Consider the following 72,089-nt stretch of genomic DNA (forward strand, 5'->3'; position numbering starts at 1 on the left):
CTGTGTAACAACAAATTGCTCTAAAATTTAGTGGCTTAAAACTATAACATACTTACTATGTCTCATGATTCCTGACAGACAAGAATCCAGAGTGACTCAGCTGGGTTGTTCTGGCTTAGTGTCTCAAGAGGTTTTAGTCTGTGGCTTGGGCTTGAACATTTCAAAGGCTTCCATCACATATCTGGGAAGACTTGACCAGTCGGGACTGAGATAGCTGAGGTACTTTCGCATTTCTCTCTCTCTCTCTCTCTCTCTGTCCCTCCTCCTCCTTCTCCTCCTCTCATGTGGTATCTATATCATTGTTATGGTTTGAATGTATGTGTTCATTTAAAGTTCATATGTTATATAATGGAATTTAAACCCCAAGCTGATGGTGTTAAGAGGTGAGGTCTTTGGGAGGTGATTGAGGATGGAGTCCTCAAGAAGGGATTAGCATCCTTATAAAAGAGGCCTCAGAGAACTGTCTGACCTTTCCATCTCTCCTGCCATGTGAGGACACAGTGTTCTCCCCTTCCACCATGTGAAGACATAGCAACAAGATACCATCTTGTAAATACACTTAGATTGAGATACCCATCTCGGAAGCAGAGAGCAGCTTCACCAGACACTGAATCTGCCAACACCTTGATACTGGATTTCTCAGTCTCCAGAACTGTAAGCAATATATTTCTGTTGTTTATAAATAACCAGTCTGAAATATTTTATTGTAGCAGCAGGAATGGGCTAAGACAATCATGACGTGAGCTCACAAGTTGCTCACACATGCACAGGCGAGAGAGAGAGAGAGAGACCACATTAGCCATTATTATTATTATTATCTAGCCTTGGAAGTCAGGTAGCATCATTAATATCTCATTCTGGTTACAAAGGTCCACCAGGTTCAAGTAGAGGCAACATAGATTCCAGCTCTGATGGAGAAGTATAAATGTTATATTGTAGAGAAGAGCATGCAGAATGGGAAAAAGGAATTAAAACAGCCGACACAGAAAGAGTAGGGAATCAGAGCGGCATCAAAGTTCTTAATAGCAACACTGGATACCAGAAGACAATAGAAAAATGCCTTTTAAATCCTCAAGGGAAATAACTTCTAACCTAAAATTCTGTATTCAGTCAGACTATGAGTAAAGAATGAAGGCAGAATAAATACATTTTTATATATTCAACTTCTCAGGGAATTTATTTTCCATATTATATTAACCAGGAAATTTCTGGAAGCTGAGCTCCATCAATAGAAAGACTTAAACAAAGAACGAAGGAGATCCAGGAAATGAAACTCCAACCAGGAGACCCGTGAAACCAACCCCCCGGGATGAAAATTATGCAGCAGCTGGGACTGGAGAGGAAGACAGATAACTCAGGAGTGATGTGTCCATGAGTTTGATATATTTTCTCATGTGTTTTAATGCTCCAAGAATGTGTGGATAAATTGTAATAAGTACATAGAAAACTGAGAGGCCGGGCGCGGTGGCTCAAGCCTGTAATCCCAGCACTTTGGGAGGCCGAGACGGGCGGATCACGAGGTCAGGAGATCGAGACCATCCTGGCTAACACGGTGAAACCCCGTCTCTACTAAAAAAATACAAAAAACTAGCTGAGCGAGGTGGCGGGCGCCTGTAGTCCCAGCTACTCGGGAGGCTGAGGCAGGAGAATGGCGTGAACCCGGGAGGCGGAGCTTGCAGTGAGCTGAGATCCGGCCACTGCACTCCAGCCTGGGCGACAGAGCGAGACTCCATCTCAAAAAAAAAAAAAAAAAAAAAAAAAAAAAAAGAAAACTGAGCAAAGAAAAAAATACCAAAAGTATACATGAATATACGTAATATATGTAATATACACGTATATACACATAATATATGTAATATACATTATATATATACAAATATATCACAGTACATGCATGGCCAAACTGTAAGTAAAATCTGCATAGTCATAAGAATATATAAGTGTGGGAAATTATGTATGTTGGGGGGAAGGGGCAGAAGTGTGGGCTTTTTGTTTTTTGTTTGTTTGGTTGGTTTTTTCTTTATCTCCTATAGGAAGGAAGCAGTGTGCTTCAGAGAGCTGAATCCTAATATTCAAAGGACAAAGTCAACACCTAATATCTAAAGTTGAAAAAATAAAAAAGTGTCGGCCAGGCGCGGTGGCTCACGCCCGTAATCCCAGCACTTTGGGAGGCCAAGGTGGGAGGATCACAAAGTCAGGAGATCGAGATCATCCTGGCTAACACGGTAAAATCCCATCTCTACTAAAAAGACAAAAAATTAGCTGGGCGTTGTGGCCGGCGCCTGTAGTCCCAGCTACTAGGGAGGCTGAGGCAGGAGAATGGTGTGAACCCGGGAGGCGGAGCTTGCAGTGAGCTGAGATCTCGCCACTGCACTCCAGCCTGGGCGACAGAGGGAGACTCCATCTCAAAAAAAAAAAAAAGAAAAGAAAAAGACTACAAACTTAGGTATGAAAATGAATACAGTTAGAATAAGAAAAGACATCACAACAAATTACTAATTTAAAAAAGTGACCGGGTGCGGTGGCTTTCGCCTGTAATCCCAACACTTTGGGAGGCCGAGGTGGGTGAATCACGAGGTCAGGAGTTCAAGACCAGCCTGGCCAACATGATGAAACCCCGTCTCTACTAAAAATACAAAGATTAGCTGGGCATGGTGGTGTGCGCCTGTAGTCCCAGCTACTCGGGAGGCTGAGGCAGAAGAATCGCTTGAACCAGGGGAGGCAGAGGTTGCAGTGAGCTGAGATCGTGACACTGCACTCCAGCCTGGGTGACAAGGTGAGACTCCAGCTCAAAAACAAAACAAAAAAAAAAGTGAACAAACATCATGAATCATACAAGTAACAATATTTTCATTAACTAACTGCTCTAAACATTTTATGACTATTTTTTCTTACATCCTTGGCTACATATCCTTCAGTCTCCTCTTCAGAAAATAAAATGTTAAAATATAATTTTCTTTAGAGAGAATGGAAAGGTAATTTAGTCTTCCTTCTGTCAGGTTTGATTAATTTTTTTTTAATTGATGGCTTAGAAAATTTCTTTCAGCTTCAAAATTCATTATTGATAGCATCATGGTAAGTTTTTAGGACTGTTGCTAAATTTCGGAAAATTCCTATGACTTGATTTTCATGGATAAATAGTGACATTTCAAAGCATTTCAAGTTTTCTTGTGCTGTAATCATAAATACACTTAGATTGAGGTAATTATTAACCTATCTGTTATTGATGTCTTTATGTCATACTGACATATTCTGAACTTTACAGTGTCTTTGCTCATGTCAGGGTTTTTTGGTGTGTCAAATCAGCAGGAAATTTACCTTTTTCTAGTTCTTATGATTAATTGTTCTTCATTATATAGGTTATCAACAATCAAATAACATATGTTCACTGTTTCTGTTCAAAACATGCATCTTCCTTTTAATAATGTATCTTGCTCTGGATATGATCTAAAGTCAGAATGATTTTTATTTATTTATTCAATTGTTCATTTTAATTGTTTTTGTTTCATATTTTATGCATTTTTAATATAAATTTTCTCTCAACCTTTTAATAAATTTATAGATAACAAAATATTCTTTATATAAGGCTAATCTGTAATTTCTCACATATTTCATTGAAATAATCCTAAATTTATAACCAATAGCATACAAATATATGAAAATTTTGATTAATTTTTTTATGTGATTTCCATTAAAAATGGAAAAAAAAAGGCCAAGTGGAATTACTCACACTTGTAATTCCAACACTTTGGGAGACCGAGGTGGGCAAATCACTTGAGGTCAGGAGTTCGAGACCAGCCTGACGAACATAGTAAAACCTTGTCTGTACTAAAAATACAGAAATTAGCCAGCTGGTGGTGAGCGCCTGTAATCCCAGCACTTTGGGAGGCCGAGGTGGGTGAATCACTTGAGGTCAGGATTTTGAGACCAGCCTGGGCAACATGCAGAAACCCTGTCTCTACTAAAAATCTAAAAATTAACTGGGTGCAATGGTGTGCACCTGTAGTCCCAGCTACTTGGGAGGCAGAGGCAGGAGAATCGCTTGAACCCAGGAGGTGGAGGTTGCAGTGAGCCAAGATCATGCCACTGCACTCCAGCCTAGGCAACAGAGTGAGATTCTGTCTCAAAAAAAAAAAAAAAAAAAAGGAAAAACAAGTGTGATGTGATGTGCTTATAATTATATATACTGAGTTACTAAATATATTCTGCGAAGAATAGAACTTTTGTTTTAATTAGGTGTCAATGAGAATCAAATCCTCAAATTATAATTTGCATATGGTATTTTGGATGAATTTCCCCCAGATTAGCTCCTGGCTCAGTCATGTGACACTAGCCTTGCACTTTTGTATCATGACAGCCGTAGAGGGTAGTTGAAGTAGTCTTATAAGCCAAAAATACCTTCAACAACTCTGAAATCACTCCTACACGAGGGAGAATGGGATAGAGGGAACATCCTAATGGAAGAAGACAGTGATCTGTGTCAGTCATAGCCAATTTTGGTTAAAATACCATGCTTTTAATATTTTACAAAAACATATAACCTTGGGGACATATTGCTGGGGTCCTTCCAGGACTTGGAGGTGAAGGACTCAAGTTTAAGTTACATTGGTTTCAAAGATAATTTGCCTCTAACAATAGCAATAAAGTTTAGAAAACAAACTGTGTGTAAGTGGCTAGACAAACCAGAGAAAGTTGAGACCTAAGCCCATAGCAGGAGGATCGTAGAAGCAAACCAAATTCCCACTACAGATCCTCAAATAAGAGGACTTACAAGCTCCAGGTATTTATGAAAATGGCAATAAATGCTGATCTGAGAATAAGAAGCCTGATTATAGGGTATCCACTATAATAGTGAGAAAATGTTTCACACTCACCCAACCACTTCTCTCTAGCCCTATTGTACTCGTTGCATTCATTATTTTACTTTCTGTTTATTTTCCTGTCTGATTTCTTTTTCTTCATGTCAGATGGGTAATGCACTGACATTGTAACAAGGTTCAATGATGGCACATCTCACACATGTGCATAAACACCCAATGATCACGCTCATAAACTACAAAAGGATTCCTTTTTGATTTTTAAATAAAATTGTTTTAATTAAAATAAGCTACCAAATATCCAGCCCTTCATCTCCAACCTGTACAATAGGATAAGTGTCAGTACCCTCATTCCTGCAGAAGACTGGGGTTTCTTCTCTGAATGGGTTAAATCAGACGGTCATTGGAGTCAGAGACACCTGATGGAACTGAGTGTGTAAAGGGGGTTCCCATCATGGTGATTCAGTTCAAATCTAAATATCAAATGGTGTGGTGTTTCCTCCTTCTCTTTCCCACTTTTCTTTCTTGGTTCACTCCGGAAAATGCTACAAGGCAGACAAGAGATTTTAGGATTCCTGTCTGGTGAAATTGACCTGCCCAAAACTTGAGAACTCCAGATATTGACATTTGGTATACTCAACAAAAGTATTTATTCTGATCATTTACCACCCCTCCATTGACAAGCCCCTTGTTGACTGTGAAGTCAACAAGACTTCACAGTGATTGGAAAAATTGGCGAACCAGGGAACCTCTGAGGACTAATGCTCTTCTTTTCAAGTTTTGTACTATTTGATCTTTTTAAAATGATGTGCACAAATTAGCTTTCTGATTTGCCTCTATTTTAGCCTCTGTTTGAAATATAAATGGACGGCCAGAGATCATCTGACAACTGGCAAAGTCAATGGCACAAAGAACCGAGAGCAAAACAAATAGGAAAGTGTGACAACGAAGAAAATAGGAGAAAATGTCAACAATAAAAACAACAACACTCTGATATCCTCAGAGATGAGTAAAGATGTGGTATCCCTAACATAAGAACAGAGTTCTGTAGCAATGTAACATTCAGAAAAGAAAAAGAGAGCCCTTGGAAATTAAAGTATGATAGTGAAAAGAGAGCTATTAACTGAAGGATTGAAAGCACAAAAAGGAAAATAAAATGGAAGGAAATTTAAAAATCAGCCTATATAGATGATCCACAATCTGAATAGTGGGATTTGCAAAAAGGGAAAATAGAGAAACCAGAGAAGATGAAGTTATTAATGTAATAATTTCAGATATTTTTCAGAACTGCAAAGGACTTACAAAATCAAGACATATCATCATGTCACTCTGGACTACTGAAGAGACAGACAAGTTTCTAAAAACATCCAAAGACAAAAAATAGTAGGATGTGAAGTTTTGAAATCAAAATAGCTTTATACTCTTTATCAGTAGCCCTAGAAATTAAAAGACAAGAGAGTAATGCCTTCAAAATTCTCAGGGGGAATGACTTAAAACTTTTAACTTGATACCCAGTCAAAATATTATTCAAGTAGGGAATAGAATATTTAAAATGGGCTGGGCACGGTGGCTTACGCCTGTAATTCCAACACTTTGGGAGGCTGAGACTGGTGGATCACGAGGTCAGGAGATCGCGACCATCCTGGCTAACATACCCCGTCTCTACTAAAAATACAAAAAAAAAAAAAAAAAAAAAAATTAGCTGGGTGAGGTGGTGGGCACCTGTAGTCCCAGTTACTTGGGAGGCTGAGGCAGGAGAATGGCCTGAACCCGGGAGGCAGAGCTTGCAGTGAGCCCAGATTGCACCACTGCACTCCAGCCTGGGCGACACGGTGAGACTCCGTCTCAAAAACAACAACAACAACAACAACAACAACAAAAAGAATATTTAAAATGTCAGACGTGCAAGAATTCAGAAAGTTTATAACATAAGCATCCTTCTTCAAGTTAATTAATACTCCTTAAACATGGCAAAAAAATCTATATATATTGTTATAAGATTGATAATGAAGAAATAGAGGTGTAAAACATGGGATTTCAAGATTTGCAAGTGGCCACCATAAGAAAATCAACAAGACTTCACAGTGATTGGAAAAAATTGGCAAACCAGGGAACCTCTGAGGACTAATGTTCTTCTTTTCAAGTTTTGTACTACTTGATCTTTTTAAAATGATGTGCACATATTATTTTGACTTTAAAATTTTATTGGAAAATTAAAAAGCAAAATGAATAAAAAAATGAAAAGTGGGATGGTGAAAGCAATGATTGTACTTAAAGATAATTATAGATGAAGGTGGTGTGGTCAAGTCAGCTTCATACCTGGAATGCAAGGCTAGTTCAACGTATGCAAATAGATAAACATAATCCATCACATAAACAGAACCAATGACAAAAACCACATGATTATCTCAACAGATGTAGAAAAGGCCTTCAACAAAATTCAACACCCCTTCATGCTAAAAACTCTCAATAAACTAGGTTTTGATGGAATGTATTTCAAAATAATAAGAGCTATTTATGACAAACCCACAGCCAATATCATACTAAATGAGCAAAAGCTGGAAACATTCCCTTTGAAAACCAGCACAAAACAAGGATGCCCTCTCTCACCACTCCTATTCAACATAGTATTGGAAGTTCTGGCCAGGGCAATCAGGCAAGAGAAAGAAATAAAGGATATTCAAATAGGAAAAGAGGAAGTCAAATTGTCTCTGTTTGCAGATAACATGATTATATATTTAGAAAATCCCACCATCTCAGTCCAAAATCTCCTTAAGCTGATAAGCAACTTCAGCAGAGTCTCAGGATACAAAATCAAGGTGCAAAAGTCACAAACATTCCTATACACCAATAACAAACAGAGAGACAAATCATGAGTGAACTTCCATTCACAATTGCTACAAAGAGAATAAAATACATAGGAATACAATTTACAAGGGATGTGAAGGACCTCTTCAAGGAGAACTACAAACCACTGCTCAAGGAAATAAGAGAAGACACAAACAAATGGAACACCATTCCATGGTCATGGATAGAAAGAATCAATATCATAAAAATAGCCATACTACCCAAAGTAATTTATAGATTCAATGCTATCCCCATCAAGCTATCATTGACTTTCTTCACAGAACTATGAAAAATTACTTTAAATTTCGTATGGAATCAAAAAAGAGCCCACATAGCCAAGACAATCCTAAGCAAAAAGAACAAAGCTGGAGGCATCATGCTACCTGATGTCAAACTATACTACAGGGCTACAGTAACCAAAACAGTATGGTACTGTTACCAAAACAGAGACATAGACCAATGGAACAGAACAGAGGCCTCAAAAATAGCACCACACATCTACAGCCATCTGATCTTTGACAAACTTGATAAAAATAAGCAATGGAGAAAGGATTCCCTATTTAATACATGGTGCTGGCAAAACTGGCTAGCCATATGCAGAAAACTGAAACTGGACCCTTTCCTTACACATTATACAAAAATTAACTCAAGATGGATTAAAGACTTACATATAAGACCTAAAACGAGAAAAATCCTAGAAGAAAACCTAGGCAATACCATTAAGGACATAGGCATGGGCAAGGACTTCATGTCTAAAACACCAAAAGCAATGGCAACAAAAGCCAAAATAGACAAATGGGATATAATTAAACTAAAGGGCTTCTGCACAGCAAAAGAAACTATCATCAGAGTAAACAGGCAACCTACAGAACAGGAGAAAAATTTTGCAATTTATCCTTCTGACAAAGGGCTAATATCCTGAATCTGTAAAGAACTTAAACAAATTTACAAGAAAAAAACAACCCCATCAAAAAGTGGGCAAAGGATATGAACAGACACTTCTCAAAAGATGACATTCATGCAGCCAACAAACATATGAAAAAAACCTTATCATCACTGGTCATTAGAGAAATGCAAATTAAAACCACAATGAGATACCATCTCATGCCAGTTAGAATGGTGATCGTTAAAAAGTCAGGAAACAACAGATGCTGGAGAGGCTGTGGAGAAATAGGAATGCTTTTATACTGTTGGTGAGAGTGTAAATTAGTTCAACCATTGTAGAAGACAGTGTGACGATTCCTCAAGGATCTAGAACTAGAAATACCATTTGACCCAGCAATTCCCCTACTGGGTATATACCCAAAGGATTATAAATCATTCTACTATAAAGACACACGCACACATATGTTTATTGCGGCACTATTTACAATAGCAAAGACTTGGAACCAACCCAAATGTCCACCAATGATGGACTGGATAAGGAAAATGTGGCACATATGCACCGTGTAATACTATGCAGCCATAATAAAGGATGAGTTCATGTCCTTTGCAGGGACATGGATGAGGCTAGAAACCATCATTCTCAGCAAACTAACACAAGAACGGAAAACCAAACACCGCATGTTCTCACTCATAAGTGGGTGTTGAACAATGAGAACACATGGACACAGGGAGGGGAACATCACACACCAGGGCCTGTTGGGGGTTGGGGGGCTAGAGGAGAGATAGCATTAGGATAAATACCTAAGGCAGGTGACGGATTGACAGGTGCATCTAACCACCATGGCACATATGTACCTATGTAACAAAACTGCATGTTCTGCACATGTACCCCAGGACTTAAAGTGTAATAATAATAATAATAATAGTAATAAAAGATGGAGGTGGTGGGTGGGTGAAGCATTTTCTCTGTGGTGTAGGGAATTCTCACAGGTATGTAGCTTCTTAATCCCCACAATGACTAAAAGAGGCAAATATCATTGTTTAATTTTACAGATGAGGAAACAGAGGTTCAACGAAGTTAAAGGAACTTGCCTAAAGTCACATAACTTAGAACTGGCAAGATTAAGGCTGAACCTAAGTGTCTGTTCCAAAGCTCTGTCATGTTCCACTAATTTTGAGTGTTGGCAAACAAGAGGAGAGAGAGATATTGGGACCTAGGATGAAGGGAAGAAAGAGTTTTTGGTAGAGAAAACACATGAACATTTACGTAAATTGAAAGTAAAGAGTCCTCAGAAGCTAAGAATTGAAAGTACAAGGGAGAATAGGAATAATTGAGCCAAGTCTCAGAAAGTTTGGAGGAAGGAGCATGATGACCTGGGCAAGAGTTTGCCTTGGAAAAGAGTAAAGTTGCTTTTACTTCTGAAACAGGTGGGAAGGAGGTAAGGGTGGGTAAAGTTGCTAGTAAGCTGGAACTTGGAGAGGAGGGAAATTGAGATGGTCATAGTGTTTCCTCCTTGAAATAAGAGGCTATTCTCCTGTGAACAGACAAATAAGGGAAAGCCTGGATCTTTACCAGTGACTGGGTCAGGGGAGGGAAGAGGGGAGAAAAGGGAGCTGGAAAGTGACTGGAGCAATTAGCAAAGAGAGTAAGGCTCAGGTTTGTAATGCCAGCAGTCTGAGAGCCCAAGGTGAGAGGACTGCTTGAGCACAGGAGTTCAAGATCAGCCTGGGCAACAAAGTGAGACTCCTGTCTATACAAAAAATAAAAATAATAATTATCAGGACATGGTGACTGGCGCCTATAGTCCCAGCTGCTTGGGAGGCTAAAGCAGGCGGATCGTTTGAGGGCAGGAGATCAAGGCTTCAGTGAGCTATGATTTTGCCACTGCACTACAGCCTGGATGACAGAGCAGAGCCAGATCCTGTCTCGATTGAAAAAAAAGAAAGAAAAAAGAAAGGAAAAGGAAAAGAGTAGAGTTGTAATATTTAGCAAATAAAAAATATAGCTCATGGCTGGGTGTGGTGGCTCATGCTTGTATGAAGTTGTAATCCCAGCGCTTTAGGAGGCCAAGGCAGGTGGATCACCTGAAGTCAGGAGTTTGAGACCAGCCTGGACAACATGGTGAAACCCCATCTCTATTAAAAATACAAAATTAGCTGGGTGTGGTGGTGCATGCCTGTAATCCCAGCTATTCGGGAGGCTGAGGTAGGAGAACTGCTTGAACCCAGGAGGTGGAGGTTGTGGTGAGCCAAGATCATGCCACTGCACTCCAGCCTGGGCAACAGAGTGAGATTCTGTCTCAAAAAAAAAAAAAAAAAAAAAAAAAAAAAAAAAAAAAAAAAAAACAAAAACAAAATAAAAAACCACATAATAAAAAAAAAAAAAAAATAGCTCACCCAGTTACATTTGAATGGCCACATTAATGAAAAATTTTTGTTTAGTGTATGATCCAAAGATTATGTGGTATTTTATCTGGAAACTCTTAAAGAGAAACACTAAAGCATGTGTAAAGAACGACAAAGCCACTCTGAAATCAAAAATTGGAAATGGAGCAAACTTAAGGTAGGAATATTGGCCTTGACTTCTAGGCAGTAGCAGAGAGGGAGTTGTACTAGCAATCAGAAGATAGCTTGAGAATGCAATTTTTAGGGCCTCCCTGGAGAGCAATGGGAAGAGACTTATATGGGAACTAGAGACTTGGAATTGGCCAGGACACCATTGCTGGAAACATTTGCCTACCATCTGATTTTACATAAGTGGATCATCTACAATTATATCTCATAGATGTGTACTAAAGATGAATATTATTAAATAACAATCTGCAAAGTATTTAGACTCTGTAAAACACTTTATCAGCATTGAATGTTAAAAACCAGTGGTATTCACAAGAAAACAACTGATATCCCCAAGGAAATTCTTGGACCTGTTTGAGGTTTATCATGGTGGTCTGGAGTAGTGGTTAAGAGTCTGCAGTCTGTCCCACATTAACCAAGCTGCTTAATATGTCTGGGAGTCAGTTTCCTTGTTTGTAAAATTAGAATAATTATAGTGCCTAACCTGTAGGATTAAATGAATTGATATGTGCAACACTATGTGCAAATACTAAAAGTACAATGTTACATGAGATATCATAGGCAGACAATAAGAGGTTTTAGAAAACATTCATTAATATGCATATGTATACACTTTGTATGCATATGTAGAAAACGAGTGATTTGAAAAGGACATTCATTAGCATACTTTTCTATGAATTTTGTAGACACGTACAGTCAGAAATGCATGCAAATGTGAAACTTTAAATCTAGAAGTCTGTTTCCCTCTAGGAACATATATCTCAATTCCTTAACTGTTTATTGACTGATAGCGTTTGAGCCACAAGGCAAGGCATTTGCAGTATTTAGGTTTTGGAACCCAGCTCTGCCACTCACTAGCTGGAAAATCTACAAGTCACCTTAGTTGTCTGAGGGACACTTCTCTCAACAATAAAATGGCCAGGAATGCTTGCTTACTTCACAGAACAGTAAGGTTAAATTAACCTAGCACATGCTTGATACAGACTAGGTGTGAAATTTCACTTTGATTCCTTTGGCTTTAAAGAATGCATAAATTAGTGTGGGTGGGGGCAGGTGAAGGGGGAAATGCCAAGTCCCCCGTTTTGTTGTGCCGGGTGGATACAATGTATCTTTTCCCCTTTAAGTGAAATAAGTCCTCAAATCCAATTAGGATCTACTCTGGAGTCTTAGAGGACCGTTATCTTAGTTTCCACATTATATGCACTGTACTGTTACTGAAGTTGTGGGTATGTATTGGGTGCATCGCCGTTGATGAGTGCTTTAAAACAGCTGTGAATTAACTGTCACTTCAATTTTTTTTTTTTTTTGCTTTTGGCAAACTCACAAAATCCCAGAAGTCAGGGGTCTGTTGTTTATTCATTCTGCCTCCTTCTGAGTCATTCAGGTACAGGGTGTGTCTGCCAATTGAAACTGCACAGCGGAGGAAGTTTTTGAGTTCACATCTGCCGGGATGGGAAAGCAGTGCGACCAGGGACTGGGTGGAAACCTTTACAACAGTAGGGCAAGGGCAGAAGCGTCCTGAGCTTGTCACGCAGGCAGATCTGACCAAGGCCGCCTCTCAGCCTCACGTTCTTAAGTAGCATCTAAGCAAAAGAAAAGGGTGGGCAGGTTGCTAGTAATGAGATTTGAGGCCGCTGAGTCGACTCTCAAGCAGAAAGTGAGAGAAGGGTGCCGGCCCCTGCTGGGCAGCTGCAGTTGCTCCGCAGCGCGGGGCCGAGAATCTTCCCCTTCGGAAATTCCGGAGCTGCCGAGGCGTTTTGAATCTCTCAGGACTCAGCAGCAGCCCACCTCCTCAACGACCTCTCCATTGGCCAGAATCTGGGACACACAGTCTGACTTTGCGCTCAGCTGAGGGAAACCCCTTGCCCAACACCAAAACCGGCGCTGGTTCATTTCTCTGTGCACTCCGGGAAATCCACTGCCCTCTGAGACCGCAGTTTCGAGGAGCACCAGGATCTGGGGTGGCGCGGGGAGAACAGGAACCTCCCGGTCCATTCTCCCTCCCGGGCTGCTTGTCTCCTCTGTACTTCTCGCAGCCCCTTCCCAGCGTCTCCTCCCCAGAGCGCCGCCGAGACTCGCCGGGCCGCGGCTCTGGTTTTCTGCTGCCCGCGCGAAAGTGGCCCGGGGAGCTCCCGTCACAAGCTCAGCACACCGATCCTCCTAGGGCTGCGGGGGGTGAGGGACCAGGGCGGTGCGCTACGAGACTCCGGGCCGTCCTCTGCCCCTTCAGACTTTTCGAGAGAAAAGTTTCTCAAGTCTCTCCACCTGCTTTTTTTTTCAGGGGCTCGGGAGAATCCTCTCCACCGCCAGGGATCAGCGTGTATCTGGGCGAGGGCAGTGATTTATACATTAGAATCCAGGGGTTACCGGGCTCCGCCCCTTCTCTCTCTCTCTCTCTCTTTTTTTTTTTCTTTCATTTGTTGTTTGGGGAGGAGGAGTTCTTTTTTTTTGCTTCTGCCCCAGATCTTTCCTGGACAGTGCTTCTCAGCAGTTCAGATCCGGGGGCCCCTAGCTGGCAGAGGGCGTGGGGGGTTAAGGCATTAACCCCTCCCAGCGTCTTCCTGAAGAAACCACCCAGCCTTGGCGCGGCGCTGGGTGACTTCGCGTAGCAGGCAGGGAACTGGCCGCGGCGAGCGGGACTGGCCATTGGAGTGCTCCGCTGCGGAGGGAGGGGACCCCGACTCGAGTAAGTTTGCGAGAGCACTACGCAGTCAGTCGGGGGCAGCAGCAAGATGCGGAGCGAGCCGTACAGATCCCGGGCTCTCCGAACGCAACTTCGCCCTGCTTGAGCGAGGTAGGGGGCGGCGAGTGGCGGGGGACAGCGGGCGCGGGGAGCCCGGCTGCGGTAGGGCTTAGGTGTCAGAAACGAATTTTTAAGCCGAACGAGGCAAACAAAAACTTTGAAAACATGCATCTCTGGGCGCTGAAAATTTGCATCTGTGGGCTACTAAGGAGCCCAACTCGATTGGATTTTTCTTAGGTACTTGTGATTTACGGAGTTTGGAAAAAAAGGTTAATTTCCAACTGTGGAACCTACGGGGGTAGGGGCAGTGAAAGCTGCGGTTGGTCGGAGGAGTAGTAGGGACGGTGCTAAATTTTGGAAATCCTATAGACAAAGAATATGGTGGGTGGTGTGGGGCGTAGGTAATGGCTTAAACTAGTACTGCCCAGGAGCAGGGTATAAAATTAGTTGGGGGAAATGTGGAGCTTCTTGGCTTGAGCAGCCTCTGCTGTTCGCGGAGTTGCTGGGATTGCTCTCATCTCTATTACCTCATTTTATTGCACTGCTGAATTACCTTGAAATATTTAAGCAACTTAGAAGTAGACTTCTGCTGACCAGTGCGGTCTTAGAAAGTTAGTTTCTTTGTAACTTTCTAGTCCTAGGAGAGGAGTCAACGTGTTGGGGGACGGCAGTAAATAAAACTGCCCACGCAAATTTAGCAATGCACCAGGGAGCAGTTTAATGTGAGTTTCTGAAGAGTAGTTTTGCACTCGAAATTAAAAATGTGGTAGCATGTATTATTGCTGTCATGAGTAGTTTGATTTCTCTTTTGTGTATGTTTTGGCTAAACTAAACAAAGCAAAAAATATTTATGCGATCAACTAGTGTACGAAACTTCTGGGATTTGCTGCAATCTGTTATGAATGGTTTTAACTGAATACCTTTAAATTTACTTGCCCTGGCTTGGGGGCGGTTGGGCGGGGGAGGCGAGGAGAAGAAGAAGAAGAAAGAAAAGGCAGTCGCTTCACGGAGGCGCTAAGCTTTCCTGTTTACTGCAAGGCGGGGCGGGCCTGGCTGCCCACACCTCACTGCGCCCTCCGACCCTAGGCACACCTGCTCCTAGAGAGTTATTAATAGAGCCCCCAAATGACTTACGCTTTCAAGTGATTTTCCTGCAAATCTGATTTCTTGCATGGCAATTAGGAGGTGGTGCTCGTCTCTTTGAACAGGGGAGCTAGGGGTGGGCATGGGGAACAGAGGTGTGTGTCTCTACCCTCAGACTGGCAGTCTAGTCTTTTCCGAGGAGAGACGTGGGCTGGTGTTGAGCGTGCAGCTGAGCTGGTGACTGCTTCAGACAATTTCATGGCTGGAAATACGGGGGTGGGAGGGTGGGGGGTGGCGAGAGGGCAGGAGTGGGGTTAAAATGGGGTGTGCTCTCTAGGTTTCCCATTCCCCCCACTCCTTGTTTTCCATCTTCTTTTTTGTTTGTTTGTTTTTGTTTTTGTTTTGTTTTGGTCAACCCACAGCCAACATAATTCCCACTTCTCTTTGAGTGAATGTGGCCATAGAGTTTCTCCCTCTTTTTCTTCCCCCTCTTCCTTTTTTGAAAAAAAAAAAAAAAAAAGGAAGAAAAAAAGATTTTTTTTTTTTAATTTTTTTTTTTTAAATCTCTCTGGGCGCTGAAAATTTGCATCTCTGGGCTACTAAGGAGCCCAACTCAATCGGATTGTTCTTGGGCACTTGTGATTTATGGAGTTTGGAAAAAAGGTGAATTCCCAACTGTGGAACCTACAGGAGTAGGAGCAGTGATTTTTTTAAAAAAAATCTCTCTCCCTGAGCTCTTCCCAAGTTTCTTTAAAACAAATCAACAGTAACACAATTGGAGCAGTGCCTTAGCTAGAATGAATTATGCCAGTATGCTGTGGCTCTTTCCCTGACTCTCTCCTCTGACTTGTTTAAGGCTGCGGTTTCCGAGGCCCTCTCCAGCCAAGGAAAAGCTACACAAAAAGCCTGGATCACTCATCGAACCACGCCTGCAGCCAGTGAAGGCTCTCTCGCCCTGCCCTCTAGCGTTCGTCTGGAGCAACGCCACCCAGACTTCCTGGGGACACAGGGTTGGCACCATGGGGTCCACCAGCGTCCCGCTGGTCAAGGCCCTCCGCAGCTCGGTCTCTGACTACGTCAACTATGATATCATCGTCCGGCATTACAACTACACGGGAAAGCTGAATACCAGCGCGGACAGGGAGAACAGCATTAAACTGACCTCGGTGGTGTTCATTCTTATCTGCTGCTTTATCATCCTCGAGAACATCTTTGTCTTGCTGACCATTTGGAAAACCAAGAAATTCCACCGACCCATGTACTATTTTATTGGCAATCTGGCCCTCTCAGACCTGTTGGCAGGAGTGGCCTACACAGCTAACCTGCTCTTGTCTGGGGCCACCACCTACAAGCTCACTCCCGCCCAGTGGTTTCTGCGGGAAGGGAGTATGTTTGTGGCCCTGTCAGCCTCCGTGTTCAGTCTCCTCGCCATCGCCATTGAGCGCTATATCACGATGCTGAAAATGAAACTCCACAACGGGAGCAATAACTTCCGCCTCTTCCTGCTGATCAGCGCCTGCTGGGTCATCTCCCTCATCCTGGGTGGCCTGCCCATCATGGGCTGGAACTGCATCAGCGCGCTGCCCAGCTGCTCCACTGTGCTGCCGCTCTACCACAAGCACTATATCCTCTTCTGCACCACGGTCTTCACTCTGCTCCTGCTCTCCATCGTCATTCTGTACTGCAGGATCTACTCCTTGGTCAGGACTCGGAGCCGCCGCCTGACGTTCCGCAAGAACATGTCCAAGGCCAGCCGCAGCTCTGAGAAGTCGCTGGCGCTGCTCAAGACGGTAATTATCGTCCTGAGCGTCTTCATCGCCTGCTGGGCACCGCTCTTCATCCTGCTCCTGCTGGATGTGGGCTGCAAGGTGAAGACCTGCGACATCCTCTTCAGAGCGGAGTACTTCCTGGTGTTAGCTGTGCTCAACTCCGGCACCAACCCCATCATTTACACTCTGACCAACAAGGAGATGCGCCGGGCCTTCATCCGGATCATGTCCTGCTGCAAGTGCCCGAGCGGAGACTCTGCTGGCAAATTCAAACGACCCATCATCGCCGGCATGGAATTCAGCCGCAGCAAATCGGACAATTCCTCCCACCCCCAGAAGGACGATGGGGACAACCCAGAGACCATTATGTCTTCTGGAAACGTCAACTCTTCTTCCTAGAACTGGAAGCTGTCCACCCACCGGAAGAGCTCTTTACTTGGTCGCTCGCCACCCCAGTGTTTGGAAAACAATCTCTGGGCTTCGACTGCTGCCAGGGAGGAGCTGCTGCAAGCCAGAGGGAGGAAGGGGGAGAATATGAACAGCCTGGTGGTGTCGGGTGTTGGTGGGTAGAGTTAGTTCCTGTGAACAATGCACTGGGAAGGGTGGAGATCAGGTCCCGGCCTGGAATATATTTCCTCCCCCCCTGGAGCTTTGATTTTGCACTGAGCCAAAGGTCTAGCATTGTCAAGCTCCTAAAGGGTTCATTTGGCCCCTCCTCAAAGACTAATGTCCCCATGTGAAAGCGTCTCTTTGTCTGGAGCTTTGAGGAGATGCTTTCTTTCACTTTAGTTTCAAACCCAAGTGAGTGTGTGCACTTCTGCTTCCTTAGGGATGCCCTGTACATCCCACACCCCACCCTCCCTTCCCTTCATACCGCTCCTCAAAGTTCTTTTACTTTATACTTTAACTACCTGAGAGTTATCAGAGCTGGGGTTGTGGAGTGATCGATCATCTATAGCAAACAGGCTATGTTGAGTAGGTAGGCTGTGGGAAGATGAAGATGGTTTGGAGGTGTAAAACAATGTCCTTCGCTGAGGCCAAAGTTTCCATGTAAGCGGGATCCGTTTTTTGGAATTTGGTTGAAGTCACTTTGATTTCTTTAAAAAACACCTTTTCAATGAAATGTGTTACCATTTCATATCCATTGAAGCTGAAATCTGCATAAAGAAGCCCACTTTATCTAAATGATACTAGCCAGGATCCTTAGTGTCCTAGGAGAAACAGACAAGCAAAACAAAGTGAAAACTGAATGGATTAACTTTTGCAAACCAAGGGAGATTTCTTAGCAAATGAGTCTAACAAACATGACATCTGTCTTTGGCACTTTTGTTGATGTTTATTTCAGAATGTTGTGTGATTCATTTCAAGCAACAGCATGGTTGTATTTTGTTGTGTTAAAAGTACTTTTCATGATTTTTGAATGTATTTGTTTCAGCAGAGGTCATTATATTGGATTTTTCTAACCTGTGTTAACACCATTGAATGTGTATTTCTTAAGAAAATACCACCCTATTGTGCCCTTAAAAGCATTACTTTAACTGGTAGGGAACACCAGAAACTTTTCAGTCCAGCTGTTCATTAGATAGTAATTGAAGATATGTATAAATATTACAAAGGATAAAAATATATTACTGTCTCTTTAGTATGGTTTTCAGTGCAATTAAACCAAGAGATGTCTTGTTTTTTTTTTAAAAAAAATAGTATTTAATAGGTTTCTGACTTTTGTGGATCATTTTGCACATAGCTTTATCAACTTTTAAACATTAATAAACTGATTTTTTTAAAGATCCTTTTGTGAAGAGCATTCTTAAAAGTAATTATTGAATCGTTCTATTGGATTGTGTAGTTCTTTGGAATAAAAATTAAGGACAAATTTGCTATTCTTTAAAGGATTTTTACCTTAACTAGGGTGTGAAAAAAGATGTGGTTTGTTTAGAAACCACTCTATCTTTTTCAGGAAGAGAAACTTCAATAAGTTAACACTGAAGAGTAGTAAAGAATGACATAAAAACCACCAACCTTCTGAATACCACATTGGCTAGTAAGTAGAATTGTTTGAGTTTTAAATTGCATTTAAGCCAAATAAATTAAATACAATAATTCTGTCATCAAATATGGGTTTTTAAAGAAGTTATACACAAAAATGTGGTTGCAAATCTAATTTAAATGATGAGACTCAATCATCATTCAAACCCATCAAAATAAGCATACATTCTTGGCCTTTCACCAACATGTTGTGGAAGTGGGGATATGGATATGGGTATTAAATCGTGTGTGTGTGTGTGTGTGTGTGTTTTCAGGACACTGTCTTGGCTTCCCCAGCCTATCTTCTGAACCACATAGAAGTATACAGCACCAGTGAAGTAGCTAACTGTAAAATGTGGGCTGAGTAGCATAACACTTTTATCTGAAAACCTTCAATTCACAGTATCTGAAAGCCTTAACATTCTCGGTCATTAATTTTTCCAAACACAAAATGAAAGGAAGGGCAAGCATCACAGACTTATTGTAATAGTTAATTCTTGTTTTTGATTATTGTCATCTTTGAGGGGGATTAAAGTATTTTGGCATGTTTGACTCTCTAATCCGATTGCTACTTTCAGAATTTGTGCTTTCAAGTGTCATTGAATATGCACAGGACACAGTTGGGACATGAAGATAAACCTCACCTAATAGAGTAGATGTCATTTCTGGGTAAGGTTAACTGTGGGAAACAGAAATGTGTTCACTAAGGAAACCTTAGGTCACAACCTCCAGTTTCCTGAAGGAAATGCCAAAAATGCTCCAAAGACAAAAGGCTGGAAACAAACTGGAATGTCTCTCTCCATCTGTCTGCTAAGGCGGAAGGAATGATTTCATGTTACATTCACTTCCTAGACTTTCGTTACAGTCAAGCATAATGGAAAAGTATGTCCATTTTGTGTTTCTGTGGAAGATAAAATGTTCATATTTTTGGGCTTATCTTCAGAAGCACAGGGGTGATTCATGATATGGGGGAAGATGGGATAGGGTGGCTGGCTTTGGGAGATGGGGAGCTCTTTGGTGACACTTTTCCCCCTGTGAACACATTATCCAGTGATTAGATGTACTTTCTTCCTGGAAACTCCAGACTGTGCATTTCATTCCAAGACAACTGGGTAGTCATGGACTGTGGTTTTGCTGGGCACATGTGTGGTAGAGCCCTAGATCTGACCAAGAAGCAAAGACTTAAGATGAAGGAATCCTTGGTTGTCTCCCAACATGAATATCTGGTTTTAATTCAGTGTATTCTCAGAAGTGAGAATGAGAAAAGAATCTTAGTAATTATATGTGTATACTAAAAAATACACATATAAGGCTTTGATTTTAATATTGTAGTGCTTTTCAAGAGGAGTAAAAGAGATAGCCTGGACAATACTTGACATATTCTTGTAAAAAGTTCAATTGACTGAAAATAGTCAGGAAAGTTATGAAGTAACATCATGTAATACTTTATCCCCAACAATATTAAATGTGATTACAATTTTACAGAATATTCAAATCAAAATGTTATATAAGGCAAATTATTATTCTTGCTTTTACATCTCCTTAGAAGGAGAAACACTTAATTGTTTTAAAAATGTTTTATTTATTTTTTAGAAATGAAGTCTTGCCTTCTTGCCCAGGCTAGTATGCAGTGGCACAGTCATAACTCACTGCAGCCTCTAATTCTGGGGCTCAAGTGATCCTCCTGCCTCAAGCCTCCCATGTAGCTGGGACCACAGGCACGTGCCACCCTACCTGGCTGATTTTTTTTTTTTTTAATGTTTTATAGAGACAGGATCTCAATATGTTGCCCAGGCTGGTCTCTAATTCCTGGGCTCAAGTGATCCTCCCACAGATTTGTCTGTGTTTTCTCTAAATAGGTTATAAATACCTTGAGGGAGGAATCACAAATAACTAAAAGAAACTTTTGTAGAGATTATCAGAGTATTATTTCCCTGTGGACACAGTAAATGTACGATGATGAGAAATCATAATAAACTACAACATTTTCTCCAGCCTTCCTTCCTTCCTGCTCCTTTGATGTATACTTCACATGGTCCAAGAAAAGGGACTCAAAATACTTTTTAACATACACCGTTGCCTTCACTGCAATACTAATTGGAACTAGAGTTGTCTTTCAGAACATTCAAGCAAGCAAGGTTTACTTGAATAAATAAAGGCCTTATATGGATTATGTCTGAAGAAAAAGGATTTTAAACCAGTGGTTTAAAAAGCTAGGAGAGATAGGAGGAAGAGCATAGTGAGGGGTTAGACCTGCATTTATTTCAGTCTTTTACAATCTTTGACAAGAACTAGGATCCAGAGTAGTTTGAGTTCATGTTGAAGACATCTCTCCTAATACATCCGATCTCTTGTTCCCTACACTTTCTTCTTGGATTCAGACTCAGATAATTTCTGGTTTTCCCATGCTCTCTTTTTCATCCCTTTGAGGACTAAAGGATTAAAAAATTAGACTTCACTCTGGTTATAGTCATTAGCAAGAGCCAAGTGTGGACTGCGGACTTGAGTGAACAGGAATTGCTACATTTTATGTATATCCAAACTTGATATATGAAGTATCTTCATATATCCAACTAGAAGCTTCCATATTAGTAATGCATAAATACACCATGGTAAATTAATACAGTGGAATATTATTCAGCAATGAAAAAGGACCTACTACTAATCTTGCAACCATTTTCGTGAATCTTAAACCTCTTATGCAACCACAAAAGAGAACATACATTACGATTTCATTTATGTAAAAGTTCCAGAATAGGCAAAACTAATATATGGAGGTATAAATCTGAACAGTGGTTGCCTGGGGTAAGAGGATAAACTGGAAAGGAACATGAGGGAAATTTCTAGGTTGTTAGCAATGCTCTATATCTTAATTTTTAGGACATTGTTCACTCGGATGTGCATATTTGTCTAAACTTATGTAATCATATTCTTAAGACCAATGAAATTTAAAAATATCAATATGCTAGACTTTCACTTCTGCATATAAGGACTATATGAGACTTTCTCTGTGAAATTGTGGGAAGGTTCCATGAAGTTCTGTAGGAAGTGGCGGCCGGGCACAGTGGCTCACGCCTGTAGTTCCAGAACTTTGGGAGGCCGAAGCAGGAGGATAGCTTTGAGCTCAGGAGTTCAAGAACAGCCTAGACAACATGGCAACATCCGTTTCTACAAAAAAAAAAAAAAAAAAAAAAAAAAAAAAAAAAAAAAAAAAAACTAGCTGAGCATGATGGCTCATGCCTGTAGTCCCAGCTATTTGGATGGCTAAGTCTGGAGAATCACTTGAGTCCAGGAAGTGGAGGTTGCAGTGAGCCGAGATCCGGCCACTGCATTCCAACGCCAGCCTGGGTGACAGAGTGAGATCCTGTCTCAAAAAAAAAAAAAAAAAAAAGTGGAAAAAGGTTCCAAACTGTTTCATAAAAGGGTAATATGCTTTTTAAGTATTATCCCATGACCCAGAAATAAAACTTTAGAATGCTGAATAATTGTGACGTGATGATAGCCTTTGCTTCCATAGGATGAGAATTTGGCTTAGTATTGGTATTTGTAATCCCTGAAGAATTTCTGTGTCTTGAAAGAGTCTAGAGATGTAATGAAACTGTCACAATAAAAGTTTATTGACATTTGGATTTCAGTTCTAGGAATATATGATGGGTTGTTAATAGCTTTATGAAGAATGGACCTCGTATACATTGCAAGGATATGTAAACATGTTAGTATTGGAGACACACAAATTGGAGTGTGCCAATTTCTTATCATGGCCACCTGACCAAACCTATAAAAGGCATTCAGTCAGATAATAACACTTGCCCTGGGTGTAAGCACTGCATTGTTAGAAGAAATAGGCAGAGACACAAAGGATGTGGAAGACAAGCTTATGTTCCTGTGGGTTTTATTTTTTGATAATTTCAGCTGTTATATTAGATTTAGGGGGTACATGTGCAGGTTTGTTACATTGGCATATTGCTGTGATGTTCAAGTTTTGGGTACGAATGATCCCATCACTGTGGTAGTGGGCATAGTACCCAACAAGTAGTTTATTAGCCATTGTCCCCCTCCCTCTCTCTCCCTTCTAGTAGACACGGTGTCTATTGTTCCCTTATTTATTTATTTTGGAGGGTCTCACTCTGTTGCTCATGCTGGAGGGGAGTGGTGTGACCATAGCTCACTGCAACCTGGAACTTCTGGGCTCAAGCAATCCTCCCGCCTCAGCTTCCAGAGTAGCTGAGACTACAGGTGCGTACCACCACACCTGGCTAATTATTTATTTTTGTAGAGATAGGGTCTCGCTTTACTGCCTAGGCTGTTCCCAAATCCTTACCTCAAGCAATCCTTCCACCTTGGCTACCCAAAGTGCTAGAATTACAGGCGTGAGCCATCATGATCAGCCTGTTTCCATCTCTATGTCCATGTGTACCCATCCTGTGAGTTTTATAAGCTTGCAGCCAGACACATTGTTACTTGCACTCCCCTGTCTAAGGGTTCTTTCTTTCAGCCAGCTCTGGGAGTAACTGGACAGAGAAGAAATGCTTCAGGTGCTGCACTGCTCCTTGGACAGGCTGATTAGATACAAAGCAGAAATAGAAACAGAAAAGAAGGGGCACGGTTACTTGAGCTAACAAGGAGCAGGGAGAGGAAGGACGTTGTTCATCCATTTCCCTGGAGCTCTACTACTATTATTACTCCACTTTTCTGCTGCTTTGTTGATACCAGGGCAGAAACAAAAACCTTGGAAGAAGTTACTGGTGTGGGTCATGCTTCCTACTCCCATTCCTCTAGATAGGTCGGCACACTCACCCACTCATCCACTCAACAAGAATGCTTGCCCTGTGCTGTGTGCTGTGGATCTAGGGGCAAATATAAACAGAGGTCCTGCCTTCCTAGAGCTTGCAGGATTCATTCCTTCAGCTCTGGCACTCCTGTAGCTCCCTCCTTTTGGGGTCCAGGGACCCTGATATGGCAAGAGAAAATTCTTTCTTTTTTTTCCTTTTTTGACACGGAGTCTCACTCTGTCGCCCAGGCTGGAGTGCAGTGATGCGATCTCGGGTCACTGCAACTTCTGCCTCCAAGGTTCAAGTGATTTTCCTGCCTCAGCCTCCTGAGTAGCTGAGATTACAGGTGTGTGTCACTATGCCAGGCTAATTTTTCTGTTTTTAGTAGAGACGGGGTTTCACCAAGTTGGCCAGGCTGGTCTCGAACTTCGGGGCTCAAGTGACTGACCTGCCTGGGCCTCCCAAAGTGCTGGGATTATAGACGTGCACCATGACACCCAGTCAAGAAACAGTTCTTTTTTTTCCCCATGAGTTTGTTCATTGTTGTACACTTCCTCTAATATATTGAATTCTTTAGCAGTGTAAAATAATTTCATTTAACAAATACAATTAATATTGGCAGCTTTTCATCATTGGTTTTTATTTAATTTATATCTCTAAATTACTTAAAATTAAATGATGAAGAATAAACTCAAAATTGGAATGTAGAGAAGTTCCTTATGTTATTGGGTATGGTTGTAAATATCAGTATTTGTATTCTGTTTTTCAGCATCTAGGCCCCATGTAATCAAGAAGAAACTCTGTAAAATAAAAGCAGTCAACACTGTCTTTAGTTTCTATCTCTCCTTAGTGTTTTTCTTCCTAGATCCCTACTGTGAACTGTGCTAGATGGAGCTGCTTGGTTTATAATGTGCAAATGAAGTGTACATTTGAATATGTCGTAGGTGGTGTCCTTATTCAACTTGGATGAAAAAGAAAGGAGAGAAAAATTCACAATTCAAGAGGATAAGCAGACTTATCTACTAATGAGCCATTGCAAGTCATCTAGAGGACTTGAGAGAGGAGCCTAGGTAGGTCTTTTGTGTGCTGTATGTTCAGTGATTGCTTGAGGCCGGGGGCTGGGGATAACTCCCTGAGCAGCCCAAGAACCCTGCACTCATCTTATACACCAGTTCTACTGAATCCAAGCTGAGCTGCTCACATTTGTGTGCCATTTCTATGAGGAAGTCTCTTGAGAATGCCAACAGCTCAGATACCTGCTCGTCATTACCAGATCTACCCCTCAAAGCATAACGTCTGCTGGTGGGAGGGTGAGTAGTTTCAATGTTTTGTACAAAGGAGAGTATATTTATTTCTAATTTCAGAGTTTCTCTTGCTCCTGTCTAGACACTTCGGAGAAAAACAAATTCAGGTCACCAGTAAAGTTATGTTCTATAATAAGAGAAGACTTGTGCTAAATCACTTGTAAAGACATTAACCGTCATCTGCCTGAAGAGTGTTCCCTCACCAAGCTTCTGCAGATCTTCTGAGGTACCAGAAATAGTGGTTAGTTCTCACATGCTGTTCTGCTTCAGCTAGCTTCATGTGGCCACCTGCAGAAATAGTTCTTGGTTTCTCTTCCTTGTCTAGATGCTGGTCAAGGCAGCTTTCAGAAAAACACAGATTTTCATATTCCCATTCACACGTGCAAAGTGAATTAGGGTACCAAAGAATTACCTAGATTATTCAATCTGTAAAATCCTTTGCCTCAATTGAGTGAATATTGTATATCAACACTTTTTCCAGCTACATATTTATACTGTAATGGGAACCCATTTATACTATATATACTATTTATACTATAATAGTAGGAGTTGCAGAATCATAAGAAATTCAGGGCTGGGCGCGGTGGCTCACGCCTGTAATCCCAGCACTTTGGGAGGCCGAGGTGAGCGGATCACGAGGTCAGCAGCTCGAGACCAGCCTGACCAACATGGTGAAACCCCATCTCTACTAAAAATACAAAAATTAGCCAGGCGTGGTGGTGTGTGCCTGAAATCCCAGCTACTCGGGAGGCCAAGGCAAGATAATCACTTGAATCTGGGAGCTGGAGGTTGAAGTGAGCCGAGATTGTGCCACTGCATGCCAGCCTGGGCGACAGAGCGAGACTCTATCTCCAAAAAAAAAAAAAAAAAAAAAGAAGGAAAGAAATTTAGAAGACACAACCACAAGAGCTTTCTTTTATGTATTTATTTATTAAGGAGACAGGGTCTTGCTTGTCACCCAGTCTGGAGTACAGTCTCATGATCCTAGCTTACTGCAGCCCCAAACTAAGTGATCCTCCAGCCTCAGCCTCCTGTGTAGCTGGGACTACAAGGTGCATGCCATGTTGGCTACTCGTTTTTTTGTTTGTTTGTTTGTTTGTTTGTTTTTAAGTAGAGATGGTTGAGGGGAGAGGGGTCTCACTTTGTTGTCCAGGCTGGTCTTGAACTTCTGACTTCAAGCGATCCTCCTGCTTTGCCGCCTAAAATGCTGGGATTACAGGCATGAGCCACTGTGCCCAGCCTTGGACCTTCTAATTGTAAAGATGCAAAAAGACCCATATAATATACATAATATACATCATAATATATACATAATATACATCATCTCATTTTATATATTCACTGTATTAATTTTTCTGTTAAAAAACTATGCTCATTTAGTGTTTTATGTTGTTTTTTTCAAAAATTAGTGATTTTGAATTGTGGGCCTAATTAGCAAAAATTGAAATGCGTTAAAGTAATTTAAACATCTATAGGGGATTTGTATCAAATGGAGTCTGCTCTCAGTTCTTTTTTTTTTTTTTTTAACTTTTAGTATTTTATTTTTAATACAGACAGAGTCTCGCTATGTTTTCCAGGCTGGTCTCGAACTCCTGAGCTCAAGCAATACTCCTGCCTAGGCCTCCCAAGTGCTAGGATTACAGGCATGAGCCACCATGCCCAGCCTCTACTCTCAGTTCATTTTCTAAGCAATTTGTTACAAGCCAGTATTGTTGCTGAACTTGATACCAGCGTGAAGAATATCTGGATTGCAGGGTTCTTTCCTTAAAGGCGTACTGCAGGGACAAGAGATGTGCCGAGGTTTATGTGGTCTTCAGAGACGGAGAAGGGTGTGATTCCTAGAATTATTTGGCATCTTTCTACACTCATCTGGGTTTTCTCTTAGATTTATAAAAAGGCCAGTGTTGGGCATTCTGACAAAGTCTAGGTTAAATGCTAATCAAGGCACTAAAGTATATATTTGAAGTTTGTGTGTTAACACTTATGTGTTCAGGGCAACAAACTACTAGTGTCAGTAGTTAGCTGCCAGTAGTTAGCTGCTCTGAACACTTAGGCTACCTAAATATACATCAGATTTCTCCCTAGAGAAAAAAAAATCAATCTTTTGTTTGTCTTCTCCAAAAAGGAATCAATTAATGAACTCGTTCTGCCCCCAAAGTAAAAGTTCAGAATAAGTGTATTAACTCAATGCAATGTTCAACATTGTTTGAAAAATCTGAAGTATTTTTATAATTTTATTTTTTTCTTTTCCTTTTTTACCTTTCACACACTTGAATCTAAACTATTTTTAACTTGAAGAATGGACAGTTATTTTTCTTTGTGTTTTAAAATACAACATGTACCAGGAAAGGGAGATGGAAGTAAAAATAAATAAATAAAATACATCACGATCTTCAGATAGGTGGATTTTGGAAAGCAATCTATGATTTTCTAATTCTCTAGTGCTCAGAGTCTCTTCTAAAACCTAGTTCTTCCTATATAATTTTTGCTAATGGATAGAAAAACTTGCGGGGTATTCGGAGGAATTAATTAAACATTGAAGACATAAAAGCACACAAGAGATGACTTTTATTGTAAAGTCATGCTGTCATCCAATGGTGTGATTTCTTCCTTGGTGAGGGCAGTTTTTTCAGGCTACCACAGCTGCCTCTGGTCATGTCACGGTCGAGTTCTGGCACTGCCAGCTGATGTTACTGGTGGTTTACTCATATGGAATTAAATGTCTGTGTTACCACAGTAAGTTCACATTAGTCTTTGCATTTCATTATCAAGAATGCACTGGTAACTGGCAGGAAACTTCTATTTGAAGCACAGTACGCAGAACATTTTCTTGTTGTTAAAAGCACTCTTACTTCTTCCGTACTTTCATTTAAATCTATCTAAAGGAAAAAGACATTTTGTATTCCATACAAAAGAAGTTTTAGACATTGGGGATTACTATAGTTTCTCTGTGTTATAAATGATCTCCATTCTTTATATGTCATTCCATGAACTTTTATTTAATTTGGAGGAAATCCATAGCATTCACTCGTATATCAGAGGCTGTGACATCCTGGCTAAAGCTATTGAAGTTGGCAGCATCATTTCCTCTTCCCAAATTCCTTTTTTGGTAAGTTTAAGGAGAAGCACAAATTGAGGGTGCAACTTTGTTTCCCGTAGTTTTGAACTGGCAGGTTGTCCCTGGGATTTGTGGCTGCCTACTTGAACAATCCCTTAGGACAAACACCATTCACATTTCATGGCTCTCACTAGGAATCATTAACAGCTCAGTGCAGAGTTTTGCTTTTCACTTAACTTGTAAGAGAATGAAGAGGCCCTGCCAAGGTTCAGAAAAGGATAACAAAGCATAAGCCCCTTAATGGGATGAACTAACATAAAAGTCTAAGTATATGGAGCTCTTTCCCACAAGTAGGACCTGATTCAGGGACTGGTATTCAGGCTGACGATCACCATATACAGGAAACAGTAATATAAATGAAAGTAATTTCCTTGAAATGAGCCAAGTTATGGGGTTTGGGAAAAAAAGGATCTATCTGTTAGCTTTGCTAAGATCAGGATCTTTGATTTACAGTGCTTTCCATGAAATGGTATATTTTTATTGAAGAGAATCATAGGATCTAGAAAGTATTGACTTTAGTGAAGCACTATTTGAATTCAGCTTTAAGCAGACTGAAATAGCTTTTTATATTATTGAAATGTCTCCATATATAGTTGTTGGTTAATTAACAGATCTCATAAAATGGCATTTTATATACCATGCATGGCAAAGCAGTTGACGAGCAATTGTAATATTAAAACAGAACTTCTGGCCTGGCCCTGATTCCTTTGTTATAGTGTTATAATCATCTTCAGCCTGTTTGCCACAGCACTGAGCTAGCCAGTGGTTTTCAGGGGTCCTTAGGATAGATCTCAGCTTCAAGACTAGATGAGGGTAGCCACTTAAATCCTGAGGTCGTTGCCTCATCCAGGCAGTTGAGGAGACTTGCGAAACTTTCCTGGTATACTCAGATGTAGTTCTTCTTGTCTGCTTAAATATTCAGATATTCTGAATCAGTGATTGCTCTCAAATACCTCCAGGAACCAGGCAGAGAACTTACAGGAGTGAAGTGGCCTGGGGAGAGACTGATGAACTTGAGAGTGAATGTCCATCTCAGTGGAGAAGTCTTTATCCCACTCCAGCTTTTTGTTGCTAGCTGAGATGTTGGCCCAGTGTTGTCAGTGTTCCAAAGCATGAGGAACATATGGGCTTTGATGTATAATCTCCCAATTTTTAAATGATGCTAATTTGATTAAAAACAATTCTTATACAGGCAAAATATGACACAACGGTGTCCACACCTGAACCCTGGGCTCCTCTTTGGCATCTAATATAAATTAAAACAACTGAGTTCTCAGAGCTGAGCTATTCACCTGAAGGTCCACCATGGGTGCTAAGTCAATTCCCTACTGGAGCAGTTTCTGTCTGGTGGCCTGGGGTGTGACAAGCAAGGGTGGAGTTGGGAAACAGGCTAGCTCAGGTTTTAGGACTATGGGGAGATGTCTTAGTTGGCATATCTGATCATCTGAGGCTACCTCATATCTGTGAAACATCTCCAGCTCCTGATTTCCATTGTATGGTGAATGGAATGTATGGTGATGGGCACAAAAACAGTGGCATCTCAACCTTTCTTTTTTTTTTTTTTTTTGAGATGGAGTCTCGCTCTGTTGCCCAGGCTGAAGGGCAGTGGCGTGATTTTGGCTCACTGCAAGCTCCGCCTCCCGAGTTCACCACATTCTCCTGCCTCAGCCTCCCGAGTAGCTGGGATTACAGGCGCCCGCCACTACGCCCAGCTAATTTTGTGTGTGTGTGTGTGTGTGTGTGTGTGTGTGTGTGTTAGTAGAGACGGAGTTTCATCGTGCTAGCCAGGATGGTCTTGATCTCTTGACCTCGTGATCCGCCCGCCTCGGCTCCCAACATCTCAACCTTTCTCAAAGGTGACATCTTGTACACCGTAGTAGCATAATGGGAAATTCAGACAGGCACGTCATATCAGACCCTTTCCAAATACTGGTTCTGCCTTCATCTTCCCATTCTAAAATTTCTTCAAAAATTAAAAGCTTAAGGTGGGTGCGGTGGCATGTGCTTGTAATCCTGGTTACTCTGGAGGCTGAGATGGGAGGATCACTTGAGGCCAGAAGTTTGAGAGTTTGGTAGAGACCTTGTCTACCAAAAAAAAAAAAAGTTAGCCAGGTGTGGTAGTCCCAGCTACTCAGAAGGCCAAAGCTGGAAGATTCATTTGAGCCCTGAAGTTTGAGGCTTCAGTGAGCTATGATTGAGCTGCTGCACTGTAGCCTGAGCAACAGAGCAAGACCCTGTCCTGAAAAAAAGAAAAAAAAACAAAAGCTTAGGTGACATAGTGAGACCCCCTCACCTAGTGGGACATATATTTATATATATAAATATAAATAATATATATATAAATAAATGAAAGCTTATAAATGTATTGGCAAGTCTGACTTTCGCACTTTTCAATTAGCTATACACAACAGTACGGTGAAGTGTGTATTACTATCAGTGCCCAGAGGATGCAGCACATCTGAGGCTAATGAGAGGTGAAACAACTTCCCTACATAACGAGTCACCAGTGAAGCTGGCTTTGCCTTTCCATTACACAGTGAAGCCTGGAAAACTGCCCCAGGCTTCCCCAGATTTATGATCATAGATTCACTGAGTTGGAAGGAACCTTAGAGATTAACCTGCCCAACTGTCCCATTTCAGAGATAAGTGACTCACTCTTGACTCCTACTCATTTCTCTTGTCCTTGTCTATTTTGAAATCATAGTTGTGCTAGCAAGACAATGTTGAAAAGTGAAAGGTTTGTGTTGCTGGTTTTATTGCTATTTTTACCTCTCCAGCTTTATTTCTCCTAGATCCCGCCAGATTGCCTTTAGACCCTTCGACTACTGTCCCTTGCTAACTTTTACAACTGAGATAAATGGAATGCACGTGTTTGAAATTACAATGATTTTGCTTCTGCAGCAGTGTGAATGTCGGTTGAATTTAGGGGGAGTGGCAGATCAAAGCAGAAGGGCGTGGCACATGTTAATGAAAATGTGATGTTTGACCAAACACAACCCACCAGAGGATAAAATCGCAGGCTATGATTTCAGTGGATGGTGGAGTTTTGTGCGGTCAGTCACTAGACCGACCAAGACGTCACTGGAAACCCAAGAAAGAACTTATTTTGTGCAATCCGGCCCGTGTTGTCATTTTGATTACACAAAGCTCAAGGGCTCTTTTAACATTAAAAATGCTTATTTCAGCTAAAGTACTGATTAGGGTTATGATTTCCCTTTTTAAAATTTCCTTTCCTTTTTCTGGGATTGCACTGTGGTCTCCTACACACTTCTTCCTACTTTCCTGTAATTTCTTTCTATCCAGAAAATAATTAGCATTTCAACATAGATATAACAAATGCTGTAATATCAGTGCTACCTTTGTGGTGTGATGTACAGGAAGAATCATGGAGTTTTTTGCTGTTGTTGTTGTTTTCGAGACAGAGTCTGGCTCTCTCACCCAGGATGGGGCGCAGTGGCATGATCTTGGCTCACTGCAACTCTGCCTCCCGGCCTCAAGCAATCTTCCCGTCTCAGTCTCCCAGTCTCCCACCATGCCCGGCTAATTTTTGTATTTTTTTTTTTTTTTTTTTTGTAGCAATGTGGTCTTGCCATGTTGTCCATGCTAGTCTTGAAATTTTGAGCTCAAATGATCTGCCTGTCTGGCAAAGTGCTGGGATTGCAAGTGTGAGCCACAGAGCCCAGCCAGGAAGAATCGTTTTTGCAGCGGGACTTTGGTCACCCAACAAACGTCAGGATCTTTCTTGTAATGTAAAGTAGAAGGGAGAAATATCAATGGGATTTCTAGTATATGAAGATTTTTCCCCTGCATAGAAGGAAATATATTAAGTCAGAGTAGTCAGTTTGGCCTGTGTTTGAATTCTGTCTCTACCGCACAGTAGGTAGGTGGCCCTGGCGAAGTTATTCAACCTAGCTGAAATGCAGTTCATTTCTTTATGAAATAGTGATAAGTCGGGCGTGGTGACTCATGCCTGTAATCCTAGCACTTTGGGAGGCCGAGGCGGGCAGATCACTTAAGCTCAGGAGTTCCAGACCAGCCTGGCCAACATGGTGAACTCTGTCTCTACAAAACATACAAAAAATTAGTCAGGTGTGGTGGCCTGTGCCTGTAATGCCAGCTATTTGGGAGGCTGAGGCAGGAGAATCGCTTGAACCTGGGAGACAGAGGTTGCAGTGAGCCATGATTACCCCACTGCACTCCAGACAGAGTGAGACTCAGTCTCAAAAGAAAAAAAAAAAAAAAAAATGAATCGCTGATCTGCACGTTCCTGCTCCTGACTCACGGCTGTTGGCTCTTGTGAGGAACAGTCGGTCAGGAAGCTGATGTCGCAGCCATGGCTTTTAAGAATACTGGGCACTTTGGGAGGCCAAGGCGGGCGGATCACGAGGTCAGGAGATCGAGACCATCCTGGCTAACACGGTGAAACCCCATCTCTACTAAAAAATACAAAAAAAAAAAAAAATTAGCCAGGTGTGGTGGCCGGTTCCTGTAGTCCCATCTACTTGGGAGGCTGAGGCAGGAGAATGGCGTAAACCCAGGAGGCGGAGCTTGCAGTGAGCCGAGATCACACCACTGCACTTCAGCCTGGGCGACAGAGTGAGACTCCGTGTCAAAAAAAAAAAAAAAAAAAAAAAAAGAAAAAAAAAAAAAAAGAGAATTCCGGAAACACAGCCCTGGAGCGGTAGGTGGCAATTCACTGAATTCAAATCACTGTAACCAGCCGCAAAGTAAAATCCCCGGAGAATGTGTGTGCTGACTTGATCAGAGGAGCAAAGGAAAATAATCTCAAAGTGAAAGGACCAGTTAGAATGCCTACCAAGACTTTAAGAATAACTACAAGAAAAAAAGCTCCTTGTGGTGAAGGTAGACATGGAATCGTTTTGGGATGAGAATCCACAAGCGACTCATTGACTGGCACAGTCCTTCTGAGATTGTTAAGTAGGTTACTTCCATCAGTATTGAGCCAGGAGTTGAGGTGGAAGGCACCATTGCAGATGCTTAAGTAAACTATTTTAATAAATTGATTACCAGTTATTAAAAAAATAAAATAGTGATAATACTAACTTCAAAGACTGTTGTGAGATTTAAATAGGATTATATTTGGCTGGGTGCAGTGGCTCATGCTTATAATCCCAGCACTTTGGGAGGCCAAGGCGGACAGCTCATGAGGTCAGGAGATCGAGACCATTCTTGCTAACACGGTGAAACCCCATCTCTACTAAAAAAATACAAAAAATTAGCTGGGTGTGGTGGCACCCGCCTGTTGTCCCAGCTACTCAGGAGGCTGAGGCAGGAGAATCACTTGAACCCGGGAGGTGGAGGTTGTAGTTGGCTGAGATCGCGCCACTGCACTCCAGCCTGGGCGACAGAGTGAGACTCTGTCTCAATAAATAAATAAATAAACAAACAGGATTATATTTTTTAATGTCTGGCCCAAGATAGATGATAGTCAACAAATGTTCATTTACTCGTTCATTTAACGCGTATTTATGGAGCACCTACCATGCTCCATGTACTGCCAATAGAGCAGTGAACAAAATAGACAAAACTCTTGCCACGGCCAGTTTCCTGTCTTCTTCCTACTTTACACTGACCCTCCCTACTAAAGCCAGACCTCATTAGATGAATATTCCTGCTTTTTCAAAGAATTCATTCCTTTGGAAGTTCTGCTAGTCAACAACTATGTTTTGTGCTCAGATTCCCTTTTTGCATGAGACCAAAAAAAGAATGTATGATGGAATTGCAAAATTTGACCTACATTGCAACTTGGATGTGCAGAAAAATGAATTTATTTAGTCTATCCTATTCTGTCTTCCCTCCAGAGCCATTTACGTTCTAGTTAGAAGGGAGAACAATGTTAACTAAATGACTGGTTTAAAATGTAGTCCCAATCAGTAATTTAATCCATTTGAATGCTGTTCTGCCTCCTTTGGATAACAATGCTAAAGTTAAAACCAAACAATACAAAAAACAAAAAAAAGCTGAGGCTAGGTCAGGCATAGTGGCTCATACGTGAAATCCCAGCACTCTGAGAGGCCAAGATGGGCAGATGGCTTGAGCTCAGGAATTGGAGACCAGCCTGGGCAACATGGCAAAACCCCATCCCTACAAAAAACACAAAAATTAGCTGGGAGTGGTGGTGTGCGCTTGTAGTCCCAGGTACTTGTGGGGACTGAGGCAGGAGGATAGCTTGAATCCGGGAGGTTGAGGTTGCAGTGAACCTAGATTGCACCACTGTACTCCAACCTGGGTGACAAAGTGAGACTCTGTTTAAAAAAAAAAGAAAAAAAAATTGCTAAGGCTCTCAGGTTCTTCCTCTTCTGCTTGCCTAGAGTCCTGGGGAAGGGCTGAGGTCTATGCAACCTCATGGTGGTGGGGAGGAGGTGGCGTCCTCAGCCACAGTTCTCTGCTTGCCTGACCTCCAGCCAATTATCTCTTTCCCATTTGGTATTGCTTGCCCTGGGGTGATTGCTTGAGTGGGTGTGACCTGTGGTTGGTCTCACTGGGTCTGGTTAAAGTCCTGTTGTGTGCTCTGGCTGACCTGACCTCATTTCAGTTTCCCCTGGTGCTAGAGATCCCTTTGAAGTTTGGTTGGCTTTTCATCCAGTCCTGGCTTTACCTGCCTCTGATAAGCAGAGAGGCTTGCTCTTTCTGAGTCCTCTCTACCTCGCTCTGTCTGACCATGTCTGACCTACCTAGGGGTGGGCTGGGTCCCTAGGTTTGTATGGGAGCATGCCACACACAGAGCCCCTTCTTTCAAGTTCGTGAGTAGTCTTTTCAATAGTGGCCCCCACTCTGCCTTTGGAGTTAACTTTGCTTTCCTAGTGCCCCTTTCCCTACCTGGGCCAAACTCAGAAGAGTTGTGGGAGGGGAGATTAGGACAACCTTCACCATTTCATTTCCCTCTCTCTCTGCTTTTCACAGTTCTCCACGCTAATAAAGGACTAGTCTTTCTTTCTTTCTATTCTATCTTCTTCCTGACGCTTTCTAGCTTAATCTTAATGACAAGCAAGTTACCTTCTTTTTATTTTTGTTTTTAAATCATATTGATCAGAAATCTCCATGCTTGGTTGTTAAAATACTAATGCCTCACAAGGGAGTTCAGCAAATCCCTTTTCAAGAGGCTTGTAAAAACTTACTTTCTGAAAGACAGAAGCAGAATGTCACTCTTTCTCTTGTTCTTCTTCTGTAATAAATTCAGACTTTCCATCTGGGCAAGTCATTGGCTAGGGCAGACTAATGTGAAGATTTCTACTCAAGGAGGCAAAAAAAGATGCACTTTGATATTCAAAATTTGACTTGTTACAGAAGCATGACTGGTGCCTTAAGGAACTCATTGTTTATTAGCTTTATGGTTCTCTGACCATCCAGGTGACTGGACTGCACCCAGGTGTTGGCGGCCCTGGAACTTTTCTTTCTGTCTGTTGACTTGGAGTTGACAGTGGTTGTAGACCTTTAAGTCAGACCTCTCTTCTTGATCCCAATGTGCCCTTTGCTTTCTCTAAAAGGGTCTCCCTTCCTCTTATTTTTCCTTATCCTCTTCTCCATCTTTGCTGTTAGACCTCTCTCTCTCTTTCTTTCTCCTGTACTTGCAGTTTTCTCCCACACTGGACACAGGTACAGGCGTATGCATACACACAAAAACATACAGCATCACCTCCTCTTTGTTCGTATATGTACATTTACAGTCCCCTGTTACTTTAGCTCTTTTTCCAGGACTTTCTCTTTTGTCCATTTATATATGTGAATATTGATTCTTTACTATGATGATTATCATTGCTGTAATTTATTGAACACCTGTTATATACTAGTGATGAGAAAGGTCCTTTTATATTGCCTCTTTCATTTAATCCTTAGAATCAACATTGCATGCAGCAAGTAACTGAGGCTGAAGGAAATTTTTAAAAACTGTGTTCAAGGATACAGAACTATTAATTGGCAGAACAGGGACGTGAACCTAGGTTTCATTGGCCCTAAAGACCATTCCACAAAAGAAAATCGTTACGAACAAAAATGTAGGTCTTTGAGTAAAGATTTTATGTAAATTGAATTATCCTATAGTAACCCTGAACATGAAACTCAAAACTTAGTTTATGATGACTGGTCTAAAAGCTATCACTTTGAAGAGAAGAATGAGGAACTCCTTTTCAGAGATGATTAAGGTTTGATGCAATTCTATTAGAAGTGCTGACTAATGGTCTGATGACTACTTATTTTGATCTTGGTGTTGGTAAAGAGAACTTTACACGCCAGGAAATGGAAAAAAAAATACAGATTTTAGCCACTTAAAATTGCTAACAGTGAAGGTCTCCATATTATTTTGGTTCCAGCTTCTTTTTTTTTTTTTTTTCTTTTTTCTAGGCTAATTTAACCACTTCCTTCTCCATTCTTGAGAGTTTTAAAAATGTCTTTTGAGAGACAAGAGTCTTGCTATGTTGGCTAGGCTGGTCTCAAACTCCCAGCCTCAGTGATCCTCCTGCATCAGCCTCCCAAAGCACTGGGATTACAGGCATGTGCTATGCCTGGCCTGTGTTCTTGCAGGCTAAATTATTTTCCCCTGTTCTGTTTAGATTATGATTAATTTAAAATATCATATTGGATTTTCCATTTTAAAGCATCTTCACCATCTATCCTTATTTTCTCCTTTTTCTTGTTCATATTTTTCCCTGTCTCTGGCTTTGTTTTGTGCATTCTTGCTCATAGTGCTCTGCCCCATTAGGTTACTGAAAATAAAATGTACTGGAATCTTAATCTCTAAAATCCTGGCCGTCACAACTAGAGTTCTTTGAAGTTTGCTTTCAACTTCTGTGCAAGGATGGACAATTCATTCACCAGTCACAGTTGTACCATTGTGGCATTTGGAGGTGGTGTACAGAGCCCTGCTGGGTTTTTTTTTTTTTTAATTCTCTGAGGTTTTGCTAAAAAGATAAAGGGTGGGTCAAGGAAAAACCCTGATTAAGCACTCACTAAAGAAAAAAAAAAATGTGAGTGACTGAGTGTGTGGACATGCACACGTACGTGTGTTTTCGTGTGTGTGTATGGTGGGGGGTGTCTTCGAGAATGTAGGGAGAAGAATTCTCCCTAAAGAATGTGTAGCTATTTGATGTGAAGTACTCCTCAGCAGCCTCTGGAATCAAAGTGAACTTTCTATCAGATTAAAATGATGATTCAGAGTGGTTATGGGGCTGGCATTTTAAGAATTAGAGAGGAGAAAGGAATAAAAGGAGAGTCTTCAAAGGATTGTATAAACTAAACTAAAGCATATTTAATCTCTTTCCTCTCACGCTGACATCTCGTTCTTCCTTCTGATTTCCTTGATTGCTTTGTCTTTAAGGGAGAATGAAGAGGATCCTTTTAGAGCTTCCTATCTCATAATAAAGAAAGATTTCATAGGTTCCTGTTTCAGAGGATGGGGATACATCCTTTTATCTTAAAAGAGAACAATGTTAGTTCCTAGAGTTTCTGTCATTTTGAAATAGAGATTTTTTTTTTTTTTACCTTGGGCTGCTGTGACTTTCAGGAAACTTTTCACTGGTGATATCAGAGGTACTTTGAAGAAATGATCCTTGCTAATCCATTTTGATCCATGTGCAATACCGCAGCTATTGATGGGCATAGGGTATTAATAATAGCCAATTTCTATATGTCATATTTATTAACTATTAAATTTTAAGAAATTATTTGTATAAACATAGGGATATCCTTGACTCACATAGCCTCTTTATGAGTTTGTCTTATTTGTGTACATGTCATTTGACTCGTGGGTCCCCTAGAGAACAACGTGTGCAGGTGATCCTTAAGCGTTTAAAGCAATCATGATGTCAGCCTGAGGTGACAGGCAGTAGCGCCCAGATCTCAGATGGTGGCTGAGACTATTCACTCTCAAGATCCACCAAGCAGAAAAGTGAGATGTCCAGGCAGATCTGCTTCTGGTCCTTTCCCCAAGTATTTTGCTTTACATTCTTTGGAAGAAATGCCATTTTCCCCTGCCACAGTTGCCTAGAAAAAAAAAAAAAAAAGAGAGAGAGAGAAAAGGAAAAAGAATGCAGTGAATATGCCGACCTTTGTAGACGAAGAAGCGGTCATCAACCCACTTGGAAAAGGGCGAGCATTCTGAGTCATTTCTCTAGTTGTGATCAAGGCCTAGCTTTAACCATTGTGCCTCCCATTCCTCAGGCCCAGCCCTACCCTTAATCAATAATGGCCCTTTGGATTGAAATCGAGGAAAATCAATTAACTGGTGGAGGTAATTGCATCCAAATAACTGCAGGGAAAAATCAGTAATCAGGAACAGGGATGCTGAGCAGATAAAAAACTTAGGAAATGAAAGACAACAATTTAGTTTCAGATTGAGTCTTCTGGTACTTTTACTTTTTTTTCTTTTTAATTCAAATTCGGGTCTTATTCAAAGAGTGTAAGTAACTTTCAAAAAGAAAAGTTTAGCATTATTAAAAAAAAAAAGTTTAGAATTAAAAAGAGTATTCTTTTCCTGTTAGGTAAAACGAGCATAATTAGTTGTTCAGGAAAATACTCCCTAGGAAACTATGGCGAAATAGTACAATATCCAAAAGATCAGCCAATAGGTCAGAAAGCCTCCCTGAAGAATCAGGAAACATGATAATAGTGGGTTTCTGTCCCTTTTTTGTTCGCATGGATTACTCTATTTAAAATATCACCTTTAGGAATGTGTTGCCAGCCCCCTTCCTTCAGCTGTGATCTCCAAAGGAAACAGGGAGGCTTACTAGGAACTGTGGGATGCCAACATTCAGATCATTTTCAACTTCAAGAGAGGCAAATGAGGACAAAGATTTCCAACAGTTTGAACAACATGCCTGTCATTGTCAGCAGGCTTAAAACGAATCATATGGTTTTCAGAGTTTAGGAGGCAGGCTAACTCCCTAAGAAGAAACTAAGTTTATAGAAGACAAAGAGTAGGGTTAAAAAAAAAAAAAAAAAAAAAGCAGTTATTTGGTTGTCAGGGTAACTTCCTGATTGGAATAAGATAGACAAGTTGCGAAAACATACTTGGTTCCTCTGAGCACACTTTTACAATCTCTCTTGGGTTCAGACTTGATAAGAGAGAAAAGGCGAAGTTTTGTGTCTTATACACGGAGACGTTGTAGAGTGGAAAACAAGACCATTAAGAGTGTGGAGGAGTCATTTATTGCCTTCTTTCTGACAGCAAGCAGTCACAGGATGGAACTGCTTCTGGCATTCAAGCAGTTAAGAGACTTCTGAGGTCAAAGCCACAAACCCTGAAGTAATGGGAAGCCATGCATATGCTTTCTGAAGTCTGGGAGCTTCTTTTAGAAGAGAACAGGAATTAGATTAAGCTAATGTTGCTGAACACATGAAATTTGTTGTTAGCAAATTACGGAGCTCAGGAAATTATCAGCGTCTACAGGGCATTCCAAACTTAGCCCCAAAGCCATGGCAAATGTTGAAGAGCAGAGAAAAGCTTCAGTCAGGCTAGAGCAAAGAACTCCCAGACCTCATGTCTGATGATACAATTATAGGCTGCAAATGGGGAGGAGGAACCATGGAATTCGCATGTAAATGGCAAAGTCTACCAGCAACCTGATATTGGCTCTAAAATTAACTTTTATTTACATAAGCAATGCATATAGAAAAATTAATACCTACTGCTAAAATCTAAAAAATGTAACCTTCATTTTCAATATCCAGAGTTAACGTTATAACTGGCACATAATAATCACTTAAGAGATGTTAGCCATTTAAAAGTGTATATTTATGTATATATATGTATATCTCTTTTTGTTTGTTTGTTTGTTTGTTTGTTTGTTTGAGACAGAGTCTCGCTCTGTCGCCGGGCTGGAGTGCAGTGGCGCGATCTCGACTCAGTGAAACCTCCACCTCCCAGGTACAAGTCATTCTCCTGTCTCAGCCTCCCAAGTAGCTGGGACTACAAGTGTGCACCACCACACCCAGCTAATTTTTGTATTTTTAGTAGAGAAGAAGTTTCACCATGTTGGCCAGGATGTTCTCAATCTCCTGACCTCAAGTGATCCACCTACCTTGGCCTCCCAAAGTGCTGAGATTACAGGCGTGAGTCACGATGCCTGGCCCTCTTTTTTTTTATTTAGTGGCAGGGTCTGTCTCTGTTGCCCAGGCTGGAGTGTGGTGGTGCAATCATAGCTCATAGCAATCTTGAACTCCTGGGCTCAAATGATCTTCCTGCCTCAGTCTCCTGAGTAGCTAGGGCTACAGGTGCATGCCACCAAGCCTGAATAATTTTTAAATTTTTTGTAGAGAAGGGATCTTGCTATGTTGCCCAGGCTGGTCACAAACTTCTAGCCTCAAGCTGTCTTCCCTCCTCAGCCTCCTAAAGGGTTGGGATTACAGGTGTAAACCACCACACCCAGCCTATATCCACTTAAAAAATCGACTTTTATTGCTGAGCAATATATTGGGAATATTTTTTCATGTCAAGAAATGTATCTTGTGTCTGAGTGTGGTGGCTCACACCTATAATCCCAGCACTTTAGGAGGCCAATGCAAGACACTCACCGGAGGCCAGGGGTTCGAGACCAGCCTGGGCAACACAGTAAGATTGTGTCTCTAATTTACAAAAAAAAGAAAGAAAAAAAGAAAAAAAAATAGCCTGTGTGGTGGTCCCAGATACATGGGAGGCTGAGGCGGGAGGCTGAGGCAGGAGGCTCTCTCGAGCGTAGGAAGCCTAGGCTGCAGTGAGCCATGTTCACACCATTATACTCCAGCCTGGGTGACAGAGCAAGTCCCTTTCTCAAGAAACAAACAGAAAACAAAAAAGAAATATATCTTGCTTTATTTTCTTTGTTTTACCACTAATATCTGTATGCTTTTATGACATAAGACAGAATATCGACTATCTTTGCTCTATCTGTGAATCAACAGACCTTATCTATAAATTCAGTGAAATCTCCTCTAGTGGGGAAGGAGATCATAAAAACTACAGAGCCTTAAAGGGCAAACAAAATATTGCAGAGATTGAATGTGCATGTATTTATAGGAATATATGCAAAGATAAGAATGAAAGAAATGACAATCCATTTTGAGCCTAGAAAAGGGAGGTGAGCCCCTCCCTTCCTTACCATACACCCTGCCCCCTCCCTCCAGATGTGCTCTTGGTGGATGGGTCACTCCAGGATTTCCTGATTATAATGAGGAAGCACAGCTGATCACGCCAGTAAGTTCAGATTGAGATCTCATCACCTTTTGACCTTCAGCCCCACCCTCTGTTTACCAGTCTGAAAGCTGGCACACATGACTCTAAATGGAAGTAAAAAGAAAGAAGGCAAAAAACTGAAGTGACATGTGCCAAGTGGCTGTCAGCTCTTCAAAGCCACACCTTGTTTCTCTCTTCCTGTGTAATGATGAGAACCAGAACCTTGAGCCTTCATAGTTTAGGATGGAGACAGATCTGCAATGCATAAAACAGAGACCTACCCAAGACTGTTATATTTCATTGAGAAAATAAAAGGCATCAGATGAGAACTTCTTCATTCTCCGCCATCAAATCAACAATCTGGCCTGCATCTCTCCCCATCTTCTTTTCTCATAGTTTTGTGCTTACCAAAGGCTATCCTTTCCAATTCTGTCCTGGGACCCAGCTGCTCTATCAACCAAATATTGTCCCTATTTCTTCTCCTATTTTTTTCTCCACCATTATTCATCTCTTTCCCCAACTACAAACATACTCTAATAGATACCAAATTAAGAAGCAAGCATAAATAAACAAAAAGACCTAGAATCCTCTGTAAGCCCTTATTTCCCTTCAGCTACCACCTTCCCCCCCCCCCCATTTTTATGTTCCCCTGTACAGTAAAGCTAAAAAAGTTTTATGAATATGTATGCTGTCTTCACTGCCTGAGCTCCATTTCATCCTTCAACACTCTGTAATCTGGCTTCTGTGTATTGCATTTGCTAAAATAATTTTTGCTCAAAATTATCAGTGGACTTCATGTTGACAAAACAATGGACATGTTTTTTGTCTTTTATTTGTTAGCCCCTCAGTTTTATTCCACTTGGTAGATAATTCTATCTATCTTTTTGGACTTCCGTGACCCTTTGCTCTCCTGGAATTTCTTCTAGCATGCTGATTGCTCTTTCTCCATCTCTTTTTGCCAGCTCTCCTTCTCTAAGTGACTTCTACTGGTTTGGTTTGATTTAGGGCTAGGTTCTGGATGCTCTTCTCTTTACTCTCCACATTTTCCCCCTAGAGATCTCATCCATATTCATGGCGTCAGTTAGTGTCTATATGCTGCTGATTCCTATTATGGAGACTGTGGTACACCACCCAGAGACTCCCTTTAAGACTAAGGCAATCATTTTCCCAACTGTTGAAAGTATTGGCTGTTGGCAGCTCACAAGGATTCCCTCCTTGAGCATTGTCCTTGGTTTAAGATTATATATCCCTTTTTCTTTTTCTTTTTCTATTTCTTTTTTCTTTTCTTTTCTTGTCTTTTCCTTTCTTTCTTTTTTTTTTTTTTTTTTTTTGACAGGGTCTCACTCTGTCGCCCAGGCTGGAGTGTGGTGGAACCACCTCAGCTCACTGTAACCTCTGCCTCCAGAGTTCGACTGATTATGGTGCCTCAGTCTTTCGAATAGCTGGGACTACAGGCGTGTGTCACCACAGCCAGATTATTTTTATATTTTTAGTAGAGATGGGGTTTCACTATGATGGCCAGGCTGGTCTCAAACTCCTGGCCTCAAATAATCTCTGCTCACTTCAGCCTCCTGATGTTCTGGGATTACAGGCATGCGCCACGGCAACCGGCTTTGCATCCTTTTTTGACGGGCAGCCTGCATTCCATGCTGGTTGAAGCAAGAGTACACTCTCTGTACAAAGAGTACAAGAGTTCAGGACACTCTGAAGGGTCATGTCAGTTCCAGAGCTTCCTGGATTGGCTGAGGACTCTGTTATAACTGCATCACAGTTCAACTTCTCCCTCCACCCAATCATGCTTTTTTACTCCCTTACAGACATTGTTTCTAAGGACAATCCTGTAGTAGATACTGTGATCCACTGCCCAAATGTCCCTTCAGGAATAAGGAACTAATTGCTGTGGTGATGGGAATCCCGGGCAAACATACTCAGAGATAAGGCCTCTTCAGGGCAGCTAACACCCCATTACTGATTCAGTAGGGGCACAGAGGCTCCCTTCTCTCACCTCAACTTGGGATAGCACGGGAGGGCCATCTTAATTCAGAAGTCCCTGCCCCAAAGAAAGGATACATTGTCTAATTTGATTCATCTCCAGAGACCCAGTGTCATCATGGTCCTCCTTCTGCCCCCGTGAGATTGGAGATTGACGAGGTCAGGTAACATATAAATGCCTGTGTAAATTCCAGCTACGGTGGGTCCACACCTCCAGTGATCATTTCTCGTATCTCCAAGTGCATAACTAGGATTGACATACTGGCGGTTAGAGGAACCCCACTTTGTATCATTGACCTTGGGGAAAGCCATATCATAGTGGAGAAGGCCAAGTGGAAACCTCTGGAAACCGTCCGTACACCCCTTCCCCCAGGCAAGGCAACAAATAGAGAAAAAATTGAACCCTGGAGTAGAGGAATAGCAGAGATTAATGTTACTATTAAAGATCTAAAAATGCAGGGATGGTGATCACTACTCACTCTCATACCCTCATTTAGTGGCACCAGTCTGGTTCCTGCAGAAACTGGGTGATTCTGGAGAATAATAGCAAAAAACCACAGCTCAAACAAGTGATAGCCCCAGTTGTAGCTACTGTGCTGGATGTGGTTTTATTGCTAGATAAATAAGATAAAATAGGTTAATGAGATTTCGAGTACAAGGCACGTGGTCATTGATTTGGGAAATGGATTCTTTTCTATTCCAATTAGAAAGAAGATCAGAAATAGTTTGCATTCATGTGACGTGAATAATATTCAACTGCAGCTTTGATCCAGGGCTATGCTGACCCTCTTACTTTTATCACAACATAATCTGAAGATACTTGGATCATCTTGAAATTTCACTACAAGTCATATTGATTCATTCCATCAGTGACATTATGCCAACTGGATAGTACTCTAGAAAACTTCATAAGACACATGCAAGATAAACACTATGAAGATTTATTGACTTCTCACTTTGATGTAGTTTGTATGGATCTAGTGGTCTGGGGAACACCAGACTATCCCCTCCAAATTAAAAGACACATCTTGCATCCCTTATCACAAAGAAGGAAGCTCAGTGTGTGGTAGGCATCTTTCAGTTATGGGTATATAAGATAACACACTATACACCTAGAAATACCACTAGCTTTCAGTGGGGTCCAGAGAAGGAAAAAGCTGTCCACTAAAGCAAGGCTGTGGTGCAAGCAGTTCTGTCATTCGGGACCCAAATTTGCTGGAAATGTCACAGGTGGAACTTACCAAATCACAAATTAGAGCAGGCCCAGCTGCTGTTCATCATAATGGTTTTTCCGAGGTCAAGCCCACGTATAACCAGAGGGCATGAGTATACAGTATATCACTCTCCATAGTTGCACAAGTGTTTATTTCTCAGCTCACATCTATGGCCACGTAAGTGGTCTCACATTACCAGCTGATGGAGGAAGAAAAAGCATAAGCTTGGTTTGTCAATGATTGGTCTCAGTATGTGTGTGCAAGCTGACGTTAAACAGTGACTGTATTATAGGTATAATCCGAGTTGGCCTTGAAAGTGGAAAGAGAAAAATTCTCAATGGGCAGAGCTGTTATAAGTATACTGAGTCATCCACTTTGTGTGAAAGGAGAAGTGGCCTGAAACAAAAACATACAAAAAATCCTGGATAGTGGAAAATGGCCTTAGTTATCTGTTAAGGGGGCTGGAAGGAAAAGGACTAGAAGACTGAAGACAAGGAAGTCTCAGGTAGATATATGGAGGCAGAGGAAATATGAAAGTGGGCATAAAGTGCAAAGATTTTTGTATCACATATTAACCCTCACTTGCACACATCCACCAGCAAAGAGGGACTGAGCAACCAATTATTTAACATTATTTGGCCAGTTGATGTTAGCTAGTCTTTGTCATTGGCCACCCTGCAACCAGCACAAGAAGCGCTATTGTGGCAGAGATGGAAGCTACGTATAGGTCAACAGCATGGACTTCTTACCAGGTTCAATATAGCTATGGCCTCTTTTGAATATTCAAACTTTCAGTGGCATAGACCAATGTGCCTACCCCTAATACGGCAATACAGCACTGTTCCTCAAGGAGGACAACCAGTAACTTGGTGTCTAATCAACTACCTTGGGCCCCTTCCATGCAAGTAGTTGATTTGACACCAAATCCACTATTAAATAATTCTAGAAGGGCCAGAATTTCATTCTCACAGAGATAAATACTAGTTCTGGGAATGCAAAATCTCAGCCAGTACTACTCTCTAGGGGGCTTACAGTTCCTGACCTCTAGGCCTGGACTCTCAAAAACACAGCATTTGAGCAGGGAACCCACTTCAAAGAAGGAGACACAGGAGTGAGCCCAAGAATATGTTTTCTTCTCTCATACCACATCATCCAGAAGTAGCTGATCAATAGACTCAGATAGTTTCAATGATGAATTCTATCAAATATTTAAGGTAGAAATAATATAAATCTTTCTTTTTTTAAATGGAGACAGGTTCTCACTCTGTTGCCCAGGCTGGAGTACAGTGGCACTGATCATAGCTCACTGCAGCCTCAAGCTCCTGAGCTTAAGGGATCCTCCTGCCTCAGCCTCCCAAGTACCTGGTACTATAAACATGTGCTACCACGCCATGCTAACTTTTAAAAAATTATTATTATTATTATTATTTTGGAGACAGAGTCTTGCTCTGTTGCCCAGGTTGGAATGCAGTGATGTGATCTCAGCTCACTGCAAACTCCGCCTACCGAGTTCAAGCAATTCTCATGCCTCAGCCTCCCAAATAGTTGAGATTACACATGTGCACCACCATGCCTCACTAATTTTTGTATGTGCATTTTTGTATTTGTAGAGATGGGGTTTTGCCATGTTGGCCAGGCTGGTCTTGAACTCTTGGCCTCAAGTGATCGCCTGCCTCGGCCTCTCAAAGTGCTGGGATTACAGGTGTAAGCCACCACACCCAGCCTTAAAAATTATTTTGTATAGACAGGGTCTCACTATGTTTCTCAGGCTGGTCTCAAACTCATGAGCTCAAGTGATTCTCCCACCTCGGCCTCCCAAAGTGCAGGTATTATAGGTGTGAGCCACCATGCCCAGTTGAAATAATACAAATATAACACAAACTTTTTTCTTTCTTTTGAGACAGATTATTGCTTTGTTGCCCAGGCTGGAGTGCAGTGGCGCAATCATAACTCACTGCAGCCTCAAACTCCTGGGCTCAAGGAATCCTTCCACCTCAGCCTTCTGAGTAGCTGGGACTACAGGTGCATACCACCATGTCTGGCTAATTTTCAAATTTTTTTGTAGGGACAGTCTGCCTATGTTGACCAGGCTGGTCTCAAGCTCCTGGACTCAAGTGATCCTCCTGCCTCAGACTCCCTCAGACTGGGATTACAGGCATAAGCCACCATGCGCAGCCTGCAAACTTCTTAAAAAATATAGGAGAAGGGAACTGCCCCAAATTTCCTTCACGAGGCCAGAATTATATTGACATCAAAGCCTGTCAAAGAAATTTTAAAAACAGATAATAAAACAAAGAAATAAAAAAATTACAGATGAGTATTCCTCATGAACACAGATGCAAAAATTCTGAACAAAATATTAGTACATCAAATTTAGCAATGACTTAAATGGATAATATATTATTACCAAGTAGAGCTTATCTTAAGAATGAAAGCTTAGTTCAAGGTCTTCTTGAAACCAATCAGTGTAACTCACACATAAAAGAAAAACAGAGAAAACTATGATAGTTATATTCAATATATGCAGAAAAAGCATTTGACAAAATAGAATATCCATTCATAATTAGAAACCTTTGCAAAGGAAGAATAGAATAGAAACAAAATGCTTTACTTTCATAAAGGGTGTCTATAAAAAACTTACAGATAACATTATGCAGTTTTTTTGTTATTTAGTTTTTATTTCATAGTTACAGACTTAACTCTGCAATCCAGCTAGGCATAGAAAAGGAATAAGGAAAAGACAGAACTCAAAGGGAACTGCAGTGAGAGTACAAAGATTATAGGATACTGAAGCATATGTGGTGGAGGGGTGCTCTCCTGAGCTACAGAAGCATTGGTCTGTTGGTTAAGATAAAACACAAGTCAAACTTATTAGAGTTGTCCACAGCCAGCAATGGTGATCTTCTTGCTGGTCTTGCCATTCCTGGACCCAGAGCGCTACATGGCCTCCACAATATTCATGCCTTCTTTCACCTTACCAAAGACCACATGCGTGCCATCCAACCACTCAATCTTGGCAGTGCAGATGAAAAACTGGGAACCGTTTGTGTTCGGTCCAGCATTTACTGTGGACAAGATGCCAGGACCTGTATGCTTCAGGATGAAGTTCTCATCATCAAATTTCTCCCCGTAGATGGACTTGCCATCAATGCCATAATGACGTGTGAAGTCACCACCCTGACACATAAACTCTGAAATAATTCGGTGAAAGCAGGAACCCTTATAACCAAATCCTTTCTCTACAGTGCTCAGAGCATGGAAGTTTTCTGTTGTTTTTGGAAATTTGCCTGCAAACAGCTTGAAGGAGATGAGGCCTAAGGACTGGCTGTTGATGGTGATGTCAAAGAACACTGTGGAACTGACCATCGTGGGTAGTACTGGGCTCCTGGCGGTGGTGGTGTCTGCAAAACCACCATTATACTTATTGATGAAATATTGAATGCAAACTGGGCACAGTGGCTAATACTTGTAAACTCAACACTTTGGGAGGCCAACACAGGAGGATCGCTTAAGGCCAGGGATGCAAGACCAGCCTGAGCAACATGCAGAGACTCCCATCTCTCCAAAAAAATACAAAAATTAGCCAAGTGTGGTGACATATGCCTGTAGTTCAAGCTACTCAGGAGGCTGAGGCAGGAGGATCACTTGAGCCTAGGAGTTTGATGTTATGATGATATATGATTGTGCCACTGTACTCCAGTCTGGGCAACAGCAGAGCAAGATCCTGTCTTAAGAAATAATAATTAAAAGAAATAAATTCTTTCACTGTAAGTCTTGAAAGAAGGCAAGAAAGTTTGCTTTTAGTACTTATTGTTTAACACTGCACTGGAGACACTAGCCAATACCATAAGGCAAGAAAAAGAAATAAAATGCATGTGATTGCAAAGGGAGAAACGAAACTGTCTTTACTTGGCGACAACATGATTTGTTACATAAAAAACCTTGTTTACAAAAATGTTACATTTGGAAATTTGCTTGTCATTTTCTTACAAATTTATACATCAAACTATAATCTAACAATTATAATCCCAGGTATTTATACAAAAGAAATAAAAATACATGTCCACAAAAAGACTTGCACAAGAAATTTATGACAGTGTTATACAGAAAATCTAAAAAATGAGAATCAACACCAATGTCCAGCAACAGGAAAATGGAGAAACAAATTGTGCTATATGAAATACTAATCAGTAATAAAAAGGAATGAACTACCATTAACTGAAACAACACAAATGAATAAAAAAAGCATTATGTTTAATGACAGAAAGCAGATCTAAAGAGTACATACTCTATGATTCCATTTGTATAAAGCTCTAGAACAGACTCTGGATGGAGTAAAGTGGCATGGGAATGAACCACAAAGGACCAGGAGAGCCTGAGATTATGGAAATATTTGGCATGGTGGTTAAATGGGTGTATACAACTGTCAAAACTCAATGGAACATATGGAATCTGTACATTTTGTTCCATTTAAATTTTAACCTTGAACTCCTGGGCTCAAGTGATCCTCTTGAGTAGCTGGGATTATAAGTGCAAGCCACGATGCCCAGCCCTGATTATCTACTGTTTACTTATTGATACATGCAACAACAGGGATGTATCTCAGAAACATTACATTGAGCAAAAGAAGCCAGACACCAAAAAGTACATTACATGATTTTATTTATAGGAGGTTTAATTACACACAAAACTAATCTACGTTGATAGAAATCAAAACAGTGGTTGCTTACAGAGGGTGGGGTTTGGCTGCAAGGGAGATTATCTGGGGTGCTGGAAATATTCTATATCTTGATCGTGCTGTTGGTGACATGGTATAACATGGTATAAACACGTGTCAAAACTCACCAAACTGTATACTTATAATCTGTGTATTTTTACTACATGTACATTTTCATTGAATATATTTTTATGAAAAAAGTAACATAAGTTGGCATCCATCCAAAAATGACCTGCTGTGGCAAGGATGTAGGCAAATGAGCATTTGCATATCTTCCTGCAGGAAATGACAACAGTATTAGCCTTTTAAACAAGTGATCTTTCATCTATCTCTATTTAGAAAATAACAATTATGTCATGTAGGCTAGCAATCTCCTAAAAATCTACTCACTCCTAGAAATCTACTTCATAGAGGTGAAACCACTAGACTGTAAGGTCATTTGAACAATAATGTTTACTGATACAGAGTTAGTAACAACAAAAGAACTGGGGATAAATGAACGTTCATTGGTTGAGGAACAGCTGAATAAATTATGGTATATCTGCCCCCATGGACCAGGATACACTCATTTAAATGATGAAATGGAGTTATACTGGTTTGAGTGAAAAAAGATGTACAGTTGACAGTAGAGCAACACAGGTTTGAACTGTGTGAGTCCACTTATGTGTGTGTGTGTGTGTGTGTGTGTGTGTGTTTTCAATAAAAGTTACACCAAGGGAGTGCCTTCCTCTCCTTCCTCCCCTTCCACCTCCTTTACCTTCTCTGCCTCTGCTACCTCTGAGACAGCAAGGCCAACCCCTCATCTTCCTCTCCTCAGTCTACTCATTATGAAGACAATGAGGGATGAAGACCTTTATGGTGGTTGACTTCTACTTAATGAATAGTAAATATATTTCTCTTCCTTATGACTTTCTTAATAACATTTTCTTTTCTCTAGCTTTCTTTACTGTAAGAATACATATATAATCCATATAACATACAAAATACGTATTAATCAACTGTCTATGTTATCATTAAGGCTTCTGGTCAACAGTAGGTTACTAGTAATTCAGTTTTGGGGTAGTCAAAACTATTATAAGTAGATTTTTTTCTTTTTTCTTTTTATATTTTTCTGGTGGTGGTGATATACATGGATTTTTGACTGTGCAGAGGGTTGGCGTCCCTAGCTCCTGAGTTGTTCAAGGGTCAATTGTGCACAGTAATTTAATTTTTGCAAAACAAAGATAAAAGAATGCCACACATGTGTATGCACATAAATCTTATGTCTGCCTATTTAGAATTCTGTGGTCGGAAACATATGGCGTTCCTGACATAAATTACCTTACGCGGGAGCAGTTGCTGATGTAGTGGAGAGGGAGAAAGAGGAAGAAAGAGAAAGAACAATGTAAAAAGTCTTCACTGAAAGGAAAACATGCTTTTGATATTACATTTCTGTATGTCTACAAAACATATTTATATGGTTATATTTGTAAAGACATCTATTAGTTATCTGTTTATTATTTCACCATGGAAATTAAGTATTTTTTAAGCATGTTTATACTAGGTACCAAAGAGTATTCTACGTGGTTTCAAATAATAATTAATTTAATCATTCCAACAGCCCTCTGCGGCAGGTCTGGTTAGTGTCTGTATTTCAAAGATAAGGAAACTGAGGCACAGAAGAGGTTATCACAGTTACAGAGTTGGTAAGCAGCAAGTCAGGGATTTGAGTGCAGGCATTCTGGGTCCAGAGTCTATGAGCTTAACTACTACATTATACCCCTTCTCTTTTTAATAAAAAGTAAACCAGCCATCTCCACTCTCCACTGCTTAACTCTATCCCGTATCTTGCCATTGCACTTGGAAGCCAGTTCTAATTGCTCTGGTGGTCTTTAAGGACCGTGACATCCGGCCTCTGCCAAGCTCTCTAGGCACCCGGCCTCACTGGCCTCTGTTTCTTTTTTGATTGGCCTGTTCTGCATCTTGTTCCCTTGCCTTTTTCTCGGGACACTTTATAACTGGCTCTGTCACATCCTTCAGATCTCAGTGTAATGCCCCTTCCTTGAGGGGGCTTCCCTAACCACCTAAGTGAGTCTCCTTACACCTCTCCTTTCTTTCTCTTTTTTTCTTTTTCTTTTGAGATGGAGTCTCATTCTGTCACCCAGGCTGGAGTGCAGTGGCATGATCTCAGCTCACTGCAAACTCCACCTCCTGGGCTTAAGGGATCCTTAAGCCTTAGCCTCCTGAGTAGCAGAGATGACAGGCATGCACCACTACGCCCAGCTTTTTAAAAAAATTTTTGTAGAGATCGGGTTTTGCCATGCTGCTTAGACTGGTCTCAAACTCCTGAACTCAAGTGACCTGCTCACCTCAGCCTCCCAAAGTGTTGGGATGACAGGCGTGAACCACCACACCCGGCCTCCCCTATACCTATCATAACAAACCCTTTGTCTTCTTCATAGTACTGAATGCAGCCTGTACTTATTTGTGTCATTTGCTTACTGTGTATCTATCTCCTCTGTACAATATAAGCCTCCGGGGCCAGGGTCTTTTTAAGTCTTGGCCTCCACTGTATCCCCAGCACTTGCCATAGTGCTTGGTTAATAATGGGTACAGAAGAAATTTTTTTTTAATAAATAAATAAATGAATGAAAGGCAATACTGAAAGGTGAGGAAGGCTTTGGTTCTAAAATCAGACAGACCAGAGTTTGACTCAATCCTCTGAGCTTGGCAGACTTGTGAAACCTCTTGAAACATGTATTGTCATCTGTGAAAGCGAGATAATAATAGTATCTACCTCAAAGAGTTGTTGTGAGGATTAAGTGAGATAAATTATCTACCATGCACATAGTAACCCCTAATGAATCACAGCTACTATTATTACAGCCATCAGTATCATCATTCTCAGGCTGCTTCACAGGCCGTTGTCCAGTCTGTGGGGTGACAGACCTTGGATCAGATCCTATCACTTTTCCAATCAGCTCAGGCTCGGCAGGTAGGACTTGTGGAATCACTTCTAGCTGAGCCTGTGTGTGGAGCAGGCACGTGATTGTCATGCCCGTAATAGTGTTGAGAGCCAGGAACATTTTCTAGAGAGCCACTTTCTCCTCCTCCCTTGCTTTTCCTAGCCTTCTTTCAGTTCCCTTCCCTTTCTTGGTATGGCTTTGAATACTGCCTGAATTAAGCCAGTCCTCTGCTTAGCTACCTTTCTGCCATGGAAAGCATCTTTGGGAGTGTAAGGGATTCTGTTCCTTCAGTTGATAGAGTATACTTCGCAGAGACAAGTATTTGAGGTTGTGTTAAGATAGGTTAACCAGACTTTGAAGGAAACACTCAGTGGCTTAATCATAGCACAGAGATGATAACCTCATGGTTTTCTCTTCTTCCTGGGTCTCAGGAAGCGATGGCTACTCCACCCTTCCCAGCGGTTGCTGGCAGAAAACATTGGTGTCGATTAGCATATAGGGTATATACAGAGAGACAGATGGAAAAGAAAACGCAAATAGGAGCTAAGATATTTTCACAGTGGAAAACAATTGGAAACTGGAAAATAAGAGACGATGGCCTCAGGAGGTCTTGACTGCTTTATGTTTATTCAAGGTGAGGGGCAGAAGCTATTGCTTCTCTCAAAATGAGCCAGAGAAGACTGCCTGGGAAAGTACCGAATTATCCAGTTGGCCATGGGTGCCAACTCCTAGAGACTTCCTGCTTCCCGCTTTTTTGAACTCATTTGTAGTATTCTGAGCATATTGCTTTGTATATGTGATGCTGTCCTCTCTTCCAGGAATGGTTTTTCTATTCTGTGTTCCCTTAACTGCCTTACGAACTCCTGTAACTTTTCTATGACTAATCTCAGTACCTAGCACAGTGCCTGACACATTATAGTCATTTCCTAAATGTTTGCTGAATGAATGATGGGTATCCAGAAAGGAAAAAAGTTAAATGTTGGGTGCATACAAATCTTTGGAATTAACTATCCCCAAAGATGCTAGGTGTGTTGGCTCACACCTGTAATCCCAGCACTTTGGGAAGCTGTGGTGGGAGGACTGCTTGAGGCCAGGACTTCCAGACCAGCTTGGTCAGCAACTAGACCTTGTCTTTACAAACAATAAAATAATTAGCTGGGCTTGGAGGCACGCACCTGTAATCCCAGATACTCGGGGGACTGAAAAAGGAAGGATTACTTGAGCCTAAGAGTTTGAGGCTGCAGTGAACTATGATTGACAGTGCCACTGCACTCTAGCCTGTGCAACAGAGAAGACTCTATCTCTTAAAAAAATTATCCCAGAAGATTATATAAGTTAACTAAGGAAATATGTCAAAAGAAAGGCTAGACACAGTCTTGGGGGATAGTGGCATCCTGGGTGACAGAGGAGAGCTTGAGCTGGCAGGGGTTTGAGGGGATAGGAAACTGGAGGTTGTGTCCTGCACAGAGACTCTGGTAGAGGGAAAGTTAACAGGCTCTGATATCCAGCACTGCTTTTACTAGCTGCAAAGTTAAGCTGTACTCATCATTCAGTGGTGGCTGAAAGTGGCACCTGAAAAAGCTCTTGGGCTTGCCTCAGTGGGACATCTTTAAAAGGAGCGCCAATTGTTCTCTTTTCTGAGACGGTTTCAGTGAAGTCAAGGTTGAACGGAAGGACACATACTGACCACTAAATCTCTTTCAACCCTTTGTTGTTATCTGATGGTAGGATTTAAAATTTACATGTACTGAATATTCATATATGCAATCAGTCTTAGATTATCCCAGGGCAGAATACATATATTGATTGGGTTAGTGGCCCATCACAATCATTTTTGATTTCAAGCTCTTGTTAAGATAATTACACACTCTGTTAATTAATTCCTTTGTTGAAATTATTACTGTCAGTGATTATTCTGACATGGAGTTAATGCAAGGATGCTTTTCTCTTGGAAAGCAGTGTTTCCCCTCTCCTTTCCACTGATTGGCATTTCAAGAAGAAAGAAGACAAACAACACCTTTATGTATTAGTCTGAAGAGAATGCTGTTTAGGAGAAGCACATGGCACAGTGGAAAGGAGACAGCCTAGGTGTCTGTCATTCATTTAACAGTTATTGAGCTCAATAATATTAGCAATAATAACTATTGAGTTCAATAACTCAATAAGTACAGTAAGTATGGGCTAGGTGCCTTGGGTTCAAATCCGAGCTCAGTCACTTACTAGCTATGTGATATAGGGTGACTGACCATCCCAGTTTGCTCAGGACTGTCCTGGTTTTACCAATGAAAGTCCTGCGGTCTGGGAACCCCCTCAACCCTGGACAAACTGGGACAGTTGACCGCCCCAGTAAGTCACTTGCACTTATCTATGAAATAGGAAAATTTCTTATTTTTTGTATCATGAGTTTGGTGTGAGGGTCAAATGAAATAATGTGAAAGAACTTTGTAAATTATAAACTGCTATATAGACATAAAATACATATCGTTTGTCTTGTTTTCTTGTCTCAGGTACATGTAGCAAAAAGCTTGGCCATAGAACTGAATTTGACACTAGGGCTAAGGCAGGTACTGAGGGATGGGAGACCCCTGGAATCATCAGGCTCTGGGCAAGTTTCCATCTGACTGCAAAGTTTGGTGCCTGAGGGGACAGCATATGGCATCAGAATCCAGCAGGCAAATTGAAAAGAGATACAAACAAGCTGGCAGTGGGCTTCTGGTGTGTTCTCAAGCACAATTGTCTGCAAGTAGGCACCAGGGCAACAGCCATAGGCCTGATAACTTAGGAATCTCTTTGGGAGGGGATTGGCAAGAGCAACCCAGGTGCTCTAGCAGAGGGACCTGGAGTATTGGGACGATACCTGTAACAGCATCAACAGGACCAAAACAGGTACCAAGACAGAGCCCTGTTATCAGACCAAGACCCAAGGCTGAGGATGGGTCCTTAGTCAAGATGACTCAAAGCTGGGCCCCAGAATGTGAGGCTGAGGCTGGAGGTAGGAAGAAGTGTCTGTGAGAGGAAGATGGGGTAAGAAAAGTGTATTTTACAACTCGACTGCAGACAGATCTTAACTGCCTGGTTTTACTATCTTTTCACAGTTTGATGTTTTAGAAGAGCTGATTACACACTCTCAACTTTGTATCACTTTTTGAAAACTGTCTTCTCATTACTTTTCTGTTTATTTTAAAAATGATATTCAGCACATTATTTTTTCAAAGAATTCTTACCATGTGCCACATCTGGGGAACAGCAAACAAACACCTGCCACATGCTAGGTCACCAGCTCACATCGCTGTGAGGCAGGTATTATTTCTCCCATTTTATACACAGGGAAATAAGGTTCAGAGAAGTCAGCTAACTAACATAAGTTTACACAGTCAGTCATGAAGCTGGGATTTGAACTCACTTCTGACTTATGCAAAAACCCACAGTAATTCCATTCTGGGATCCAGCTTCTCAGCTGGAGTCCTCAAAGAATGAGTGAGATAATGCATCACTCATTCAGGTTATCACCCTGACCACACTTGGATTACCTGTTTTTCTTATAAGCATGTATTGGCTCCCTCATTTACCGAACCCACCATGATTATAAACTTCTCATTTTGATCCAAATCATCATCAATCCAGAAAGTCCTTGGAGTCAGTGCCACTTGCAGTGCTGGTCTGCAGACTGTTTGTTACATGCTCACGAAGATAAGGGACTTGGGCCAGAATGTAAATCAAATACTTCACTAAGCACACCGTTCAGTAGGGCTGACTTTTTTTTCCCCCTAAAGTAAGACTTTTTTTGATGAAGCAGTAAGTGCCTTGACTTTACATTCTGGCACATGTTCTTCATCTCATAACGGATCAGGAAAAACAGTTGGAGGACAGACATTGGTCCAGAAGTTGGCATTTGCCCAAGGACAACACTTTGAGTAACGCTGCTGAAGTTAACATCCCCTCTCCTTCCTACCCCTTGCTGCCGTCAACTGTGGATCATTGCACCAGCCTCTCAGATGGTCTCTCTGCTTCCAGTATTTCTCCTCTAATGCATTCTCCACTCCGTTGCCAGAGAAATCTTTCTAACATGCAAACTTGTTTGTGACACTTGCCTACTTAAAATCCTTCAATGGCCCCCACTTTCTCCTAAAGTCCAAACTCCTTCACAGGGGGCCTGGCTCTGCTGACCCTCGCCAACTTTATTTCCCTCTAGGTTCCAGTTTTGCTGAGTCCTGAGTAGTTGCATATGCGAGCCACGTTCTCACATCACGACTTTGTATGTGCTGTTCTGCAGTTCCTGTTGCTCTCAGGCCCTCTTCTCTCCCTCCTCGACCCGTCTCACACACAGACATTCACTTGGCCTGGCTAATCTCTACTGATCCTTTAAACAAGGAACTTCCAAGGGATATTAGAATAGAGGTGGGATTTGGAAGATTTTATTGTTTCAAATTTAGAAGTTGAATAGGTGGAGACGAGCAGGGAAGACCGTGCAGTAGGGATTAGGGAGCAGAATTACGGAGATCCTTTAGAAGGCTGTTGCCACACCTGTGGTGAAAATTGCCTGGGAATGAGGCAAGGAAAATAAGGATGTGGTATGGAGAAAAAACTTCCCCCCAAAGCAGTATTGGTGGCCCGAGGCAATCAATCACAGGTGGAGTGATTGATTCTGAGCAAAGAGTTAATGCAACATGGTAAACAGAGACAGTTCCTGCTGACAGACTCTTCTGGGGTGCTTTGGCAGTGGCCAAAGGCCTTGGTAGACTTGGAAGAAGGACTTCCCACTTTGGCTGCTGCAGTACTCCTGTCTCTGAAGGGCTTGAAAGCACTGCTATTAAGCAAGGAATGGCTACTGCTAGCCTGGGAAAATGGTGGTGGGCTTGGCAAGTTGCGGGAGGCAGTTAAATCGTATCCATCCCCTCCTCCCACACACTGAGTTTGGAGGTTGTGGACGCCAAGGATGTCAGCTTTACAAACATTTGACAGCCCCGGGGAGAGTCTCTGGTTCTTCCTTATCCATGACAGGCAAGGCAGACCACAGGTCACAGTTTCTCCCTGGCCTCTGTTAGCCTCTGATAAGCAAAACCTTCAGTGGGAAGAGATTGTTCTACTTTTTTACTTACTCAGATATAGTGAAATGTGTGCCTTTTCCCTACTTCTGGGAAGCTAAGATTTATTAGAATCTGCAAATTGCCTCCTTCAAGTAAACATTATATAAAAGGGTCCTGGTTTCCTAGTGGGAGTTTAGTTTGTAGGCTAGTTCTACAAAGAGATAAATAGGGGTTTGTCCATTTTGTGTTCTCCGAATGCTCTATAAAGATTAACTCATTAATCCTCAGTCTCCTTGTGAGGATTGTTATCCCTCTTTTTCAGCCGTGGGATCGGGACGAAGTGCTGCACGGAGGGGCCTTGCCCAAGGCTACGCAGCTGGTGGATGGGGAAATCAGGCGCTTGCCGGCGCCTCGCAGGCAGCTTTCCCTCTGAGGGAAGGTGGTGCCTCGAGCCTCTGAGGAGGTAGCTGGGATAGCCTGAAATGAGCTGCTGAAAGCCCGAAGCTCCAGAAAGACAAAAAACAAGCAACACACAGTGATGTGGGTGTCACTCGCTGAGGATGTGCGATAACACACACAGTGCCCGGGTTGAAGTGAAATGAATAATGCCAATAACATTGCGAGGGAATGCTTCAGTGCCTGAAATGTAAAGTGCATGAATGGTTGCCAAGATTTGTCATATTTTAATGCTATTGCCTTATGTTTGTACGGTGCTTTCCAGTTTTGAAAGTGCTTTCACATGTTTAATCATTTGCTCACAATAATTCTTCAAAGCAAGTAGGTAGATATGGGCGGAATGACATCTCCCCCTTCCCAAATTCATGTGTTGAAACTCTAAGCCCCAGTACTTCAGAATGTGACTGTATTGGTGTGTCTGGAATTGGTTGGTTCCTTTCAGTGGGTTCTTGGTCTCACTGACTTCAAGAATTAAGCTGCGGATGCTCACGGTATTAAAGTTCTTAAAGACGGTGTGTCCTGAGTTTGTTCCTTCACATGTGTCCAGAGTTTTTTCCTTCTGGTGGGTTCGTGGTCTCGCTGACTTCAGGAGTGAAACCGTTCGCAGTGAGAGTTACAGCTCTCAAAAGTGGCGTGTCCAGAGTTGTTCATTCCTCCTGATGGGTTCGTGGTCTCACTGGCTTCAGGAGTGAAACTGCAGATCTTTGCCGTGAGTGTTACAGCTCATAAAGGTGGCGCCCCTGGAGTTGTTCGTTTCTCCAGGTGGGTTCGTGGCCTCGCTGGCTTCAGGAGTGAAGCTGCAGACCTTGACAGTGAGTGTTGCAGCTCATAAAGGCACTGGGGATCCAAAGAGTGAGCAGCAGCAAGATTTACTGCAAAGAGCCCCAAAGAACAAAGCTTCCACCACCGGAAGGGGATCCCAGTGGGTTACCTTGCTGCCTCAGGCTGCCAGCATTTATTCCCTTATTTGGCCCCACCCACATCCTGCTAATTGGTCTATTTTACAGAGAGCTGATTGGTCCATTTTACAGAGTGCTGATTGGTCCGTTTTTATAGAGTGCTGATTGGTGCATTTACAAATCTTTAGACACAGAGCGCTGATTGGTGCGTTTTTACAGAGTGCTGATTGGTGTGTTTACAAACCTTTAGCTAGACAGGGAGCACTGATTCGTGCATTTACAGTCCTTTAGCTAGACAGAAAAGTTCTCCAAGTCCCCACCCCACCCAGAAGCCCAGTCCGCTTCACCTCTCATTGGGATACAGGGCATTTAAAGACATGAATAAACTAAAATGAGGCCTGTAGGGTGGCCCTAATTCAATCTGACTGGTCCTTAGAAGAAGAGGAAATGAGAACACACAGATAGACAGCAGGGGTGCCAACATACAGAGGAAAGGCCATGTGAGGACACAGCAAGGAGGTGGCCATCTCCAAACCAAGGAGAGAGGAGAAACCAAACCTGCTGACACCTTGATCTTGGACTTCCAGCTTCCAGAGTTGTAAGAAATAAATTTCTGTTGTTTAAACCACTCAGTCTGTGGTCTTTTGTTATGGCAGCCCTACCAAACTAATATAATAGACCATTTTGGAACACCTTTAAACATGTTATAAATACTCATTTCTAACTAGAAAATATTAGTCACATAACAATTAGTTACATAATTTCTATATTGTCTCAGTAATAATAATATTAAAGATGACTCACACCTACTGAGCCTTCACCGTGTGCCAGACACCATGTAAATGTCCTACTTCATTTAATCCTCGTAAAATGCCTCTAAATAAACAAATGGGGAAGAAGAAATAGCTCTTCCTTACAGTAGAATTTCAATTAATACATGTAGAAGGAATCAGAAAAATAGGAGATTAATATTTGGCAAACGCCATAGTAGTAATTGCTGTAGGCAAGTCCCGTGGAAGGATACTATAATTACTTGGTGAAAGTATGAGAAATAGGATGTTTGTATAGTCTCAAAGTATCTTCCTAAAAGATATTTACTAATTACAAAGGGAAAAAATAGCAAGCTTAACAGTGGAGAAACCCAACATACACCACTTTAACCAAGTGTTCAAGAATAATGTCATCAATAATAGGACATACCAAGATCATGTACCTCCAGATATGATGCACTGAGAAGGGCACAATATCCTATTTGTGCTTTTCTTGCCAAAAATGCCTAACTTCAGTCTACTCATGAGTAAACCTGAGGGACATTTTGAAAATAACTGGCCTGGATTTTCCAAAACTATCACTAATTGAAGAAGATGAAGAAGATATAATAGCTAAATGCAATATGGGATCCTGGATTGGATCCAAAAAAAGAAAACTGTGGGAAAACTGGTGAAATTCAAACAAGGTCTGTAGATTCAGTTAATATTGTTGTTGATATGTCAATTTCCTGGTTTTGATAATTGCACTACATTTATGTAAGATATTAATATTTGAACGAGCTGGGTGAAGTATATACAGAAACTATAATTTTTGCAACTTTACTGTAAGTCTAAAGTTATTTCAAAGTAGAATTTCTTAAAAAAAACCTTCCTGTTCTAATGAGTGTACAGTTTCAGTTATGCAAGATGAATAAGTTCTAGAGATCTGCTGTGCAACATTAATGTATTGTGCACTTATAAATTTGTCAAGAGGGCAGATCTCATGGTTAGTGCTTTTACCACAGTAAAAACCAAACAAATAAAAATCCCTTTTAACTAGGTGCTATTTCTGTTTTCTCAAGTAAGTTGACTTACTTAGGGTGAGCCAGCTTGTTAAGGGCAGAGCAATACTAGGTACTCAGGCTGTCTGACTCTAGAGCTTATCTTGTACCCTACGATATATCCCCTTAGTACTTTTAGGAGACAATAGAATTGTTAGCTTAGTTTTAATTTTTCGTAGACTTGTATTCCTTTAGTGCTATGTTACAAAACGCTTTTTCTAAACTATCCTGCCTTCCTTTAGTCCATGTGAAGGAGATGCTGGCAGAATTGTTGAGTCAGAATAAATACAAGCACGAGTAGGACACTGTACTGGAAACCACTGCACACACAAAGAAGTAGCCAACTTCTCTGCTCCCCTCAGGAACTTAGAAAGAGCTCAGACAAAAACAACGAATAATACAGAGCAGAAAATAAGCACCAACAAAGTAGTAAAGGCTCTGTGTGCCATGGGAAGTTAAAGGAGAGAGGCCTGGCATAAACTTCCTGGTGGAAGGAGGAGGTGACATTTGACCTGAGCCTTCAGGAATGAGAAAGATTGCCCACCAAAAAAAAGAAAAGAAAAGAAAAAGAAAACCATGGGGAAGAACCCTGTAGATAGACAGAGAAATTGCAACTATAATAGGTCTGTTGCCTTGCCACCTGTTGCCCCATTTGTGCAGCAAGTCGATAGACGGAGACATGGGGTTGCAGCAGAGAAAGAGGTTTAATAACAGTACCACCAAATGAAGAGATGGGAGGGAACCTCAAATCCACCTCCTAAAGGAATTTGTGGCTAGGGGTTATAGAGGTTTGGGAGTGGGCTGAAGTTTGGAGATCATTGATTGATCAAAGAGTGGAGGGTGAAGTCAGGGCAAGGAGATAAAGAAGGTGTATTTTCGTGCCGATTCCATTCCTCAGTGGGGGTCTTCAAACTGGTTAGCGTCAGCTATTTTGCTGGAATTTGGGATCTGAAAAACATCTTAAACAGTTCCTAAACAAAAGCCTTATGATTCTAATGTCAGAGATCCCATCTAAAGGAGCAGTGGAGATGCAAACCAATTCTTAAAGTCTTATGATTCTAATGTCATAAATACTATCTAGGCTGGGCTAAGAGACTGAGGCAGGAGGATCGTCTGAGCCCAGAAGCTTGAGACCAACCTGGGCAACACAGCTAGACCTTAACTCTACAATTAAAAAAAAAAAAAAAAAATTAGGCCGGGCGCGGTGGCTCAAGCCTGTAATCCCAGCACTTTGGGAGGCCGAGACGGGCGGATCACGAGGTCAGGAGTTCGAGACCATCCTGGTTAACACGGTAAAACCCCGTCTCTACTAAAAAATACAAAAAACTAGCCGGGCGAGGTGGCGGGCGCCTGTAGTCCCAGCTACTCGGGAGGCTGAGGCAGGAGAATGGCGGCGTGAACCCGGGAGGCGGAGCTTGCAGTGAGCTGAGATCCGGCCACTGTACTCCAGCCTGGGCGACAGAGCGAGACTCTGTCTCAAAAAAAAAAAAAAAAAATTAGTCGACCATGGTGGCATGCACCTGTAGTCCCAGTTACCCTGGAGGCTAAGGTTGGAGGGATCACTTGAGCCCAGGATGTCAAGGCTGCTGCAAGCTGCGATTGTGTCACTGCATTCCAGTCTGGGTGACAGAGTGAGACCCTGTCTCAAAAAAATAATATATTAATAATAATGATAAATCCTATCTATAAGAACTATGGGGATGCCAATGATCAATATTTAGTGCTACGTTATTTTCAGCAACAAGAAAGTAGATCAATTGCAGTCTGATTAATATTTAATTACATCTATATATCTGTCCAGAACCCAGCATGCAATTCTTGTCGACCCTGTGAGGACAGTTCCAAAATGACTTGGGGAAAAATAAATGGAGGGCCGAGTACGGTGGCTCATGCCTGCAATCCTAGCACTTTGGGAGGCCGAGGAAGGCAGATCATCTGAGATCAGGAGTTCGAGACCAGCCTAGCCAAAATGGCGAAACCCCGTCCCTACTAAAAATACAAAAATTAGCTGGGCATGGCAGCGGGCGCCTATAATCCCAGCTACTCAGGAGGCTGAGGCAGAAGAATCATTTGAACCCAGAAGGCGAAGTTTGCAGTGAGCATGCGCCTGTAGTCGCAGGTACACAGTAGGCTGATGGAGGAGAATCTCTTGAAACCCGGGGGCAGAGGTTGCAGTGAGCCAAGATCGTGCCACTGCACTCCAGCCTGGGTGACAGAGTGAGACTCCGTCTCCAAAATAGATAAATAAATAAATAAATGGAGGTGGAAAAGCCCAAGGGACTTGACCAGACCAGCTAGACTGCAATGCATAGTCATTGTGTATTTCAGAAAAAGACATTCTAGCAGGGATCTCAATCTCAGATGCCTTCCAGGGCCAAACACATGTGTGGGGCATAGAATAAGATATTAAAGAATGATGACAGTTCTGGAAAATTAGAGAGGGCTTGCCAAAAAGCATTTTAGATTAAAACAAAACAACAAAACCAAACACTACCCTAGACAAACACATTGCTGACCAGATTCTGCCCAAAGGCTGATTTCAGCCTACTTGTGACATAAACTAAAACATTCTCGGCTGTTACAATAGTGGCATAGCTTATCAAGCGAATGAATTATTTGGAGCTTTGTACTAAGGCTGTGTAGTCAGATATGTGATATTAATTCATTGTTTCACTTTCTAAGGGTTCTAGGCCTGCAGCCTTATTGTTGTTAGGAAATTACTGCCACCTAGTGGTCATTGGGGCTGTGCCAGCACCAAAGAAATCTATGTGGAGCTTTCATCTTCCAAATGTCTGTCTTGTGACGCATGCCACAAACATTCAAATAAGCTACATAAACCTTTTTATACTGCAGTGGTTAATAGCTCACAAGTGGTGAGGGCTGTTGTTGTATAATGTTGTGACTGGGAGGCTTGTGCTTACTTAGTTGGTGTCTGTTCTGTACATTTTCTTCTGCCACTGTTGTGTGTTTGTACTAATGCTATCTCTTTGGCATAGGTATAGAAGTTCATTAAGTATCTGAGAGCCTGTGTTGAAAGGATTAAATGTTTGAGGGGGCATAGAAAAAAAAAAAACACTGGAGAAAGAATCAGATTTTGATATATATGTTAGCTGTGTGACTTTGAACAAATCACCGGGCCTCTCTATAACTGCTCTGGCTGCTCAAAAATGTGGGGTTGGACCAGACGTAGTGGCTTTCCCCTGTAATCCCAGCACTTTGGGAGGCCAAGGAGGGAGGATTACTTGAGTCCAGGTGTTCGAGACCAGGCTGGGCAATATAGTGAGACCTGTCGTTACAAAAAATAAGAAAACAAAAATGTGGGAGTGAAATGGTTTAGCAGTTTTCCACCAAACCCCATGCGGGGCAGGCGTCTTCTGAGGAACACTATGGGTTTAGAAGTCTTCATGGATCTTTGGGTGTGAGGGCTTGGGATGAGGGGGGAAGGTTGAAAAGGAAGCTCCAGACTGCTTCAACCAGAGCAGGCTTTATAAAAAGTGAATTCAAAAAAATTTGGTTTTGAATAGGTAATCCATGTATATGATTCAAAATTCAAGAGGTAGAAAAGGGCACATAGCAAGAAGTCTCCTCACTAATCTGTCCCAGCGTAGAGGGGACCAATGTCACAATCTATTCTCTATATTTTTAGAGATATCCCCCCATATTGCCCAACCCCTTTCTTTTATTAACACAAATAATAACATCATACACACTGTTCTATAGTGCTTCTTTTTATCTATTTATGTATTGCAGTTTCATATAACATTTCACTTATACTTCAGTATACTGAGACATAGATGTATAAAATTTGACTAGATACTCTATAAATGTCTTTTGTAAGGGCATTGACTCTTTTTTATTTTTATTCTTTTAAATGTTTTTAGAGACAGGGTCTCACTTTGTCACCCACGCTGTAGTGCAGTGGTGCGATCATAGCTCACTGCAGCCTTGACCTCCTGGGCTCAAGTGATCCTCCTGCCTCCAGAGTTGCTGGGATTACAGGCGTGAGGCACCATGCTTGGCAGCATTGACTCTTAAACTCACATTTTTAATCTGATGTAAAATAAATGATCCATAGATTTGTGGCTATGCAGAGATAAAAACCATTTGTCTTGGCTTCAGACCCCTGAGAGACAGGAAGAGAGTGAGCTCTAGGAGAAGGCCTCTTCCAATATTTTCAGCTACAAGGCTTGTTTGGCTGCTGTTAACCATAATCCATAATCATGATCCACAGTAATCAAAGCATGGGGGAGCACAACAGCACGGAAACTGCTCCGTAGGCTGAGAACGATGGCTCACAACTGTAATTCCAGTACTTGGGAGATTGAGGCAAGAGGATCGCTCGGCCCAGGAGTTTGAGACCAGCCTGGGCAACACAGAAAGACCCCATCTTTATTTTAAAATAAATAAATAAATAAATAAATAAATAAATAAAGATAAAAGAAACTGCTCAGGCACAGTGCTGGATGTATCCACAGCTGTAAATGAATTTGAAGGTTTGGGAAGGACAGAGTAAGAAGGTGAAGACCAACCATTTTAGAAATCTTGTTACATTTTAAGTTAACTAGAGATAGACTGCTTCTTCCATAGATTTCTCTATTGGATATTTTTTTTTTTCTTTCTTTAAACAGGATCAAATTTCCCTTAGAACAGTGACTCTCAACCCTAATTGCATGTTTGAATCATCTGGGAGCTTTCAGAAACTCCCACAGTCAGAGCCCCATCTGCAGGATTCTGATTGAATTTGTCTGGGGGGTGAGGCTTAGCACCTGGCAGTTTTGGAAAGCTCCGTAGATGATTCTAGATGCAGCCAGGTGACAATTGAGTTGTAGCTTCTGAGTAACTGGCCAGTGATTCAGTTCCTTTCTGCTCTACTGGGTGGTTGTCTCCAGGCAAATAGCCAGATTCCTTCTCTGCTTCCTTCCTTTAACCTTCTCTTTCTGCCTTCTTTTTATCGCATGATCACTATCTGTCTTGGATTGTTGCTTGTTTGGATGTTTATCAGTCTCCCGAGCATACAGATCCCCCGCAGGTAGTCTGGGCTGGAAACTGTCAACTCCTACCCTTTGCAGTTTCTCTCAGATTCAGCTGCTAAACATGTCACCTGAGGGCTGTGACTCACAAGTTCTAGGTCGGAGGTTCTTAGACTAGCAGCATCAGCACCACCTCAGAAGTTCTTAGAAAATCAAATTCTCAGCCCAACTTAGGTCTAATTTAGCTCACTAAATTAGAAACTCTGTGGGTGGAGCTAAGGGTATTCTATCGGTAGTCTTGAACCACAAGCTTGTAGCATTTGGAATTAGTTGTGCTGCCATGGGTGCTCTTATCTTGAGGCTTTGGTATGCATGTTGGGCACCCAAAGGTTGAGCAAGTTGTCCCCACCATCTCTCTCTTATCTTGGTGCTAGGGAATAACTGGGCTTCTTTCTTGATTTCTCTCCTTTGCACCTGAACACTCCACGATGCTAGGTCCTTCCCAGACTCAGTCCTCACACCCCTTCCCCCACCATCCTCATCCCCTGTAACTCCTGATCCTAAAAGAGACCTCTCCAATTCCCCCAAGCCAGAAACAGATTTTCCCAAGGGGACTGCCTGGAAGACTTTATGTTTATACTTAGTAACTTCATTTGCCAGACTGCCCAGAAGGACTAAGCCTCTTCCTCCTTTGTGGCTTTGCTGATGACTCTGCGCTGAAGCCTGATGACTTACCTAATTGGTGCCAAATTTTCCTGTACTGAGACATGATTTTATCAGCTGTAATTATCAAGCAATGGGACGTGATTTGGTTTTAAGCAGTCCTAGAACTGAAGCACCTCAGTGAATGTTGTCCTTCGAAGTAGTTATCACGGGAAGTCACCCACTTATTCTAACAAGGCTGTCATTGTTGAAAATCTGACAGAAAATGCTCTCCTGGGTCTGCTGCAATACAGAGTCTGAAGTTTGTGCTCCTGCCTGATCGGGTTGCCTCTTCTACCACCATCTCCCACGTGCCCATTGCTTTAACCACATAGCAGTTTCCTATTTCCTGAACTTACCCTGCACTTTCACATCTCCATGACTTTGTTATTCTTATTCAGCTTGGAATGTTCTTTTTATGCCTTTCTTTCCTTATGAAAATTCTATGTTTTTCCTCCAATGGCCAACTAAGATGCTACTTTTCCTATGACGCTTTTCCTTACTCTTCAAATCAAAACGATGGCTTGCTTTCTTCTCACATGTCATAGTTTTTCACTTTTGCTGGTAATGAAGCATGTTTGCTTGAGTAAGCATTGCCTTCTAATGTAAGCTTCTTGACAGCAGGGACCATGGAAACCATCCATTCTTCTTGCAGTGTCCAACACAGTAAGAGGTTGACAACTCTCTATGAAAAGCCTCCATAAGGAACCAAGTGAGGAAATCAATTTATTTAGTTCATGTATTTATTGAGTTTATCTATTTGGTTTATTTATGTATCACTCTGTCACCCAGGCTGGATGGCACAATTATAGCTCACTGTAGCTTCGACCTCCTGGGCGCAAGGGATCTGCCTGCCTCAACCTCCCAAGTAGCTGGGACCACAGGCACATGTCACCATACTGGGCTATGTTTTGTTTTTGTCTTTGAGATGGAGTCTTGTTCTGTTGCCTAGGAGGGAGTGCAGTGGTACCATCTCGGTTCACTACAACTTCCACCTCCTGGGTTCAAGCAAATCTCCTGCCTCAGCAGGAGAATTGTAATCCCAAGTAGCTGGGATTATAGACGCCCATCACTACAATCGGCTAATTTTTGTATTTTTAGTAGAAAGGGGGTTTCACCATGTTGGTCAGGCTGGTCTTGAACTCCTGACCTCAGGTGATCTGCCCACCTTGGCCTCCCAAAGTGCTGGGATTACAGGAGTTAGCCACCGCACCTGGCCTACTGGGCTAATTTTTAAAGGTTTTTTTTGTAGATACAAGGTCTTCCTATGTTGCCCAGGCTGGTCTTGAGCTCCTGGCCTCAAGCGATTCTCCCACCTTGACCTCCCAAAGTGTTGGAATTACAGGCATGAGCCACTATGTCCAGATTATTTAGTTTATTATTTAAAAATGGTATTATATCCTGTCTGATAACTACTTTAATCAGCATAACTAGGAACAAAGGACTTTAAGCTATTTCACACAATCATTCATCTTAAAGGATAAAGATTAGATGAATTTTAGGAATAAAGAAAAGATGTGTCAGGTGTGATGGCTCACACCTGTAATCCCAGCACTTCTGCAGGCGGAGGTGGGAGGATTGCTTGAGGCTGGGAGTTCGACACCAGCCTGGGCAACATGGTGAGACCTTGTCTCTACAAAAAGTACAAAAATTAGCTGGGTGTGGAGGCGTGTGCCTGTAGTCCCAGCTACTTGGGAGGCTGAGGTGGGAGCTTTGCTTGAGCCATGGTGGATGGAGGTTGTAGTGAGCCGAGATCATACCACTTCACTCCAGCCTGGAAGACACTGTTTCAAAAAAAAAAAAAAAGTCAAAGACGATATATCCTTAAGCACTAGCAGCTGGGATGAAGTATATAACCTCCCAGTAAAATACTTTGAAGGGGGACAGTGTGCCTTTTCTTTGTTAAAGGCCCTTCCTGTTGCTAGAAGCATATCCTCCGTGGTATTAATGTATTGTATTTTTAAAAGGGTTTTGAGCTCCTGCAGTAGAAAAAAGTGCTACAAAGTGTAGCACCATCTCAGAAAACTGGGACAGATGGCCTCAGGGTTCTCTACGTCAGTGCATCTCTGTGGTTTCAAGTTCTTGACCACCAAAAGGAGGAATTGGATTTGATGAACCCAGTGGTTGCAGTGGCTCTGGGAAAGCAATGCGGTTGAAATTTTATGCTTCAGTTGGAAGGGAGCACCCAATGCTGCGCTCAGGACTTTTCATTGTGGTATTTGGTCTTCTTTTCTTTTTTCGTGTGGGTCTTATTTTACTAATGCTTCATGAGAGCATTTCTTTGCCCTATTTATCTTCCCAGAATCTAAACTGGTCTTGAGTCATATTTGGTGTACTCTGATTTCCAGGCGAGTCCACGCACCATAGACTTGCCTTTCTGCGGTGGTGAAGAATCCCCCTGATGACTGTGGTACCCCACATTGTAACCTTCTAACTCCTCCCCCATCTGTGACTCACTATTTCCTGCCTTACTGCCCTTCCCCTATTTTCCCTATAATGTAACAATTTTCCCTAAATTGTCCCTTCTTATTGGAAAGTTTCTTTCTCTTTCCATTGGTTCCAGGATTGTTTCAAAATCGACTTCTTCCAGGAATACTTCTCTGATAAATTCTGGCCTGTTTTAGCTGGGCAAGGTGTATCATTCCTATAATCCCAGCACTTTGGGAGGCCGAGGGGCAGATCACTTGAGGTCAGGAGTTTGAGACCAGCCTGGCCAACATGGTGAAACCCTGTCTCTACTAAAAATAAAAAAAAAACAGCCGGATGTGGTGGTGGGCACCTGTAATCCCAGCTACTTGGGAGGCTGAGGCGGGAGAATCTCTTGAACCCAGGAGATGAAGATTGCAGTGAAATGAGCTTATGCATTCGAGCCTGGGTGACAGAGTGAGACCCTGTCTCAAGGAAAAAAAAAAAAAATTCTAGCCTATTTAATTTTTATTGTCTGAGAATTTATACATTAAGCCTAGAAGTTTCATTATAGAATTTCTTTTGTCGTAACAGTTGTGAAGCTATTTTGTCTTATCAGCGGTATTATCAGGTTAAGAGATGCATTAAGATCTAATTCCTTATGTCACATGAGCACCTCCCTTGCCCAACACCTTTTAGGCTGAAGTAACAAATCTTTGGGAGTTCGCGGTTATTTTTTTTTCTTTTTTTGAGACAGAATATCACTCTGTTGCCCAGGCTGGAGTGCAGTGGGGGGATCTCGGCTCACTGCAAGCTCCGCTTCCTGGGTACAAGCGATTCTCCTGCCTCAGCCTCCCAAGTAGCTGGGATTACAGGAGCGTACTACCACACCCACCTAATTTTTGCATTTTTTTTTTAATAGAGATGGGGTTTCACCATGTTGGTCAGGCTGGTCTTGAACTCCTGACCTTGTGATCCACCCGCCTTGGCCTCCCAAAGTATTGGGATTACAGGTGTGAGCCTCCACGGCCGGCCGGGAGTTCAGGATTATTGAGAGGGAGGGACAAAAAGTTGCGTTTGTTGAAAAAAAGAGTTTACCTCATGGAGGACGAGCTTCCCTGAAATGTAGGAAGGAGGTCTGGTGATAGAATATTCTGAGGGGGTCATGGACCTGTGTCCCACTCCTCTCAGCACCTCAGGAGTTAAGAGGACCACCGAGGGGGACATATAGAAGCCAGAGTGGTGCATGTTAAGAGTAGCGGCCTTGAGACCCACAGCAGAGAATCTCATCTTAAGCTTGGTTCAGAGGGAATGGAGCAGATTTAATTTTATTTGGAGACAGAAAAAATTACAAAAAACAACCACAACAAACCAGTAAGATATTTCTTATACCTTAGTACTGTATAGTGCAATAAATCACTCATGCTACATGTAAATTCCTTCAGGATGGCAACCGTGCCTTTTCATCTCACCTGGTCGACAGCCCTCTGTTTATGACCTGAAGGACTGACTCACTGGCTTGTGAATTTATGGGAAACAGCACATTGGTATCTGTGCGTCAATCAGCATCAGAGCAGATGGTGATTAGAAGATAAACAGAAAAAAAGGAGAGTGCACTTCGCTAACTGTGGTTTTTTTCAACCCATAACATCAAACTTCAAACTGTAGTGGAAGTTTTACAATAGTTGATAACTTCTAAATTAATAAGCTCTTCTAAATTAATAGACTGCTTCACTTGTCCTGTAAATCAGGCATTCACCAACAAATATTTATTGAGCGTTAAGTTTCAGAGATTGGTCTAGGTTTTCTCATGGAGCTTTCATTCTACCAGGGGAAGAGATATCAAAAGCAAAAAGAAAACAAAACAATAAAACAAAAAATTTAAAAAAAAAACCTTTTCCTAAAGATAGCAAATAAGTTAATTACATGGTATGTGATAAAATACCACACAGGGCAGGTGTGGGGATGGGGAATACTGCAGAGGTGAAGTGGGGTGGTTTGTTAAACATCATTGAGCAGATGACATATAAGCATAGATGTGCAGGAACTGTGGGGGTTAGCCCTGTGGAGTTCCAGGGGAAGAACATCCCAGAATGGAGGAAAAGCCAGTGTTAAGACTGGTGATTAGAGCATGTTTGGTATATTCCAGAAACATCCAGGAGGCCGGTGTGGTTGCTACAGAGTGAGTGAGAATGCAAAGATGAGACAGGTGGTAGGAAGGACCAGGTCATGGCAGGTCTTGTAGGCTGTTGTAAGAACTTTGGATTTTTTTTTGGCAGGGTCTCATTCTGTTACCCAGGCTGGAGTGCAATGATGTGATCACAACTCATTGCAGCCTCGACTTCCTGGGTTCAAGTGATCCTTCCATCTCAGCCTCCTGAGCAGATGGGACTACAAGCACACACCACCTTGCCTAGCAAATTTCTGTAGTTTTTGTAGAGATCGGGTTTTGCCATGTTGCCCAGGCTGGTCTTGAATTCCTGGGCTCCAGCAACCCTTCCTTCTCAGCCTCCCAAAGTGCTGGGATTACAGACATGAGCCACTGTGCCTGGCCAGAACTTTGGTTTTATTTTGAGATCCATGTGGACATACTGGAGAGTTTTGAACAGACAGAAGACACAATCCAACCAATGTTTAAAATGACCATTTTGGCTGCTCTGTTGAGAATATACACTGGTGGTGGGGGGCATGAGGGAAGCAAGAGTGGATGCCTGGAGACCAGTGAGTGGCCTCCTGCAGTAAGTTCAGGCTGGAGGAAGTGGTGGTTGGACTGTGATGATCCTGGTGGAGACTATGGAAGTTGCACATTTCTGGAGATCTATATCTATATCTAAGATAGATAGATAGATAGATAGATAGATAGATAGATAGATAGATAGATTTATTTATTTTTGGAGACAGAGTCTTACTCTGTCACCCAGGCTGTAGTGCAGTGGCACGATCTCGGCTTACTGCAGCCTCTGCCTCCTGGGTTCAAGTGATTCTCCAACCTCAGCCTCCTGGGTAGCTGGGATTACAGGCACCCACCACCATGCCTGGCTAACTTTGTATTTTTAGTAGAGATGGGGTTTCGCCATGTTGGCCAAGTTAGTCTCGAACTCCTGATCTCATGATCCACCTGCCTCCACCTCCCAAAGTGCTGGGATTACAGGCATGAACCACTGCATCTGGACTGTTTCTGGATGTATTTTCACGGCAGAGTCTATAGGATTTCCTGTCAGATCAGGTGTGGGATATGTGAGAGAGGAATCAGAATGAATCCAGTTTTACAGTCTGAGTACTGGAAGGATGGAATTGTTTCCACCTGATCTGGGGAAGACTGTGGGGAGAGCAGGTTTGCTGGAAGTTGGTGGGCGGGTGGTGGTTGTTGGAATTTCAGGGGTTCAAATGTGGACATACAATGTTATTAATGTTTTGTTCACAGATCTAGCAAATAGTTCTGTGAATACTTGTCTTATATTCATGTAAACAGTGAAAATCCATGCAGTCTTAAGTACTCACCACATTCTGAGCCCCTTAGGCAGCCCCTGAGACTCCCCTTCACTTATGTTGCTATAGACAGATTAGACTGGGGATGGTCGCTGGGTACCCAGGCATCAGGGGCCTGTGATGACCACTTGTGAGGTCCCAGTTTCAAAGACGCTGTCCAGTGGGAGCAGCCCTTGTTGTGTACTTCTTCTTTTTTTTTTTTTTTTTTTTTTTTTTTTTTGAGACGGAGTCTCGCTCTGTCGCCCAGGCTGGAGTGTACAGTGGCCGGATCTCAGCTCACTGCAAGCTCTGCCTCCCAGGTTTACGCCATTCTCCTGCCTCAGCCTCCCGAGTAGCTGGGACTACAGGCGCCCGCCACCT

The 72,089-nt window shown here is 41.9% G+C and overlaps 1 protein-coding gene, 1 non-coding gene and 1 pseudogene across 3 annotated transcripts; 2 read left to right on the forward strand and 1 right to left on the reverse strand.

The window, feature by feature from the left end:
• Nucleotides 1-4,961: 4,961 nt before the first annotated feature.
• LOC116272452 lies at nt 4,962-5,065 on the reverse strand. Its single transcript, XR_004181131.1, has one exon. It is a non-coding gene; the product is annotated as a small nucleolar RNA U13 (small nucleolar RNA).
• An 8,495-nt stretch (nt 5,066-13,560) lies between these two features.
• On the forward strand, nt 13,561-18,506 carry S1PR1 (sphingosine-1-phosphate receptor 1). Of its 2 annotated transcripts, none has more exons than XM_003892279.4 (2): nt 13,561-13,917; nt 15,806-18,506. In XM_003892279.4, the coding sequence occupies exon 2, from the start codon at nt 15,969-15,971 to the stop codon at nt 17,115-17,117; it is 1,149 nt and encodes a 382-aa protein (XP_003892328.1). In that variant the 5' UTR covers nt 13,561-13,917; nt 15,806-15,968; the 3' UTR covers nt 17,118-18,506. The 2 variants fall into 2 exon arrangements, with proteins under 2 accessions (XP_003892328.1, XP_003892329.1); XM_003892280.5 differs by having other exon boundaries at nt 13,572-13,809.
• A 14,080-nt stretch (nt 18,507-32,586) lies between these two features.
• Nucleotides 32,587-33,125, forward strand: LOC108581033 (annotated as a pseudogene).
• The last annotated feature ends 38,964 nt before the right edge of the window (nt 33,126-72,089 follow it).

Source organism: Papio anubis, chromosome 1, assembly GCF_008728515.1.
Source record: "Papio anubis isolate 15944 chromosome 1, Panubis1.0, whole genome shotgun sequence".
Lineage (NCBI taxonomy): Eukaryota > Metazoa > Chordata > Mammalia > Primates > Cercopithecidae > Papio > Papio anubis.

What these genes read in the sequence shown, in the direction of transcription:
- S1PR1 (XM_003892279.4), top strand. Translation starts at nt 15,969, where the DNA reads ATGGGGTCCACCAGCGTCCCGCTGGTCAAGGCCCTCCGCAGCTCGGTC.